Raw genomic sequence first — 70,400 nt, 5'->3', positions numbered from 1 at the left:
TCAGGTCAGTGCCTTGATCAAAAGACTATTCTTCCACCTTCAATTTGCTTTCAAGTCATGCAGCTTTGAGTTTCTGCTGAACTTCAGTTTTGGACAAAGCTCCCCTCATTTTTAACTGTGACTCTATCAGAAAAAAAATATTTCCCCAGAGTTTATTTTGGTTTGTTTTTCCTAGACCACTGGAAACTATCATTCAACTTCTCAAGCTTGTGAAGGATCATAAAATGGTCCAGATCCCCTTAAGTGCTGAAGGTTTTAACTTTGAAATGCTTTCGAGTCTTTCCACATAAAAGATGACCAGAAAACTTCTAATGGACATCTAAACCACAGGGAATCAGGTGCCTTGAGATATTGTTATGGACACATCAGACACCTTTGATTTATAGATGGTTTCAACATTAGATCACACCACGTAATAAATATCCGTTTATTATTCCTTAAAAGTCTTGCTATCATATGCACAGTCCAAGTGCTTAATAATGGTTTTAATCGGGTACAAAAATGCTTCTTGGGGTCAATATTTATGAACTTACAGATATTTCTTCTTTCTACAAATATTGCTACAGTTCAATTTTTTTGAGTTTTTGTGATCCTATTCTTTACAGAGAATGTGCATTCTTGCACAAAAGAGATTTCCCTAAGGGCAGGATAACATCTAAATGAAATGTAAATGCAAGGACTGCATTCAGATATCATACAGCACAATACTATAAATATTTTAAGTCACTCCACCTTCTGTTATGATGTACACGTGAGTGAAAGTGACCCAAATTTAGCCTATGTTTTAATGCAGAATTATGTTATTTAGATGCTTAACAAATACCACACAATTCCAGTACACACACAAGACCCAGTGAGATAACATTATTTTGGGATAGCATTTCTAAACCAAATGGCAAATTTGATGATTTTCTTCTGCATCCTCCAAGTACAGAAATAAGGAAACTGTTGTCACTTACTAGTCTTGCTTTCTAATGGTGCATCCTTGGCCACAGCCCTTAGCTCAACTTAAGAAATACTGTTATTTAATTAATATTTTCACTTGAAAGCAATGAAAAATGAGCCAATAATTGCAGCCACAGCCAACCAGGGACTCCGTGAAATCTAGTAGCAAGGATATTAGTCAGTATGCCCAAGTAAGAGAATAGTGCTTAAAAACTTCTCCTTTTGGTTGTGTAAACTTTGAATATGTAGACCATACCCCACATCTGCTGGACCTCCAAGCCTGTGTCTTCCTTCATGCCTATCAAGGGCAATCAGCAAAACAGACTTAGTATACCTGTTGCCAGCTTCTGCTATTCCATCTCACTGCTGTTCTTCTCCTGTGCTTACACCCAGGAAAAAAAAAAGACTATAATTTTTTTGTGTGTGTGTTGTAAGAAACAACCATGTGTACCATATATTGTGCAACAAAATGTTCAAATCCATGACATTTCCCTGCATTATTTAGGGATTTTTTTTCTGCATTAAATTTTCATCCCTAAGACCCTGATTTCATTTTGCTAGCTTCATGTATTTCAAAAAAACTCAGTTCTTTTCAATGAAGCTTCAGATAAGTTGTCCTTTTAAAAATCCAGGACACACATCATCTGAAACAGTCCACTTTTCATGTTTGCCAGGGCTAAAGGCTTTTTTGCAACTACTAAACCTCTTCTCCTGATTTACATAAAAAGCTTATATGCCACCATCTAATTCCATGGCAATTTATTTTTCCTTCTATACAGAAGTAAAGTAGCAATTTTTTTCCATTTTCCTTTTCCTCTTTTTTTTTTAAAGGAATAACAAACCCATGTTTCTGTACTATGAAGTGAATAATCTGGCTGATTGAAAAAGGCTCAGAGTGATTCCTTAAGAAGTTTAGTATTCTTTTTTTTTTTTTTTTTAAAGAAATCTCCCTTTTCTACAAAATGGTCCCTCCAGATTAAAGTAGTACTGCTGCAGTGGTTTTGGACATTGATTTACAATAGGGCTGTATATTGTTTGAAAGAAGTAGGTCTAGAGGGCAGTACTCAGAACAAAGCTGCTATGGCTTTTATAAAGTCAATAACACATTTCAGAAAGCGCTGCACTACAGAATGGCTCGAGTTCCCTAATGGGAAACCCAGTGGCCTTCAGTCTTGCGCCTTAATGTACCTGATGTTTGAAATTCTCTCTCCCCACTGTAATCATGAAGGTGTTTTAAGCCAACTCATAATACCTTGCAGCAGATCAGTGAGGAGCACGTTAAGACAGTGAGCTACTGCGGCTGAGCCATGGTAAACCAGTCGCTCTGAATCATCAGTCCAGACCCTGTATATTCGAGCTGTGAAGGAAGGATGCAGGAGAGCTGACATTCCGCACAGGATTTGCTTCCTATTCCTTTCAACACAATCTTTTTTTTTTCCCCTTGTAATCACCACATCAGATTACAGCCTGAAATAGTAAATCTAAATCTATTCATCATCTGAGTAGGTCTTAAACCAATTCATTCCTCATACCTGCAGAAACCTGCGTGCATAGATCATACTGAGGAGGGAAGACGCAATAAGACCTACAACATCAACACCCCCTTCCAGCTCCATCCCTGCTTGCCATCTTCTGCACACAGTAGCATTCCCCATCACTTCAGAATGCTCTGGTGTTCTCAACATATTAAAAGGCTACAAATGACTGTGGAGGTTACTTTAATTGGAGCAAAAGGCTTTCACCTACCTATCAAAAGGAAAGGAAGGAGAAGAACTTTTGCTTCTTCTGTAATAAGCCTTTGTAAAAATCCTGGAGGCGATCAGCAGCCAGGAAGAAGCAAGTCCAGGACCTTCACCTAGCAGCTCTCTCTTTAATGTCCCATCTTCTTCTCTGTGCTGCTGTTTATGAAGTGTAATGATAGCAGTAAAACAAATGCAAATAAATAATGGATGGATGAATACATCTTGGGATGAATAAATTATGTGACTCATACTGACTTTCAAGACTAAGAGTTGTTACAGTTCATGCTTGAGAGGGGCTGTAAAAGGATTTTCTCCTGGATCCTCCAGAACTTTTGGTTCAGTGCTGGAGACCCTTGGAGCAGGGCATGCAAGGAGGGAGGCAGCCCTGTCACAGAGGCAGAGGCTTGCTGCAGGAGTACATGGTGAGCAGGGTGGTGTGAAAAGTCTTCTCCTGCAGCTAGGGCTCTCAGGGTAGTCAGGAATCCTGACTGGAAGAAAATATGTATTTCAAGGAAAAAATAAAACTGTAGTCCACATAAGTCCAAAATATCCCTTCAGTTGCTGCTGACATCCAGAAGAAGGCTGAGCAAGGCTTCTGAAATCAGCACCTTCCCAGCCACCCCAGTAGCCCTTCTCCCAGCCCTATGCCAAACCTCACAAATTAATTACTTCACTCTCCCTTTTCCCCTATGGGGTTTTCCACTTCTTTTCTTGTAGCCAAAGGAGAAAAATAAAGATTCCCTGCTAATGTAAACTGGCATAACTCCACAGGCTTCAGTTTTTCCTAGCAGAGGATCAGATGTTGATACACTGACATCAGAGAAAGAGGATCAGATTTATCCTGTAGTCAGAGAAGGGGAAACTGTAGGAGGTCTCTGATAAGGGAGTTGAATGAAGTCCAAGCCTCAAAGCACTCTGGACTATCTTTTTTTTTTTGCCTCAAAATGGGACTGAGTCTGAAGCAGTGTCTGAGTTAAAGAGCAATCAGATATGAACTAGAACAACTTCAGTGATGTCACCTGTAGTTTCACCATAAGGAACTGTGACATTAACCAGTTCAACTCCCTGCCTGTGGTAGACAGTCCAGTGAGGAGGTTTGTGCCACTGGGGGTGGATAGCTACATAGACAGTGTCTGGAAGGGTGTAAAGCTCACAGATTTTCCTGAGAGATGCTGCAGGTATCTTTGGTGTCAAGGTACAGCTCTACCTCTCTCTGCCAGCCTGGTGTTTAGGGAAGATGTTGCATGACTGATGGACCAAGTCCATTCACCTACACTGGGGCCTAGTCCAAAGTCTAGATCGATGGGCTTACTCCGATTGCATGACATTCAACAAGCCTAAATGCTGGTAGCTGCACTTGGGTCATAACCCCAGGCAGTCCTGTATGCTTGGGGGAATAGTGTCTGGAAAGTGGTCTGGCAGAAAAGGACCAGGGGGTGCTGGTTGACAGCCAGCAGTGTGCCCAGGTGGCCTAGAAGGCCAATGGCATCCCGGCCTGCATCAGGAATAGTGTGGCCGGCAGGACTGGGGAGTCATGGTCCCTTTGTAAGAGGCATCGGTGAGGCTGCACCTTGAGTACTGTGTTCAGATTTGGGCCCCTCACTACAAGAAGGATACTGAGTTGCTCGAGTGTGTACAGAGAAGAACAACAAAGCTGTTGAAGGACTAGAAAACAAGATTTACGAGGAGTGGCTGCGGGAATTTAGTCTGGAGAAGTCTGAGGGGGGAGACCTTATTGCTCTCTACAGCTACCTGAATGGAGATGCAGCCAAGACACTGGGCTGTTTTCTCAGGTGACAAGTGATAGAACATGAAGAAACAGTCTCAAGTTGTGCCAGGGATTTGTGTGTTTAGATTGGACAGTAGGAAGAATTTCTTTATGGAGAGGGTGGTCAAGCAATGGAACAGGCTGTCCAGGAAAGTGGTGGTAGATTTCTCATACCTGAAGGTATTTGAGAGATGTGTGGACATGGCACTACCAGACAAGATAATCCACTATTTAAAACAACATATTTGACAAAGCCTAAACATGGAATATTGTGCTTTCTGCAGAATCATAAAAGAATCATTGATCTTCCAAAGCAGATTTCTCATAAAAGTCACAGAAATCTCTCTAAAGTGTGCAATATAATATACCATAAAAAATCCAAATGCAACGAAGCTGGAATATTAAATAAGATATTAAATTTATTGTAAGGGAACTCAACATAAAAATATTAACAATATTGCTATCACAAAAAAAGAATTTCTAGCCAAAATGTAATTATTAAAATAGGGCACAGAGGCAAGAATGTTTTTCAAGAAAATGTATTACTCTGTAAATTCAACTTTTTCTTTTCCTAGCTGATCTCAACCTTAGGTTCTAAGGCCTTCATAATTGCTAGAGGTTATTATGTTTTATTATTGCCTGATAACAAACATTTAATTACCTTGGTGATAATTTCAGCACAAAATGCTCTAGAAATGCAAACTGAATGAATCATCATTAACTCGGGCTGTAAAATAACTAGCTTAAAAATTGTATTGCCTTAAAATATAAAAAAGCAAGTTGGAAGTCTCTTTCAAAGTCAAACCAAAGAGAATTTTCAATACGCCAACAATAGCTTAAGTTCAACTTACAGTAGGCAGGCAACCTTCATTCTACATAATGCAAAAAAGCTGCAGCAGGTTTCATATCCTACTGTGGTGTACGCTGTTCCTGTGGTGATCGTTCCATTTTTAGAGGGAAAATATGCTGCTAAACTATATGCTGCTAAACCTGAGGCTTTGGATGTGTCTCCCACAGCTGACCACAACCCAGCCACTTCTAGACTCCTCTTTGTTGAGCCATGACTCCTTTACACCCCAGATCTCTTGCTGTGGCCAGGTTTTGGGGGAATGAAACTTAGGCACCTGAGCCAAAGGGAAGAACTGTTATACTTTAGCTAAGTGAGTCCCCACTTTAGCCAACTGAACAATCGTAATTTCTCAACGTGCATAATTCCTCATGGTCTAGAGAAAGCTGAGGTTTGTATCACAATGTCCCATCACATCTACCAGATGAGATTCATAGAACCATAGAACAGCCCAGGCTGAAGGAACCTTGAAAGATCATCAAGTTCAGCCTTTTTTCGGGAAAAGGGAGCCAAGACGAGATTATCTAGCACCCTATCCGATTGCATCTTGAAAATGTCCAGTGATGGGGATCCTACCAAGTCCCTCCGGAGGATGTTCAGTGACTGAGTGTTCTCACTATAAAATAAAAAAAAAGAAAAAAAGTTTCATCTGTAATCTCTGCAGACATGCTATTGTGCACAAACTATAGACCTATGGACATTATTCTTTCTCACTTCCTTGTACCCTCCCTTGTACCCAATGCATATGTTGAGATTTATCTTTTATTAACATTTTTTTAAATTTAAAATAATTTCTGTGGAAATGGTCTTCAAGTGCAAGCTGTGTGTACGTACTTGTATGTGTATTTCCATACCATTCCTTCAGTATTTTTTTCATATTCTGGCCACACAATTTAATTTGAACAGGCCCCAACACTGGGCTTCTAAAATATTTGTTAATATAGACAGTCAAGAAGAAAAGACACCCTACTCAAAGCAAAAGGTGACAACACATGCTTTCACATTATTAGTCACTGGAGAATCTATGTCAGGGACCAAGAGACAGAGACACTTCTGAATGACACTATAATGGGTAAAACATCCCATGAAATGCTCACCTTCTGAGATGCTAAAATCAAGCAATTATGACTGAAAACCAGAACTCGTTAGTTTCAGTGCATTGAGAAATCATTGGGACCCTCCAATAGGGGCTCCCAGAGAGGATAAGTTTCACACACAGATTATAAATCAAGATCAGTGAAATTATTTAATGAAGAGCAGTTAGACTATGTACAACATCTATGTAATCTACTAGCTTACTCATGAGCTTTTTCCTATTTAGGCTTCTACTCAGAAGACACGTTGCTTTAAAACTGAATCACAAATTATCTTCCTGGAATTACTAAAACAAACAATGATCAGAACTACAGATGATGGTCTCAGTACCTTGTCTATCTTCCATGTTCACCTTAAAATTTTTGGTTTATTTCTACTGTGTCATCATATTCGGAATGAAAGAGGCAAACTAATATTTTCCCTCTGTAACAGAAGTGTCTCCATTCTCTGCAGTATCTAAGTTAAAATTTATGAGCTTTGACATTGAACTCAGAAAGATTTACCTCTTAGCTACTTGTAAACTCTCCAGTGAAGTAAGGAAATAATTTTGTCTTGAGAAAACCTGAAGGACTTTAAGCTACTCAGTGTATTCCAAGATGCTTGTTTAGTTTCTCCTGGTGACTTCTTTGAGAAAAAGATGTCGAATTTCAAGAAGTGATCTAAAAATTGCTGATATTTTTGGTGAGAATAAAGAATGCGTGTTGCTATTTTAGTTTTACATCTTTGAAGCTTTTATCTTTAGCATCATAAAATCCCTCAGCTAAATTATTTTTTAAAAAGTTCAGTCTTTAAGGTCCAGAATTCACCCAATAAAGATTCACACTGAATATAACCTCTTCTCATGCTATATGTGTTAATATGTAAACAATATTATTTGTAAATATATTATAACAAGAATAATAATGTTAGAGGGATGTTCTTCAATAATTAAAAAAAAAATCAAATAGGTTACTTTTTGCTGCTGAAATAAGTGATACCAAAACAGGCTTCAAGTAAATCTCCAATGTAATTCTGATTACTTCAGTTGAATTGTGTCAGGGATAATGTCTCTTATTCTGCAATTTCTAAGTCCTTAACTCCAAAAACATTGCATAAGGCTAAACTTAGAAAAAATATATGCCAGTACTTTTGAACAATTGAAGTTAGTTTTGAAAAGGGAAAAAGATAAAATTATTTATAAATATTACTCAATATACAATATGCAAATCTCACAGGTCTGAAAATAATACTCCTTAAACATCATAAGAAGCTGATATAATCTCATCCCAACTAAAAAATTAATACAAAAGGTGATTTGCTGTTAGAATGGCTGTTAGGATTTGCTGTTCGGATGACTGTGACCTGATGTATGTGCAATGCTACATTTTAAATACTTAAAGAATTTTTCTGGGCATACCGGATGGATGACCTAAGGACAGCTCATCAAGTTTTAGAGAGAGAGAGCAAGTTTTAAGACAGTGATGACTGACTGCCTGCTCCAACACCAAAATACAATAATAATAAAAAAATTGAGTTGATCCAGAATATTTCAAATGGTGATATGGTTTAACCATGGTTAAAGCACCACCCAGCCGCTTGCTCACTCTCCCCAGGTGGAATGGGGGAGAGAATCAGAAAGGTAGAAGTGCGAGAACTCAGGGGTTGAGATCAAGACAGCTTACTAGGTAGAGCAAAAGCTGCACATGCAAGCAAAGCAAGGAATCCGCTCGCCGCTTCCCATCGGCAGGAGGTGTTCAGACAGGTCCAGGCCAGCAGGGCTCAACATCACAGCTAACGGTTCCTTGGGAAGACAAACACCGTCACTCCCAACGTCCCCCTTCCTCCTCCCCTACCCCAGCTGCTGTTGCTGAGCACGATGGCACACGGTGTGGGACATCCCTCTGGGCAGCCTGGCCCAGCTGTCCCGGCTGCGTCCCCTCCCGGCTCCCGGTGCCTCCTCGCTGGCCGGGCAGCACGAGAGGCAGCGAAGTCCTTGGCTCTGCGTGAGCGCTGCTCTGCAACAGCTGAAACAGCCGTGGGTTATCACCCCTATTCTCATCAAAAATCCAAAACACAGCATTGTGAGAGCCTGTACAAAGAAAATTAACTCTGCCTCAGCCAAAACCATGACAAATAGTTAAGTATTAAACAAAAAAGGAGAACAGAACAGGCCACGTTTGATGTACTGTTACACTCGTAAGGATTGCAGCAAAAAACACTCAGCTTATTTTTTTATTTAAAAGGTATCTTACTGCTTGTCTGTTATCTGATGGCAGAGCCTACCTGGTCTAGAAGCGTTTCATTTGTTTCACTCAAGGGCACTAGGTGGTTTCTAAGATAAAACTGAGAAGCTGGACTGCTTGCTTTTGGGTGTAAATCTGTCCCTGCTATCATTTGGTGGATCAGGAATGAGGTGGGGCATGCAGCAGCAATACATGCTCCCCTCCCCAGACACACAGTGCTCCTTCAGCCCTGCCCGAGACCCTGATGGGTGCGACAGAGGCTGGGACCCTCTTCTTTGCCATCCCACCTGCTGTCAGCAGCGTCAGATTGAAGTGGCAGCCGCAGGCTGCTTCTGCTCCCTACAGAACCGAAACACAAACGCCTCATTTTCTTGTATTGTATGTCATTCAGGATGTGCTTCCTTTAAGAGTAATCTAGGATTTGAAACACAAATACAGATTTTTACACATTTGCTGCAGTTTCTGGCTATAAAAATGGCTAAGTGGAGTCCAGCAGCCTCTAGGCTGGCTTGAACTAGAAGCTCACACATGAGGACTGCTTAATGATGCGTCAAAATCATTTAAAAACAGATGCAAGATTGGCAGCCAAGTGTGTTAGTGATTTTGGGTGTGGGTATAGGTAGATGAACAAGATTATTCATCTTGTCTGATACCTCCCTTCTGCCTCACTTATATATTGATTTTTGCCTGAGCTGTTTCTGAACTAAAACAGCTACGATGTTTGCATTTGCACCCCACATCATAGGAGCTGTCGTCGCTTATTGTCAGATTTTTAGAGACCACTCAGACTGAGAATGCATTTTAGTTAAACCAGCCATTAATGCAGACGGAGAACGAACTTACGATGGTATCTGGCATGGTGGAAAGTAGACTCAGTGATAAATGCATCCAGCACTTTAGACACTTTAGATTCCTCTGGGGCAACTGCAACATCTTTGAGTGATCACTGCATCATCAAGCTGGAGATCATAGGTTAATTGGAAAGTTTGCTAATTCAAGAGTTTTACTGGAACTATGAAGAACAATACTGCTTCTTTGCACCATTTTAATTCAGATGCTCTATCGGTTATTAGCAGGAGGTAAGAAAACCCAATGGTATCCAAAAGCTAAAACAAAATACCCCACGTGCTGGTCTGTTCTGAGATCTGTGAGGAACTGGCTCCCAAAAGTGGCTACAGACTTCCGAAGTCTTTTATCCTTTAAAGTCACTGGACTAAATCCTGCCTACCTTATTCAAATTGATTAAACAGGTCAAATGCCCATCAAATTAAGTAGGAATTAAACATGAGTTTCTCCTCGACAAGGAAAGAACAGACTATAGGACTGAGCTCAATGGAAATTCAAATCATAGGCAAAAACTAAGATGTTTTCCTTAGGGGATTTTCCTTACGTATTAAGCAGGCAAACTGTTTAACACGTTCTGACATGTATGTTAGTGCCAGATACCAGCACAGCTGGCACACTTGCCCAACATTCGGATGTTTTTCTTTTATTGGGCTCAGTGTATGAGGAAAGAAATGTGTATACTTGAAGGCTGGAGCTTTGGAGGTGCAAAGGACCTGCAAGCTCTGATGACCGTGTTGCAGGAGGGTTTCTACAATTCCCCGTGGTGCACTGGATTTCAATTGCCGTCAAAGAGCACAAGTTCTTCCAGCCAGCACAGCACAGCAGTGCTGAATGCTGTTTTCTAGCTAGACTGGAGCTACAGTTTTTGTCCTGCCCATTCCAACCACAGTCAACAGCAACCAAGTTTAAATGCTACCAAAATTGACCAGTATTCAAGCAAGGAAGAGTATATACATGTATGATTCAGCCTTTACTTAGATCCACCTTTACCACAAAAGTGATTAACCTGAGCATGAAACAGATAATTTTCTGGGCTCTGCAAGATATGGCAAATCTTACAGAGACTGGAAAATGCACGGCACATTGAAAAAAAAATAAATATTAAAAGACCACATAATAGTAACCCCGTTTTCATTCTAATGTTACAAAGTGTTTGAAAGCAAAGGGCACACATTTCAGTATCTACTTGACTTATTGTAGTCTCTTTTGCCATTACTTGCAGCTGTGAATCCTTATATGTCTTCTGTGAAGGACAAAAAAGCTGAAATGTGTGCAGGTATCAAAAACCTTCTACTGTAGGAAAGCAAGATTTATCCTGAAAAGATTGCTGTGTCAAATGTGACTGATAACATACCAAATATGCATAGAGTGTTTGAAAAAAAAAAAAAAAGTGAAAATTAAAAAGCAATCCTCCCTGTGAGTGGTTTGCAATAGGCTACTCTCTACTTCCATTCCTACGCAGTAACCCAGGATGCTGGTTAGCAAGAAGTTTTGAATTCTATGGCAAATTCATAGTGGAAGGCTTCTACTGTGGGTTATAAGAAAGAAGAAAAATGATAGCTTGTACAATGGAATATCCCTTTCACAGTAATGCTTTTCTTGCAGACCTGCTACAACCTAAAAGCGTTTGCAACAAAAGCAGATCAAAGGCTGCTGGCCACACAGATTGCTAGGGAAGGGGAGAGATTGGGTCCAGAGGCTCCTTCTCCATGGCTGTGAACAGACCGTGAAAACAACACAACTGGACATACCCAGCCAGCCTACGTACCCCAGCCTTGTTTTTTTTTTTTTTTCGCATCGCTTCAGTGTACATGACAGCCGATCAGAAGGAAACCCCAGGTACATGTTCAGTACAGGGCTTTGTTTCTAACAGCACTTGCAAACCCTGGAGGTTTCTCAGAGGTGTGTGGTCAGGGCTGGGGGACAGATCCTGCTGCAGGCAGCTGAGAAACCCTGAGGCAGGAACCTGCCTACCCATGCAGCAAGGTTTCACATGTGGGAAAAGCTCTTTTCTCATCTGTCACTCCTGAAGTTGCACATATGTAAAGGAATGAGTTTTTAATTGCAATCTCTCACAGCTGTCAAAACGTCTGGCCAATTAAATCTAGGGTCCCTGCTGTATGTCAATGTAGGATCTTTATGTGACTCTTTCTTCTTGAAATATCTAAAATTACAATCCAGACTCTGACCTGCTTCCATCCCCATTGGGCTGCTCATGCAAAGAACAGAAACAGAAGAACAAACCAGCTCCTCTAGAGACGAATCTCACCACCGGCAGCCTTCACTAGCCATAGAGGTAGTGTAGCTTTTCTGCAGCATGGTATCTGTACAGAAGATGGGGAAAAGTGGGATGGGGCTGGGCTGCACACCACAAAAACCTCACTGGCATTAGATTTGAGCAGAACTCTTTCTGTTTTATACCTGAAACTAGTCCTGCATCCTGCAGACAGAAAGATTGATAGCCAGTCAGAAAAATACAGTGCTGCCTAGTTTTCTAGATCAATTTCTTGTTGGAAATTAAATAAAAATGCAACTATTGCAATTATTTCATTACACTAATTATAGCTCATGGTTTATTTTATTTTATTAATTATTTTGTTACAGTAAAAGTTTATTTCTATGAATGTCCTTGATTGGTCATTTTTGCATTTAGAGCTTTTAAAAAAGTAATAAAACCATTAAAATAGGGTTTGTATTTATTCTTTCCACAGCCTTCTATCTAAGGCAATAAATTAATGATTTTGAGTGGCAAAATATATAATATGTATACATGTGCAAACATAAATCATTTCAGCAACCATATAACTGTATTATTATTTTTTACTACTCTAGTGGTAAAAATGATGCTGAAAATTTATTACAAGAATCCATATGAAAGCAATAAAATAAAGTAAAATGATCATAAAACCAATCACATATTTTATAGAAAATAGGAGTATAAAATCACTTTGTGTGAGGTTTCTCTGCTGCAAAACAATTTGTCATTTAAGAAAAGACAACTTTTCTGCTGTGTTTAAGCATCTAAAGTGTTCAACTTCTTACGACCCATGCAGGAATGGGAATAGGTTTTATTATTTTCAATTTCAAAAAGCTTTACTCATCACTGGTCATGCTAGCGCAATCTTTCAGTGCCAGAGGTAGAGTAATTTGCCAGTTCTGGTAAGTTTGTAGGAGTTATCCCTTCCCTTTTACATTCCAAAGTTTCAGGCCTTTTGCACACACTCTCCTTTAGCTGCAAAATATCTCAATTTCCTAATACCCTAGGACTATTTCATTGGCCAAACTTCTGGGATGTGCTCATACTTAATACATAAAACCTGAAATCTGGGGAAGTAAAAACAAATTTAATGCTACAATGCTTTAGAGAGACTTTCAATTGATTCAACTGAGGTAATATTTCTAATTTTGCTCTTTAAGAAGCAACTCGGAGCTGACATACACTTCACAAAACATTGATGTGTGACCAGAGCTCTTTTATTCACTTTTATAGTCCCTGACATATAGCATGATTTAATTTACATTACAGGAAAGATCTATGAACATCTGTGAGCAGTAAATTCAAATTATATCAGCCATGTTATTCCAGTTTATTTCTCTTATTTTATTATAGGATACTAAACAATTCAAACATTCTTACTTAGCAGACCTACACTTTATCCTGTAACTCTGTTCCTAAAAATATGTTTGCTCTCCAAAGGGAAATTCTCCTCCAGCCATCTCTGTAAGCTGTGTGAAATATAGTGTTGCATCTTCAGAGGACACTATACCCTTCTGAGTCATTTTTATGCAATACAGTTGAGGGTTTTTTTCTGTCTGAGTTCTGCTCTTGTAATGACACGTGTTGTTATTCAAAAAAACGCATATAACCATTCATCTTGGCAGGCTAATAAGGTGTAGAACTAAAACTCTGTAGAAATTTATAACTACAGTATTTAGTGGCCTACAGTTCTGGTTATTGCTAAGCTAATTGTAAAGTATTCTCTACAATTAGAGAATAACTTAGTAATAAACAACACGGCAGACCACCAAATCTACATTTCCTTTTTAAAGATGTGCTCAGCAGAAGGAAGGAAGGACCTGTAACTTTTAACTTTAATTCCGTAGTCTCAAACTCTGCTGTAAAAGCATTAGTATAACCTGTTATCTGGGGTGGCAAGAGGAGAAGGAAGAAAGGGAGGAAATAAAGTGAAAGGAAACAAGTGGAAAATCTTTCACTTCTCATCAAGAAGTAAGTGTTGTTCACATAAAAGTGTACCGCTTTATGGGTATGAATGTCAGTCCCAAGGAAATTGTAAAAATATCAGGCTACAGCATACCTTCTTTGAAGCTCAACATTTATGGAACATGTTTTCTCCCTCCACTAATTTTCTTAGCTCTTGGCTTTCTTCCCGGGCAGTAGTTTCTCAGGCTAGTGTGTTGTGATCTAAATAATAGGCTGGGCTGGAAGCTAACTTAAAATTCAAAGTCAGTGATTCCTACCTGTTACATTTACTGTTATTCCCAAATAACTTGTGAATTCACTCACAGCAGTCACCCTGTTTCCCTGTACAATTATTCTTTTAGTGTTGTAACAACAGACCTATACATAGTATTGAAATCCCTCTTCCTTTGCCAAATTCCCTGTTGGGGTTTCTGGAAGTTTTGCTTCATTAACAAATGCTGGTTCAAAACCTTCATAGTCTGTTTTTCCTTCTTCCTAAGCTATGACTTCTGATAACCTCAATGCAATTTCTTCCAGACTCTCTCAGGAGATCTTATGCAAATGCTTGTTTGTGTTTTTTTGTTGTTGTTTGTTTTTGTTGTTGTTTGTTTTGTTTTGTTTTGACAGAACTAGTCATAATAATGTTTGTGACCTGGTTACACCACTATAAATCTGGACTTATTCCATTGCCTTTGAAGGAGCTAATCTGCATTTACCCCTGTATTACTAAGCTGAAATCCAGCTCAGTGGGGCTACTTGTATGGAGGATTTGGGTTTTGTAAAATCTCATAACATTGTTTAACAGCTATCACATAAATAGGAAAGAAAACGTAATACTGAGATGAAATATAAGCAATTGACTTTTTTTTTTTTTTTTGCCATCATGCTGTACAGCAGGAAAAGGAAAGGATTTCATAATAATAGCTGGGCCAACTGTCAAAATGATAGGATGCACTTGATTTTAAGCTTTGGTTTCAGACACTAATCAAGCAGTATTAGCACGACTGCTTGTCTTTCTTCTTTTCTCCAGGTCTAGTATATTGATGGGGCAATAAGAGATAATGAATTTGGATGTCTGGTATAAACAAACCAAATAACAAATACTTCTTCAAAGCGTTGTAAGAGACATTGCTTCATCTTCCTCAGCTGAGAGACCACAACTCCAAAAGAAGATCAAAGAATTTGGTGAAAGGTTCAAAGGGAAAAGATGATTATTTTCTGTTTATTTTTCTCTAATCCTTTCTTCTTTCTTTTTACTGCAGTCTCTCTTTTATCCCTATCTGTGATTTTGTTCTGGAAAAAGTGGCCTTCTGTGGAGGTCTTAACTGAAGGACAAAACCTGAAGAATTCAGGGGTCAAAACACATTGAACTCTCCTCTTGTCAGGTCTTCTGTTTGGCACCGAAAAGATTACTCCTCCACTATCTGAGAGTTTAACTGTTGCCTTTTCCAGCAGTTTCTGGAGCATTTGTATTTTAGATGCTTGTCAATACCTGCTCATTTCTCTTGCAGTTGAGATCGTGGCAATCCCCAACTCCTGCAGATGGGGGCATATTTTCAATTTGATCTGCAAAATTTCAGGTAGGTAGGAGAGTTCCTAAATTATTGCTGCAGTGTGTTCAGAGCAACACCAGGTAAAAAGCACAGGGAACTAATGACAATGCAAACTGGGAATGGCAGTTAGATATCTAAGAAAAGAAACATGAGACAGCAGTAAATACAGGTCAAAAATGGACTCCCTTAACCACCCTAACAATTACATCCCTGACTGTAAACAAGAAACAGGAGTTATGCACAGCAGTCTTTTATAAAAGAACAGCTAAAAGCTGAAAACACACTGAAGAGAGCAGAGGATGATAAACTGTTTTGGTCTTGGAAAGCAGACCAGACTTCTCTTTATTTCAATACCAGTCAGACTTACTACTCTGCTCACAGAATACTGAAAACAAGACAAAAGACAACTTCTTGACCAAGAGCTACTCATGTTACAATATATAAAAGGAGATTAAATTGCTACAAAGCAGCAAGAGAAAGCCTTTCTTTTTTCCTTTTTTTTTTTTGTTTTTTTTTTTTGTTTGTTTTTTGTTTTTAAATCCATGTAATACTATAATAGAGCTAAAAAGAAGGAAAAGGCTTAGCTGGCATAACAGGCTGAGCCCTGGATGTTTAAGGGCAGCTCCAAGTGAAGAGCTGTCTGCCTCGCATCCCTTGTTCCATAGGCTGTAAGCCCTGGTCCTTAAGGCGAGCCTTGCAGGGATGCTGGAGGGACTTCAGGGAAAGCAGCCCAGTGGTTACCTGGTTATCAGAGACAGAACTACAAAGGAAAGGCTCTGAGCAGCAAGTAGCCATGAAACGGGGCAGTCTGAGGTTTCAGGCGTCCTGTGTGGCATTTGGGGTGGGTTGAGGGACCATTTCCTTACGGAGAGTCATAGTGGCAGCCTGAATCTCTTCCTAACAGAATGAGGAAGATTTAGGGTAAGTCTCACCACAAGTATTTAGGCCAGTCCCAGCATGCTTGCCTATATTTCTAGCTGAAGGGATGCAGTCTGGCTCTGTCCTGGAAGCCATGGGCTCACGGTAACATGGCCAGGCCCAGTCTAGCAGGTTGCTCTTCGGGTCAGCACTGAGTCCCTTGTGGTGGCAGGTGCTAGTCACCACAGGGTCACCGGTTCCTCCCAGAATTGCTGTGCCTCAGTGCTCTCTTTGGTTGCTGGTTTCCCTCAATGGAGAAGTGATTTTTTGCCTCAGATTCACTGTGGTAAAGTGGTTAGACAGGCTTAGGGTTCAACATTGTGGGGGACTTAAAGATGTCTTTAACTATGGCTGTAAAAATAAAAACAGCACAACACCAAAGATGCCGCAGCCTCTGTCACTTTCAGAAAACAGTAAGTGCAGCTTTTTCTACTAATTCTAAACTGGTGCAGAGCACATTAAAAAAAAACTCTATTATATCTAAATGCTCTTAGTAGCCACTGTGCCCTATCTAAAAAAGAGTTGAGCAATGATGACCTGGATCTTTCCTGACTTTTTCTCCACACAGACTGTAGGGAATGAAACAGACTCGCACCTTCACCATTCACCTCAGATCCCTCATAAGATAGCAGCTAATATAAGCCCTCAAAATTTTGTGTTGTCATTTATTTTTTAATGTTCTCTAAAATCTCACAATTTGTGGAATATAAACCTGCACTTGGCACATATCTTCTCCGATGTGCTCTGCACATGGCCATTTCAGTTATTAGTACAGAAATGAGAAGAAAAGATCCCTTCCACTTCATGGCTGTTTGGCCCCAGGTTGACTGTGTGGAACATTAAAACCAACCACAGAAAATGAAATCTAGTCAGAAATAGGCTGGCTCTCCCTGATTTCTAGTGATTTCCCTCTACAGTTGATTTCTAAAGAGCAGTAAGCTGTTCAAATTAAAGTCTTGTTCCTTAGCAGGAAAAAAAACAACATAACATTTCTCTGCCATTGCCAAATAATGAACACCTCAGAACAAAACTGAAGTATACCAAGACGTTAAATATAGAGATAATCTTGACAGACTACTATACATTCTCCTTACTAAAATTAACTGCTAAGAATGAAATGATGGTCTAAGTACCTGGCTAGTTTCAGGAACAGAAATATTGTTGCTTGTGAGCTATGAAAGACAGGATTTTTATGCTTCACAAAGGTAAATGCTACTGACTAACGTAGCAACTGAGCAGAGGTAAATGAGTCAGCATGTCGGAGGAACGGAGCTCTACTCCATTTCAGCTCCTCAGTTCTTTCCTCTACAGGGGAGGCAGTCCTGTGGCCCACTTGGTAGCTCTTCCTAATAAAAACACGGCTCTAAAATAGCAAAAAGTATTTGGTCACAACAATCTATACTTTAGCATAATATGGAAATTAGTGTAGTACTGAAAGCTTTAAATATAATGAAAAACCTTATGAGAAATCATAGTTAGCATTTTTTTGGAAAAAAAAAAAAAAAAGGTGCTCAAAAAGCAGTCCTTATTGTTTACTTCACAAAAAGACAATTAATTGCCTTCCCTGTAGGCAACTTAAGTAGAAAGGGCAAGGAATCAGGAAACATTGTGACTGATCTGCCCTTTAACGTCTCGGAGATGGTGACAGAGCATAAAGGCACGTTGAAAGAACTGTCTAGGGGAAGTGAGCATTGTCACTGCCTCTGCTGAATCTCCTCTGTGAATAAAGAAATTCAGTCTCCAAGCCTGCTCATCCACTACCTTTTATAAACTTCGGTGAATAACTGAATGCAATATTTATCAATCTGAAATTTAAAATAAAAATAAAAATAAAGCATGTAAATGTATATTATGCTGGCACTATTTACTGACACATTCAGACACTGTGGTCCAGTTTCAGTGCCTGCATGTGCACTGTCCTACAATTTTATTCCTTCTTTTTAGATCAGCCAGCCTTGTAACATGTTTGTCATGAGAAGTCACCTCGTATGTAGACAAAAACTCCTGGAACCACATGTTCCTATGATCTGGGATCTAGCATGCAAATCTGATTATGATTTTACAGCTTAATTTCAACGAACTTTAACTGATTCACTTTTCACCCCATTCATCTCTTTTCCATGTACCAATTTAAAAGTTAAACAGTGTCATCCTCTTGATATTCACAGGATCACCTACAACCGAAGAGCTGTGAAGTAATGGAAATGTGTACAAAAACCACTTGACAATATTCAAGTGTTAGGTGCTAGGTTGTGCCACCTCCTCTCTCTCCCATCTAAAGCAATGCTGGTTGCATCCACTGGGGCAGGGTGCACCCTCCCAGAGCACGTAGTGCCTGCCTTGGAGAAGGCAACAGTGCTACAACCCTGATCTGCAACGCAATGCTGATGAGGGTTAGACCAGTGGAGGAAAGACACGCCAAGATTGTCCAGCACCTATCTGAGGAAGTCAGTTCCTTTAGATTTGAATGCTAGTAACGATTCTTCCATAAGAAATTACTAATGCTTAAAATATTTTAGTTTGCTGTTTTTTAGTTTGTTGGGAGTATACCCTAGTGGCAAGGGTGGAGAATACCCAGAAGAGGAAAACATTGCAGGTGAGTTGATCATGAAATAAGAGTCTGATACAACTCTGTGTTTTTCCAGAAGTCTCTAAAAGCAAGACCAAAAATTTGACTTTAGGTACTTGTCTCCAAAATGAAAGTAGTAAAAACAATAGTCAAATTTGACATTATCTGGTTCTTCAGAAATACTACCATACAACTATATACTTTTCCAAAGTGTCAAATTATAAATGGATAAACTTCTATATGGTGGAACATGTAAGCTTGACCCCAGCTGATACAAGCTGTATTATGGCCAGCTTGTAAGCACCCCTTCTGAACTGCATTATCCAGCTGCAAATGTTGGAAGCTTCCTTTGGAAGTGCCAATCCAAATTCTTTCATGTTTTTTACCCACTTCACTCATGGAAGGCTTTTACATCAGTTGGTAAAGAAGATCATACCTACTTCTGCATTTAAAAAATAAGTAAATTCCAGTAGCTACTCAGCCAGTGCTCCCAGCCATGCTGCTGCCTCCCAATAAGGCACCTTGCTTTGCCATTTTTCCCTTAGCCTTTTCACAGTGAGAAAGAGTAGCAACCAGCAACAGTCATGGCAATGGTCTCTGTCATTTAATTGGAACAGGAAAGGGACCCTGAAACTACTAATTTGATTTAGGCTGATGACCAATGACATCTCTTCACCAGATTCTCTTTTTCAGCTGATTAGAAGAAAATGGCATTATATCTCAATTCCTCATTCAGTTAGTTCTCCATACCCAGAGAATTTTTGATCCCTCATATCTGCCTACCTGGTAAGAAGCCGACAGCTTCAAAATCAGAGCTTCCCTTGCCTCATACTTCGCTACTTCTTGGTATACAAACTCTGAAACCTTGACTACCGCAGAAGAAAATCAGTATCATTCTGAATCAGATAAACTGGGGGGTGGTGGGGACAAGTGAAAAGCACATTTTACATACTCCTGTCAATGTTTAAAGGGCTCTTTTTTAATTTACACTTCCTGATTACAGTGACCTCAGCAATAACTTACATTCCATTTCTTTCAATTTCAGCAGGAGTGAGACACCTCAAAAGAAAAGGAGGTTTCAGGAAGTGATTCAGAATTTGGTATTATCACTTGTATCTGTTAAGGCTTGTTCTTTCAGCTATATATTTGTTTTTGCAATGTGACTTGTGGTCTGCTAAGTACCATTTCACTTTACCACAAGGGAGGGGAGAGGGGTGAGCTAGTAGTACTGCATCTCCAAACAGTAACAAGGGAGATCATTTTACACCAGATGTTTTCTGCAGTGTGCATACTGCTCCGTGCAGAGGACATAATCCAGATGATTGTCCTCACAGTCAAATAGCAAACTCCCAGGTTTTGAAAAATAAAACCTTCTTCCTCTTTATTGTTTAAATCCTTTGTAAATCTCCTGGTTATCTAGTTACAGTAGATGTCTGCCAGCCTCTCCAGAATTCTTGACGTTCCTCCAGAATGACCTTTATCTTACACTAAACAAAAATCTTCAGAGAGTAAATATAAGTCTTCCTCACCATCTCTATGTTTATTTTGCTGCAAGCTATGTCTGATCTCAAAATTGATACCACCTCCACTTCACAAGAATTTTTCCTATTAGAAAAAAAGCAAATAAAATGGCACGTAGAAATCAAGTCACAACAGATACCAATTGCACACTGTCTTCTCTGCCATGTAAGTAATGAATCACTTCCTCAGCGCTGTGAGAAGGGGGCATCAAGTCACTGAAGGTGCTTGATTTCAAAAGAAACCAAAAGACATGATGCTGAGCTGTACTTGCTGGAGAGGATGCAGAAAATCAAAAGATACAGGAATTTCTGTGGTTAGTAGCTACTTTTGTTTTTTGCCCTACAGAGTCTAGGCCATTTTAGAGGTTAAAAATTAAACCTAGAATTAATGAGGGCAAATATCCAACCTGCAGACTGTGGTATACTTCAGAAATGCTGCAGAGCCATGCACAAGGACTTCACTTCTACTCCGGTCCACTTCTTTGTGACTCCCTTGGCACACAGGTGTTGATAGGGGCACTCCTCCAGGTTGCTTAGGTTGGGCTCATGCCCCAAAAAGTGTATTCTCAGCTGATCCCTCTGGCCCTGATGTGAAAACATCTGTCCTAAGGTCTTGAAACCATCTACTATTCATTATTTTACATTTCTTATTCAATGTGAGCAGCCAAGCACAGGTACTCAGATAGAGCTGTAGCTGGACTGCCTGTTTCCTCTACAGACTGAAGTGGCTTTGATGTTCCTCACTCCTGTCTCACATGGTTATGTAGTGAGGCCATGAACTATTGGATTTTGCAATGCAATTTTGCATTTTGTTGTTGTTTTTTTTTTCAAACAGGTAATGGCTGCAGCTTTGTGTTAGATTAATTGTGCCATGCCCATAGTTTGTACACCAGTTCTATAAGCAGCCTGTTCTTACATTAGCTAAAGTGATGACTCTTTCACCATTGGTATCACTGTGACAGAGATCAGACTCTATATTTGCAACTTCTGGATTCTTCTTGCTGAAATAGGCCACATACAGGCAGTGTTGTCATTTTTTATTAATCACAGGTAACATAATTCTGGTCACTGCCATAGGCTGTTTTGTCGCTATATATAACCTTGCAACTTTCACACAATTTTTGCAAAGCAAAATGAGAATGAGGAACTAATCCCCCTCAAAATGTCTTATGGCTTTGAGGAAGAGAGCTTTAACTCTGTGTCTAGAGGCTAATTGTTCAAGTCCCAGCTGTTCTGCCAACTGTGGTTAATATTTTTCTGCCCTTCACAACCCAAGACATTACGTTCAATTGCACAGTAACTATTATTCCCCAGTTTTGCAGACAAAAGAAGCCAAATGTTGTCTAAAAGTGATTTGGACAGCACTGAAACCAGGACTGACAGGCCAGCAAGGGTTCTCACAGAGACTAAAGATAAATCAAATCAGATGCTTCTAGAATAATTTTCTTCCCACATATTGAATTAACGTATGGCTTCAAAATTTGTGTTAATGTATCTTTTATTGCTGTACGTTTGTTCCTCTGACTAACTACATCCAGCCCTCTGGGGACGAGCTGTGGCAGCCTCCATGCTGGGAGTGTGAAGGGCCCACAGGCTGGTGCGGCTCAGGCTGCAGCACGCTCCACAGCGCAAGGCCGGCCGCCCCAGGCCAGCACACAGACTGGGGTCCCGACCAGCGCTACCCACAATGTTTGCACCCAACAAAAACAAAGAAATAATGCTGAGCACCCATTATCCTGGGCAGCTGTGCTTGTATTCCCAGAAACAAGGTGACTAGGTCTGTGCAAGCTCCCGAAAGATTAGGCCTTAATATAATAAGCCTCTTCCCAGAACACAAAGTGTGGCAAATGAACGATACAGCCTGTCACCTCTTGATACCGAATGAAATCCTGCCCGGCTCAAGCAGGGATTCAAATTTGTTCCCAGCTAATTGATGTTTGGAGTCGCAACACTAGATTAATTAGTCTCAGCTCCAGCTTCTGCTTCACATATTTGCCTCTGCAGCTTTGAGGTAGCTTTTTAGGTCAGGCACTAACTCTCACTGTGTGCTCGAGCAGTGCCAAGCACAAGAGGGTGCCGAGGCCCCTTTGGACTGGTTCAGTCTGAATTTGGAAACACTGGCTAAAGTATAATAATCTCCCAGGGCCAGGCTGGTGGGACTGCACAGCGGAGTGGACAGACAAAAAAGACAGGCGTGATTATCTTTCATGTCGTGGGCTGTGGTCTAATTTTGGGATAGACAACATTTTGCTGGTTTGGGGATTGTACATGTAAAATAGTGACCTGCCATGATCAGGTATGTCCTTTGTCCCAAAGTACAAGAAAACCAATTGTAACCACCATTGATGGAAACTCTAGAAAATGAAATATACTTTAGGAGCTGCTCCAGAGAGTTTCAGCAGCTGTTATGCCTACCCATTTTGACATTTTATCTCTCTAGCATAAGAGTGCATAGCAGTGACAGGAATATGAAGAGGTTTAATTCCAAGATGGGAGAAAACGGCAAATTATCATGATTTTTTTTGCAATTAATCAAATTTTTAGCAACATAAGCTCACAGTCAAAACATGCCAATAAATTATAAATGTTTTGGTTCTGCTAATTTATGCAAAGACATTTTAAATAAGAGCAAAACCCAAGACACTTCATTCTGCAGCTGTTCAACCAGACATCTCAATGTTTTCCAAAATATTTCTTCTCACTTTAAAATAAAGTTTCTTCAAAGTAAAAGATATAATGGAGGCAAAGAACTACCAGCCAGCAACTTGTTTCTTTATAAAAACTGTTTCAATAAAATGTTTTTGATTAGCTTTTAGTACATGTGCTTCTTTAAAATTATCTGGAGAAAAAAAAAAAAAAAAAGATGGAAGCCGGAAGGATTGAAAGATATTAGAATAAAATTCCAGTTAAAGGAGGACAACTGGCAATTCTTTCTGATTTAGAGCTAGGAACATGTTAGTACCATTTTTCCCTTTGGGGGACTGTTTACCCTCAACCAAAACAGCCCTGTCTCAGTTTACGAGAAATTCAGGACAAGCTGCTATAACAAACTGCCAATTGCAATTCATTCGGGATTTCATCCTACTCCAAAAAACAGACATCATAAAATTTTTACATTACAAAATACATCCCGTTACTGTACTTTAGGGTTTCATATTATTCCATCTATTTCTTCCATTACTAGGCCTCAGTCCACCAATTCTGCCTTAGCAGCCTGCAAGCAACATCTCTCTCAGAACATCTCCATATAGTACCTAAAGCGTTTCCAGAGTAAAAATGATGTTGTTCTGAGCCCTGTATGGAATCAGTAAAGTGTTTCTTTTTGCACATTCCAACATTATGGCCACTACTCATATCCACTCCTACCATTTCTTTAATATGATAAAAGAAAAAACAAAAGGGGCATGGTAGAAGAGAGAAATGGTGGTACCGTTTGAAGCTAGCTTTCCACATCCTAAGAATATCACTGTATTCATGAGCTGTACACTTGAGCAGTGTCTTCAGAGATATTCTTTGTACTCACAAGGATGATTTGTATCCACGAATGTTTCCTAAGTGCATGTTAATTTTATCTCACTGTACAACTTCACAAGACAAGACTGTAACCATGCATCTGTACCACCTGTGCTGTAATCCTGCAATCAGTTTTACATAAAGGTGGTCACATCGCAGCTGGTAATGTGAAGAAGGGTTGGTAGGAAAGTATGCAGTGTGATTTCAGTTGTCTCAACTGGAAGCAGGAAAATGCGACTGTAGGCAACTGCAGATTAGCAGGACCGTAGGGGTCACAGACTAAGAATAACTGATAGAGTCCACAAATAGTAGATTTGATCCAGTAATACTCAAAGGTTTCCCAGATGCCTCACAAAACCTTGATTTTTAGAGCCACTGTCTTCACCACACTCAAAAGCATAAAAAGGACAAGAAGAAAAAGTGAATTTTCACTGCAGTCTCTCACATCTTGAAATCTCTGGGCAACTGTGCAAATATTTCTGCTGCTACCTTTCGGAGAAGCCCAAGAAAGGGAGAAAGGGATATTCATACAAAGCTGCATTCTCACTCCAGTACCAGCTTCTCTAACAGCTAATACATAATACAAAGTTTATCCTGACAAGTCGTTTGAATATTGGGCTCTGAAAGCATGAAGTACTGCAGTTAAACCTACAGGACTGATAACATTGCGGTGCACACTGGAGCCAATTCGCAGCTGCCAGGAGCTCTTCCAGGAGGTGCTCCTTCAGAGTATTTGTAAACACCTACACACACCACTGAAGAGGATTACAGAGATTTGCGAAAGGCAGAAATAAAATGCCTATAAAAAGAAGCATTTTCTTATTAGATATGTTTTTTTCCTTCTGGGGTTTTCTCTTCTGGTTAGCAGAAATAGAAATATGGTAAATGTGGTTTCTTCATTAATTGACTTGTGCCTGCAGGCAGATAAACTCAGCTTATTTTATCCATCTATTCAACAATTATGATTACTATAGCTATGTTCCATGTGATTTAAGAAAATTTCGATATATTTCCTTATACTGAATTTCTATACTTTACATTTTACTAGTAGGCAACATGGGAAATAATTAATAAACATTGTATAATACACAGACACATTCAGTAAATAACCATGCTTCTGCTTAGACTTTCATCAGACATATAAATAGAAACAAGGGAATCTACATGTATCATCTGTAATAAAATAATCAAAATTAATATGCTTTTAAATGTTTATATAACATTAATACAATGTGTGATCATGAGAGATGAGGAAAAATAAATTGCACAAAGTTAAAAAAAACACACAGAAAATCATAGAAACGAGCCTTCACGTATGAAACCCTAACCACATCACACAAAAAATGATTGCAGTGATAAAAAAAAAAAGCATCACAGATGATTTGTTCCATATGTATTTTATTTGCCACTAAGCACTCTATCAACATCATGTGGCAATATCAAACTGCCGCAGGATTATGACTTAACTCTGCAAGATGTTTACAGCAAGAGAACAAAAAGCAGTCACCATCTCATCACACAGCCTTGCCCTTTGGCCAACTAGTAAAGGCTTGGAGGACTCTGATGTAGGGTCTAGATTTTCTTGTTGGAGGAGAGATTGCTGTAACTAAGGTATTTTGCAATTGTTATTAGGTATGTTGTAGCTGGACTTGATAAATAACAGGGTTTCACTATTTATTTTAAGGGAAAAACAAAAACAAAAACAAAACAAAAAGAAATAAAGAAAGCCAGAACCTTAAGTTTGGGGAAAAAAAAATAAAAGTTGTAGATCTCCCTGTCCCTATCTTGTGTTCAGTTACCTGGGAACCTGCTGTCATAAATCATCAACTCAGGGCCCAAGCTCATAGGAACCACTTGAAACAACACACTGAGAGTTAAACACATCAGCACCAAGCTCCTCTGTAGTATAAAGACCTCAATACAGGTACAACATGGCAATTATTCACAAGAACCTATAAATCATGTGCATCTCCAGCTGATTTCAATAGCAACGCAGCCTATTTTCTTTAAAAAGTTCCTATCAGATGTGTTAGTTTGTAAATTCAAAATTTCTCCTCTTCTACCTCCCCTTCTCTCCTGCAAGCCAAATTATAGACCCTTTGGGCAGGATTATGAAACTTCGGATTGGTTATCTTCTTCTTAAGCACCATCACCAACACATGGGCTTTGAAGGACAAGCCATGCTTCATGGGAAGCTGACCAAACTGGGAGAAACAAGTGCACAGCCCTTTTCCCTACTGCAATTCAAATAAGATGTGAATTGCACTCTTAGAAACAGCTGATGACATAAGCAGCGTTTGATCTGGTTTCTTTTTAATGGAAGATACGATACCAAGTTATCCATGTAGTTATAAAAATGCACATATTCCCTTTTGACTTCATTCAGCTTGCTATGATATGGTAAAAGGAATTCATTTTTAGTATCAAATGCACAAAACCAATATCTTTGGGTTTGTTACCACCAAGAACCGCAGGAACATGGGCTCTTTCCTACCATAAACATATGTCTACTTTGCCAATGTTAAATAATTTCTAGCTTGGTTCTCTGAAAAAGTGATCGGCCACATCTGCTGAATTTTAGTGATAAAAGCAAGTTGTCTTCATGTCACACTCTAGAGCTATAATAGGTAAGAGCACATGCTCTGGAATTCAAGGAGAGGACGCTGATATATTGTTAAATGAAATATTTACTAAAGACCAGAGCCTGCAGGGTACCGAGTGCCCTGAGTTCCTGGCTCACATCAGACTGCTCAGCAGCGCAGGAGTGTCACTTTTCATAGACTTTACATCTCTGTCTGCAATTTGTTATCTAGCAGAGATGTATGCAGTAGAGACTTTGTTAATGAGGTATAAAGGCTACTTCTCCACACAGACTCAGGATGAAAGTATGCTTATTTACCTCTGGTTTTATGTATTCTTTTTTGTGTGCCAGTCATAGCTGTTAATTAAACACAGCAGCTCTTGTAAATGCAAAGATGGGAACTAGGGCTCCAGGGCTACAGACGCAGGCATTTTAGTAGCATCTTAAAAAACGATGTAAGAACTTCACTGAGGAAGCCAACAATTTCAGTGGAGGACTGCAGGGCCTTTCTGAAACAACCTTGAGCTGTGAGGGAGGAGGGAGCCCTCTTCAGCAAGAGGGAACTCCAGAGGGACAGCAGGCGTAGCAGCTCTTCCTTTCACAGCTTCTTAGCTTCCCTACCTCCAGAAATTCCCTTAATTAACAAACTCAGGGAAAATGAAAGCAAATTATAGAGCTACAGTCAATCTTCCCACCCCTAGGCTCTAATCCTTTTACTCTTCAGTCAGTGAGAGAAAATATTTGCCGTTATGTGTAAAATCAGAGTCCTCCTAAACGCAGAGGTCTCACTGCCTTTGTTGGGATCAGGGCTAATTCTTGACCAGAAATCTCAGTATCTGGCTTTGGGATGATCAGAAGCCATCCATTCAACTTGGAAAAACATAGAAACCAGGACAGCTCTTGACTTGCTTGAGTCACCATGAACCAGCCACCATTATCAATACCCAAACGAAAACAGAGCCCTCGGTTCCTGCGCAAAAACAGCGAAATAAATGTTTCTGCATGCCACCATCCTGCAGGGACTTTCCTGCAGCACGTGCCCAGCCCAGCATGGCCGGGAGCCCTGCCTGGAGAGGGTTCCCTGGGAGAATCCTTCAGATCCCACAGGAAGACCAAAGGGCACCATGATCTCAGCGAGCACACCCCCACCTTTCCACAGCACTTCTGCTGATACTGAAAATCGGGCATCACCCCGAGGAGTGAAAAAGCTCCACTTCACTGCCTCTGCAGGGATGGTGGTATTTACTGGTTTAACCATTAAGCCATAAACATACATAGAAACATAACCATCTACTGGAAATACTACACTGGAGTTTCATTTTAGTGACTGTTGTTCGGCTGTGTTCAATTAAGTAGATTAAAATGACTTCTCAGCAGTCATTTCCCATTGCTTCCAATGCCTTTGTCCCTCATTCAGGACCGGAGAAATCGTAACTGCCTTGACGGTAATGCTCTCACAGTTTGTATGGAATAGAGAGCTTTCAGATGAGGGAGAAAGGAATTATACATGAATAAGATAGTAAAGGCACAAGGGAAGGGAAAGTGATTTAGCAGAGCATTTCAAATGCATAAATAAATCATAAATTTACACTGAAATGTCACTGTAGTAAGTTTCCCTTACACTGATCACTGAATGACAATATATTCTTTGTATGTGGATACGTGAAAGGCTATAATGTGCTGCTATGTTTGCCCCACGTTTCTGAGGAAAAACGCTGATTGGAGCATAAATATTTTCAATTTTTAGTACCACAGGTCTTTTCATAGAAGCACTAGCATAGCCTTTCTTGGTTCAGCATAGGAGTACTGTAGAAAGGAAAATGAAATATTACAAATGTACAATATAAGCAATGGATCTCATTCAGAGTCCCCAAAAATATAAAATCCAGAAAAAAATGGATTCTTATTATGTTGAAAATGGAACAACTTTATGCTCTACTGATTTCTTAATGCAGCAGATCTTGGAGAGATGTAAGATGATGCCACGCAGAGATGCAAGGAAATATTTTTTGAAGTGGAAGAATCAGATAAATCATGAATAACCAGTGCCACTGCTAAATCTGCGCATGCTCTCACTGCTATTTTTAGATCACTGACCACCATCCTACCATCCTTGCCCAAGGACCTTAAGCACTGTTTTCAAAGACTCACAAACAAACAAGAGACAATCAAACATGAGAAATCAGCATAATCACCACAGTACTTTCTGACTTTCTCTTCTGCTCTGAGCTGCGATTTTCCACCTAAAATAACTATTCGAGCCCCAAATTCAGAGTTTTAAGACAGAAACTACTTGCAGATTCAGTTGCAAAACTATTGATGGATGAATCGAAAAATCAATATGAATGCATGTAAGTCACCAGGGATATGCATGCAACCAAAGATATTGAAAATCTTGTCTAATTTTGCTTCCACAGAAAAGATTCAACCATGCCAATAGTAGATATTGTAATTTGATGCTGTTTCACAGATAACTCTCAAGAAGATCAGCTCTCAATAATATCAGTTCCAAATGGTGTATCTTTATGCATATTCCCATTACAAGATTGTATTGCTACAGATCTAGCTTTTAATGGTGCTAAATTCAACAAGATTCAAGAAAATACACACTACAGAGAGCACATAAAACCTAATTTTTTGAAATGTGCTACCTCTGTACTACTGTAAACATTTTGAATCTGAGTCGTCTGGACATAGCATAACTTTCTTAAACTTTCTGTAATAGCTCAAGACAGAATAAAAACATAAGAAAAATATTTACAGCAGGCAGCAGAATTAGCCTTCTCTTTTCCTCTTCATGCTCTCTCAATTTCTACTTTCTCATTCCAACCCATCTTATCAGATATTTTATAACCACAGGAATGGAATGATTTAGGTTAGAAGTGACCACCGCAGTGTTTTTTTTTAACAATAGTCTATCTGGAATTTCTCTTGCTGCAACTTGTAACTGTTGTTGCTTTCCCTTTCACTGCGCATGTGAGAAGGCTCTGGTTTCATAGCCTTCTCACTAAGCCTTCTTCATGATGATCTAAAGTTAAAAAGGCAGCTAAATAACAACAACCAACCAACAAAACAAACAAAACAGAAGAATTCACATCCTTGTCCTCTAGAGTTTATCTTTCCTTGAGTCCATGCACTCTTCTGGCTTCCTTTTACAGACAGAGGCAAAAACTGGGTACACAATCACTTCTGCTGCTTTTGAAAACCAAGGCATTGCAATAGTCCTTGCCACTTGCTTCCTAAATTTTGTCCAAAATGTGTTTGTGAAGTACATAAACTTCCAAGTACAGATTACATGATTGCATACTGGTATCTTTGATCAACCTATTGCAAGACACATACCTGGTTGGCAGGGAAGCTGATTTTCACTGTTAATACCGAGACCTACATCATTTAGTCTGAATGTTTTAGCAAAAAGAAGATTTGAAAAGATATCTTAATCAGTCTGAAATCCCTGGAAAGGAGTTCTCAAAAGAATGTCTCCTGCAGAAAATGAGGAGAAAATCCACTGAGGGATGCTAAGTTATTTTCTACAGAAAGCTCGTATAGCCCAAGGGAGAATGACAGCAAAAAGGAAGAGCTGTTTTTAACAGAGAGCATTGCTGAAGCAATATTTCATATAACTGAGCTACCAGCTGAGAGTGGGTAACTACAAACTTCTCAGATGTTACTGTGTCGAAGAAGCATTTAGAAAATTAAGGGAGAGCCTAGGAAAACTCATAGTGCAAAGATGTGGGGCAATTGTCACTTGGTTTGTACAGCAATATGAATGACAGCTGAATGTGAGTTGTCTTCTCCATACCATATTAACATTCTTTATTTCTGCTGAATGCTTGGCTTGTTATTTCTACAAGTTAAAAAAAAATGGGTTATAAGTATTGACAGTTTGACATAATAGTTTAGATTAGCCATTGCACCTTGTAAAATAATTAGCCTGGAAGTGAAGAATCAAGCTCAAGAATGTGCTAAATGGAGCAATCATCCAGCACAGTGAACAGGGAAGGCATTTTGCAGTTACAGTGGAAGAGTCACTGAAACATTCGGTCATCCAGTGCATATCTGCAATAAAGAAGTGGGCAAATGAAATACTGTTTCTCCGTAATCTGCTGTGTGACCAGAAGAAAAACAAGAGATGATAGAGGATTTACTGTACAAGTCCCACTGTCTGCTGTATGGGACACCATGACTTTTGAGAGCTATATTAAAGCAATAAAAATAATACCAGGTCTCAACACTATAGGGCAATTGCTGTGAAGCTGGAGATGTACTTGTGTGAAAAAAGACTTCAGTGTGGCCTACCAGAATTGGAAGTTGTGAAAGGTACAAGTAAAATTGATAGAAACGGAGTTTTAATGCTAGCAAGACGTTACAAGATAGGGGAGATAGCTCCTGCTAGACTACTCTGTGTTTGACTAATGAACTCAGACAGCTATTTCATTCAAACACCAGCAATCATACAGAATTAATGACTGAGTAACTGAAACAAACGTAAAATGAATTCAGTCAGCACAAGTGATGGTTTGTTTATTTTGGTGGGAAGGTAGAAAACGCACCTAATAAAAAAGCAACCTGCACGTGCAGACCTCTGGCTGTATCCAATACTTCCTGGGGCTGCACCGAAAATGCTCAGTTTCATAGTCATGCTTCATTGGCAAGCTGATCAGAATGAGACAAAGGTGGTATTTAAACAAAGAATGGCTTATTGATTTCTGATCAATCTCTTGACGGTCTTGTCTCAAGGATACTAAGCAAGCCTTTTTTTTTTTTTTGCTCGTGGCTCCTTGATGTAACACTGTGCTCCGAAAGTCAGTAGAAATGTCCCAACCCATCCCCTCAGGGTCACACAGGACTGTCCTTCCCTCTGCCCTGTTTGCAGGGACACTGGGAGGGGATTTGCTTCAAATGTGCACTGCTGATCTGAAGCAATGTAGTGCTTGTGCTAATGTGGATGCACACAGCGTGTCTAAACAAGCTCCTGTTAGGTGGTACAGCTCCATCTACTGATACCAGCAGTCCCCAGGTAACAGACAACTCTGCAGCCTGAGCTTAAGCAAACATTTCTGGTTCTGTAGGACTGCCAGCATCACCAGAAGACACTCAAGGACAGTAACACGAGGAGCAGGGATATACAGGGACATGATGTTAAGAAGCCTGAAAAGTTATAGATCAGCTTTACACCACTGACGAAAGAGGGTGCTCAGAGCTTCTTTAGAAGAAGCACACCAAAAACTTCTGAGTGGCCCTCATTAAAGGCAAAAATACATCTGTTAAAACTCCACTGAACTCTCTTCGAGTCACACCAGGGACGAATTTGACCCCTGACAGAATGGGAACATAATCAAATGACATTAAAAGAAAGAGTTTTAATCAAGTAACACTTAACTTTGGTTATATTATTTTTATTGTATTAATCTATTTTTGTATGTAAGACTTATTCTCCATTCAGTGTTATTACAGTAGTATTCCCTAAGTTGTATAAAATTTTATTAGCACTTTGTCTTATTTGACAGTTTTATTCGTGCACGAACTCAAGAGATTTTGTAATTGTATATATACACTTGAGGAAGGAGTTATAACAGTATAATTGAAGGAAAAGGAACTTAATTTCTTTTTATAGTGCAGAGGTGATTCTGCTTCCACTGAGTAATGAAGAGTATCACAACTCAGTACCTAAAGAAAGAGGATAACTTTTTCAGTGGTCTGCTTAGCCCCACATATCAGACTACCCTGAGAGAGGAGGATGACCTTTACTGATTTTGATGATGATGATAAGGTCCATAGGTATTCCCTGGGGAATGATATTCAGCTGCCCTGAGGAACCACCTGAAAGACCCAAGTTATCTGCACCCTCCTCCATCTCCTCTCTCAGAGTAAGGCTCACATATAGTGTCTGATGTTGCGAACCACTATTTCGGCATCAAACATTTAAGCTGGCAGATACTAACTTCACAATATAAAAGCCTCTATCTTCAAACCTTCTGTGCTGAAGCATTCACCAGAGGAGATGGGACTACCATTTTTAGCAGAACCACCACAAGCAAGCAGCCAGGTGACTGAACAAATAGAGGTCTTGCTGAAGGTAGACAGTTGAGAAGCAAAAACTTCCAGTCATCTTTTTTTCCAGGTGGAATTACACTGACACCTATGCGTGGGCACAGGGATGGAAGAGGAAACCATGCTGCATGCCTCAGCTTTGGCTACAGCAGTTCTTTTACCAAACAGAGGCATGAGTAGACCCTATGCTGAGAAGCTCCAGATGTACTGTGAAACATTCTCCCTCTTCTCCATGTTTGCAGAGAACAAACTGTCTTGCAAATGCTCAGACACCATTCATTCATTCCACAACACACTGAAAGCGTTTAAGCCCAGATCACTCATTTTACATTTTCCATCATTCTAAAAGATTTTCATAAATTCTTCAAGAAGCAATCATTCCAGTCTTGCCTAAAAGTCCCCCTCCTTCTTCATCCTAAGGAGATATTTTACTTTTCTACAAGAAAGGAATTTATACTTTTATACAGTTCACTTTTTAACCTGGAAAAGACAGCAGGAACCTCTTCACCTCATGTTTCATCTTCCCTGCTCGTGTGTTCTGGCATGACAGGCTGGCATTTAAACCCCTATGAGGTCTCTTGGTCATGACCCTGCCAAGCAGATAAGCCTCCTGGAAAACCCTCCCTACACTCACCCCCAGCAGATTAAACCACTTGGAGCTTTCTCCAGTTATTTCCTGCACAGCCTCTCTCATGGCTTCTAGGTCCAACTTTTTTCTCCTGTTTTCACCACTCCATAAGTCCATAATGGGCTTATTTTACTCAGATAAGTCAGACAGGAAGGAAGGAAGGAAGGAAGGAAGGAAGGAAGGAAGGAAGGAAGACCTCTTTTTCTACTTGGGGAAATTAGGTATGGAAAATCCTCACCCCAAACTCAAACTGGGATGGCAAAGTGCTCAGCCTGACAAATTAAATGTCATCATTGCTTCAGGTAAAGATGCATTAATCACCAAGGCACGTTTCTGCCAGCTGCTTGCACATCAGACTTCAGAGGAAAGCAAGGGAAACCAAAGAGACAAATATGAAAAAGAGTGGTTTTTCCATGGCTTTGAAGTGGTGGCAACAGGTAGTCTGACTGCAGAACTGGCCACACCACCAAATGACAGCTGTTACCTCCAGAGCCATTAGGTTTACAAACTAGCATCGTGGTACCTCTTGATTTGCAACTTTAAAATGTGCTACTGGTGTACTGATGCCATTCTGGACAATGTTATTTTCCTACTGAACAGACCTGCAATAGAAAATCCTGGATTTTCGGACCTGCTCTGCTATTCCTCAGCCACAGCGGGGAGTGACCGCACGTATGCGCCGGTTCCTGCTGCAGCCTCTGTGCGCTGCATCAAAACGAGAGGAGCTTAACTAACTGAAAAAGGTCACAGCTCCATGGCTAGAGCGAGCAGATGACAGGAAGTATGCTATTAAGTAACGACTTCATACATTACACCGGCTAACGTCTAAATTTATTCCCCCTCAGACAGGCAAGTACCTGCATTAGCAAAAAGCTCAGTGAAGGCATTAAATACTGGAAATAATACACTAATATTATTATTTTAAGATGGCAGTGGCTTTTCCACTAAAAACTTCATGACTATTACAATTTCTAATTCTCATACTATCTCTGAGCTAAATTATCATGAGCCTCAAAATCTCATAAAATTAATTGGAAGGACTGACAGCATCAAAAACGTGTTTTACATGTCTAGACAAATCTGATTAACATCATGCCCTTCAGAAATATGTTATATATTCCCAGCATGTCAGATTTTACATAGCATTACCATTAAATGTGGTTTAACTTCAGCTGACAAATCAGAGAATAATGATTGGGATGAATCTGGTAATTTATTTGAGATTTAAGAGACTAATTATGTTAATGACAAGCAAGATAAGGTATTTGGACAATAGCATTAAATGGCTCTTTGACCAAAACCTATTCACTTTATGTTAAATATACTTCTAAAAAGTATTTTCAGTATCATAAATAAGTATGGTAAAATAAAAACCAAATAAAATGAATAGTTTTCATTGCATACAGTTTGCTTAACTGGTAGTAGAGTATTGTAAGATTAAATGGATTTTCTACTTAGCTGAAAGTAATTGGGGGCACAAAATTCATAGCAAAGGTGCAGTCCCAGAATCCACAGAATTGCAAATTTGTCACATTAATGGAGAAGCCTGGGGACATTAAAGGAAAAAGAGGCTCTAATTTTGCTTCCTGAAGATGCTACAAATTTTGCCAGTGGTTGCTGTGAACAAGACAGATCTCACTAAATACACACAGTTAGAAACTCAGATTTTCACTTGCCATTTCTGTTTTGCATCTAAAACCAGGATGGCTGGATTGTTATTGTCTTCCCCACAAGGTAAATATGGTTTCATGGTTACTATAATGCCTGTTTGGGCCTGTTGTCAAAGCAGGTTCTCTGTATCTCTACTGCTCCAGATCCAGAAGTGCGATTGTAGAGCTCAGTTAAGAAATATCTCAATTTAATCCATCCAAGACTGGGCACCTTGTTTTCAGAGGGGGGGGATATGAGGTGAGACACTGCATTCCTTTGTGTGGTGTTGACAAAATAAACGCATGTCCCTTAATCACACTTGATGATGCAGCTAGACTAAGGTGGATTTCTGGCCTCTTCACAGCAGTACCTTTTATAAACAAAATCTCATTGGGAGCATGCTGTCCTCTCAATAACATTCAGTTCAGAAATGGGATTTACAGAGTGTGGGAGCTGACGGATGGCAAAGCATGAAGGTGATCTGAACAGCCTTCATTGCTGTCGGGCAGGGATGCCTGGATCTGAGCCAACAACAGGAGGCATGACAGGCAGCATGTGCTAAGCTGAGCACTGAATAAGCAGCTTCCAGGGAAAGGCCCAGCAGGCACTCAGAGCAGAGGGCAGGCTGAGACCTGGATCCCACTCAATCAGCCCAGACCAGGATCCAATTGAGTTAGCTGAAAGCTCCTGCCAGTAGGACAGTCTCATTATCTAGATAAATATGATGTGCAAAGCCACACCAGAAGTATCATATTTCATAACTCTCAATTTCATGTGAAAAACTAAAGCATAAAGGGCTTAAATATTATGCTAATGGTTACACAAAATGAGACTCAAATGTACATTTCCTGTCTGCAGTGAGCTCCTGCACCGTGTCATCCAGCATGCAGAGAGGACAATGTACACCAACAGCTGGGATATGAACACTTTATACAGGTGACCTCTTATGTACAATGCAAGGTGCTCTGCAATTAGTAATTCTTCCAGGTGCTGTGCAGTATCACACTCACCCACCACTCACCTGTGCTGGTCAATGACATTCAGAGGATACTTTGTTGGCTGCGTGAATCTGAAAGGAGTTGTGTTCCACACGGCATGAGTTGGGCTGTTATTCATGTCCTAAACATTGTCCTATCTCAGTTTTAATTAATACTAATCTCTGCTTTGCAAGGGCAGAAGTAAGTCTGCTCTTCTTCTAGATGTCTTCTTTCTTTAAATCTTTCCTGCCCAAATTAAACTAATCAATATTCCTACAATGCCTTTTCATATGAAACTGTCACCATTCCTTAAGTATGTTACTATTTACCAATTACCGCTTTCTGCCTCTCATAACACTTCTTTCTTTTTCATTAGCACTTCAAAATATTCTCATGCTCCGCAACATCTCATTAAATTGGAATGCTGATTATTTCTATTGTGCTAGCAAGTATGTCACTGGCACTGTAATGATTATCTTTTCCCTACCTTAACTACTCAAATGAAGCAAAAATCAGTTCCATTTCATTGTTTCCAGATGAATCCCAAATCCTTTTATTTATGCATCCCTATCTGTATCTTTATTTCCACTGCTACACTATCCCACTGTAATGGATAATGGGCTCCAATGACTGGATTGTCATTGCTGGAAATGTTTGCTGTAGAGCAAGCAATGTCCTAGAACTTCTTGTAGAAGCACAAAATGAAAAACTTACTCCAGCTTTTGAACACTGCTAATATAAATATGAACCAAGAGAGATGAGATAACCAATAGTGAGAGCATGAAGGTAATAGGGAGACAGTCAAGGCCAGTAAAACAAGGAGGGATTACACAAGGCCAACAGGAGCTCTTCTATATCTTCAAGAGGCAGAGAGTCATCAAAAGAGAGTGAGGTGGTTTTATAGATGTTTATGAGGGTATGTGAGATGGATATTCATCAAGGAAAATGTCAAGGTGTTTACAGAGGAGGATTTTTCAAAGCACCGAACACATCTTAGAACATGCACCCTATTGGCTTTTAGTAGGACTGATATTCATAAAGCACTTGGACAGTTCAGGATGTAATTTCTTGTTCTCTTGATCCATTTTAAAAATGCAGATACGGTACAATGTAAACAAGTAAACAGAATCAAATTCATCTACCAGATAATGTCAAGCATAATTCTCTGAGAGTCCCAGGTGACATAAAATCATTTTGAGGCCTTTCATGAATCATTTAGACTTGTCTACAGCAGAATCTATTTCACAAGCAAGTTGTGAGCCACAGCTAATCTCTCACAGGGGTTTTATGAGACACTGGAAAAGACACACTTTAAATGACCAAGCATTAAAGAAGGCGTTTTACCTTCAAAAGCATTGGTATCTGTGGAGTATTGGCAGGAAGGGGGACTCACAAGATCCCAACAGAACACATTTAGGCAGGGATGTATGGTTTGACAGCACTGCTTCAATACACACATGTCAGGCACCTTCACTGTAACTTTATTTTCATGGGCTGCAGGGACAAGATGCACATTAGTCATGGTTCAGTTGCGCGGTTTGGAAAGGCAGTTGTCTAATACTGATAGGAAACAAAAGTCTGTACTGACAGGAAAAAATCAGACATTGGCCTCGAAGGTGGAGGTAGTTCAGCAATCCCTTCCAGCCTGCCCTCTTCTACTCTGAGAGGAAGATAATTCTTCCGCACTAGCAGAAATATGGACACACATCAGGTAGATACTAAACGGACACTCCAGCTAGGAGGCTGTTTCTCTTACGGTGATAATACGCAGTACAAGAAACAACACGAGACAAAAATCCTTGTGTAGGAACTGAAGTTCTGTCTGGTGAGAGGCTGAAGAGAATGAGGCTAGGCTCAGGGGACAAGGGGAACAAGCCATCCCCAGGGGACCTACCTCAGGCAGACATTTGCTGAAAAACTGAAATGGCAATTCTTTTCATAGAATAGAACACTCCATCTATTGTCAGATGTCTGATTTAAATTAAACTAAACAAGCATTCACAAACCAAAAGCAATTTATAGCCACTTAAATAAAAATTAATTTTCCTCTCCGTTATCCAGGGTTTCCTACAGTAGTTTATGACACTATAAACTTTCTGTGATACTCTTGTTGCTTTTAAATCATTCTAGGAGAACAAAGATACTCAACCACACACATAACAACCATGGGAAAAAATGTACTTCTCCTTTTCTTTTTATTTGGATAATTTGTATATCAAGCTGTCAGTATATATCACGTAAATTTAAAAAAGAGGGGCTGGATACATCTAATATTTTAAAAACATTTTTGGCCACCAATAATGGCCTAAATAGAGATTCATTTTTTCATGTTGTACATAATAGGTAGTAGAGAATTTTGAATTCGGTAAAGAAAACAGTTAATTTTCTATATGTATTTATGCTACATTTAAACTAGTATGTTTTACTTTAAATATATGCTGTCCCAGAAGAATGAGATCATTGGAATCAGGGCACAAAAGTCCATAGTACATCCTGACACAATTCAACACAAATAAGCTCTATGAGCTTAGTGTATTTGTCTAATCACATGTTATTTATAACATGGAACATTTGCTTCCACATTGCATTGCTAAAAGCATTTTCTTCCCAAACAATTTCAGTGCATTCAGAGCATCTGAGAAACACTGTACTTCTCTCTGATTAAAAGAAATCTGATACTGAAACTGGAACTGATTGAGACTGTGCCCAACTGTTCAAAGAACCAATTATTATACACATTAACCTAAGCTCCCTTCAGCAGCTACTGTAAGCAGAGAACGTCAGATCCCGGTTGAAGATGAAGACAAAATACCACCACTTTTGAATTATCACAGGCTCCATCTGTGCTTAAATTTGAAAAGAAATCCAAATAAAAATGTGTTTACACAATTTCACATTTCAGAGTACATATCTGACCCCACATCATTTTTGTATATCCACACAATTCCTTTTTTTTCATAGATCTTAAGCCTGAGGTAAAGAAAATTTTCTTACTCATCCACATTTATCCTCAAGAATTCAGCTATTCAAAGAAACAAACAAAAAATGGTTATCATTCCTTTTGCTGTTATGCATATAAATTAGCGCATGCAACACTGCACAGAGTGTCAAAATATGAACAGACTGGCTTATTTTGCTAGATTATCACAGACTCCAAATCAAAATAATCTGAATTTGATATATTACTCTGTTGCTAAGAATTCCTCTGGGAATTCAAATACTGGAGCTGAACCCAAAAAGCTAAAAATCTACGATATAATAGATGAATGAAAGAGTAGTTGGGCAAACTTTTCAAAGAAATCACTGAATTGCACTGACATTTCTGGCAGAAGACAGAAACTAATTGTATATTCTGATTACCGATATGACTACACTGTGTCTTAGGGCTAAATCACTCCTTAAGTGATCTGCTCACTTCAGGGTGAAATCTTCGAGGATGTCTGTACAAGACCAACATAATGCACTTGTTATATTACCCCTGATTATAGACAATATATGCTAGTGGGTCTGCATCTGATTTTTTTTGTTAAACGTGCTTGCATATTTGCATAAGATACTCTTTCTGTCCTTTTTTATTGTCCAGAGCTACTGCATTCCTTGTTCCACGGTATTTCATTGCTGGGCGAAGTAATTCAGTGTACGCTATGTGTATGATCTCTATAGTGTTTTGAGATTCCTTGAGCTGGGAGTCAGACACCTTCACTCGGTGTTGCAAAGAAATGAAGTGTAGGTGGCCACTTTCATGTCCTGCAATGCTTCCACATTTTTAATAACATTTTCCTCCACCCCCATGTCTACAGACCCACATATTTGTTAATTGCAGGTGAGCTTCCTGTCACTTCGTGATTTTTTTGCTCCAAAATCCAATTTGACCTGTTTGAATAGACTTTTTTTGGGTAACAAAGGACCTCTCTACCCCATAGCAAAGCATAGTGCAGAGATACTTGAACTGGTAGCAACCAGCCTGCAGTGTCAGAAGCTGCACCAGCTCAGCTGCGCTCCTATTAATACAAAGATTGCATTGCTTATTACTTGTGGCAGGGTGCAGACATACCTGCTGAGGCTGGAACTAAGCTGGGTGTCTCTACCATGCAATGTGGGTTAGATGTAGTCAAAATGATGACAGAGGATGAAAGGGACCATTGCCAGACATTTTTGACACAGGGTGTTTACTGAATAATTCAGAGTATTCTGAGCATAACTAAAGAAATACCGAGTTGGCAGTCATCAGCACTGATGCTCCTTAAAAAAAAAAAAAAAAGAAATATTATAAATTAAGTAATGACTTCCTTCACAACAGTAAGCAACAAGCTGCCAGAAAGGAGGTAAGAGTCAGAAGGGAGCTTTGTACCTGGTTTAGAACCAGCAGAAGTTTTAAATTATTCCAGTTAACACAGAGGAAGCTAATGGTGAAACTGTAGACACCAGACATACTAACTTTGCCTTCGGGTCCAAGAAACATGTATCTAAACAGAGAACACAAAATGATACTATGAAAAGTTTGTGCCTGCTTTACTACTGAAGAATCAACCCTTCTTGGATTTCTGATGACATAAGTGGAAAAAAATCACAATTATGACCAAGGCTAAAACTCTCAGACTCTGGATAAACCAAGGCTTAATCTTTGACAAAATAATTAGAACAAAATCATACAGACCATGAAATGTATGAAGGCTGGACAGGAGTAATGACAGTACTATGGAAGTAAGAGAAAATTCAAACTATATGTATGGTACGCAAAACAAAACAAACAAACAAACAAACAAAACCATAACCAACCAACCAAAATAAAACTGATATGGTACTTTTTTATACAATGGTGCACTATTTTATACATGTATATATACATATATATATAACAGAGAGTCAAGACCTCAATTTGAGTTAAAAAATAGTGCATGGATCTTATGTGCTGTAGCAAATGCGAGACAAAACAAGACACAAAGAAAGGTGTGAGACACAGTGGATTACTTCATGTAGGAGTTGTCTGCACATGTCAGTAGAAGAGAACACTCCCAGGCAGTGAGGACCACTTTGAGCAGTACAGTAGTCCCACTGAAAACAATGAGACGTATTTGTGCCATGTGATCAGGCTTATCAGTACAAAAAAACATTTTGTTTTGTTAGCTCAAGGACAAGGATTTCGTACAAGCCAAAATGCTGGCTTAGTAGAAGTGTTATAAATGTAAGGGAACAACTGGAAAATGTATACAGAGATACTGACCTCATCACAGGACGTATATATCTTCTAATACTGACAAATCCCCAGGCTCAGGCAAGGTGAAACATCTATTTTAAGGCACACCCCAATAAAGCCATGGTCATAGGTATCAGGCATAAACTTTTTGTTCTGTGAAACTTAACTTTCTAGTTTTCTTTTTTCCTGGATTCACCCCTCCCCAACTTTGGATTTGTCTTTAATGACAATTTACATTTGGTCCTCAGTTATTCCTTCAAATGTTATGTACAAAATATATCCAGATCTGATAGCATGAACGTCTTTGGTATTTGATAAGTGTCTATTCTTGAACAAATTACATTCTTTTATGGGTACCCTTTACAAGACACATGGATGATATAGGAAGAAGGAGGCAGCAGAAACCCTTAAGTTTGAAAGGTGATTTCTACCCCTCATATAAAGAAACTGCAATAAAAATAGGAGATTTATGATTCAATTTACTCCTTCATTAAGCAGCAGACATTGTAAGTGTCAGCCAATGGCTGTAAGAATTTCAGTATTGGTTTTGCCTAGTGTCTCATTAAAAACAGATAAAAACCAGCACTCTAGCTTAAGCTAAACCTGTTATTTTTAAAAATGAAGTATGCTGTCATATTCTTACAAATTAGAATACGTACCTACTTGGATGAATGTGCAACTACTGAGAATTGTAAAAATATCATAGTGAAAAACCTGTTAAGTCAGGTGTGCGTAATATGCAGTGAAGTACAATGCTTAATATTTTCATCACCTGGTGAATCTTTTCTCTCCTGAGAAAGGTGTGATATTTGACACATCTCTGGGGGCAGATTCAACGAAGTATGCATTGTCCTCTGCCATAGCCTCACAGCTGATTTCCACAGTCCATATTCTGTCTAATTTCTGAGTCACAAATGACCTTGCAGCCAATCTACTTTTATTATTTTGTCACATAACTGGGCTGATGTATAACTCTGTTTCTACAAACAGGCTATTTCCTCATCAGGAATCTGAACTTTATCAAATGTAGCATTTATCAAAGGAAGTTCTTCATACAGACGTGGCTTTTTTGTTTTGTTTTGTTTTGTTTTAAGAGCGGTTTGTACTTGAAAAAGAAGTTCACCATTGCGATTTTTTCCCCTGAAAATAGTATACATCATTGCACATAAATTCCTACATAATGCCACATTTTCATATGAACACACTCAAGTTGCATTTGTATTGCAAATGTATGCAGGCAAGATAGTCATTTGCACAAGTGAAATAGATAAAGGATTGCACAAATTCATGTCTTCTGGCATAACTTATTTTGATTCTCTGTATTTAAGCATTTAGCCTCACACATCCTAAATATAATGCAGTTTATGCTGACTTTAAAATCTGGGACACTTACTGTGAACCTTCTGTGCCATACAAAAGGAAAAAAAAGAGATATGTAGCCCCCAAAAGTTCACTTTTCAGACTGTCAAAAGGGCTTTGAAAATTTTTGCACATCTTACCAGCGAAACGTGAGGTTTTGGCATACACGTTGCCTCTGGGTACTTGCTGTGAGAGTCTAGGTACAGTAAACCCTTCTGACCTCTGTGGGACTTTACTGACACAGTTCTAAATTTCACAGAGACGCAAGTGAAGAAGAATCAAGGGGTGTCTAATGCACAGCTAAGTTTTCAGTTGTCCAAATATCAATCTAACTACCATTGGCACTTTCTTTAGGGTATGCAATGAGATAAACATCAGCAGAAATAGTAAATGTAGTAACAATAATCTGTTGTTCATTCACATAATTGAGACTGGACAGAAAGAGTGTATGAAGATTTGCCAGTTATGCTTTTGAATAAAAGTACTGAAAAAAAATAAATATATTCATCACAGTCAACCAGCTGAACCCCTTACTGAGAGTATTTAATAAAGAAGGCAGTTTTACCTTGCAAAGAAGCCTGAGTCTATGTACAGTATTTCAGACAAACTAACCCCAAACCATACAAAACCACAAAGATTTCTTACTCCTGGAAACTTCCAGTGGCAGATACGGTCTATCAGTTTACCTCATACCTCTCTCTTTTAATGCATTAACTTTCTGGCCCTGCAGTCCATGCTTTTGTCTTGTAATCCCAACAGAGGCCTGATTCTCCCTAAACTTTTCAGCGTCTTGGCCCAATACTCAGGCAGCTTATTGCCAGATTACTGATGAGGAACTACCTAGGTCTCCCAGAGGCCATTGCTGAACTGCAGCCTTTAATGACAGTTGTTAATAGCCACTTATTTGGCTGAAACTAAGGTTACCACTCATATTCAAGATGGTTACTACACAAGTTTTCTGAATCCCTATCATGATCTCTGCAAGCGCTTCTGTTACAGCAATGGAAAACTAATACTGAATTAGTAATAAAGTCACGTTCAGTCAAATGTTGCTCCTTGCATTGGTGAATATATATGTTATATATGTAAAACTGAATCGTGACAGATTATACCCACAGAAGAGAAAACAGCTCTTTCAAATCAGAGCTTCTCTCCTCAAAAATAAATAATTGCATTGTGATAACAGGTTTTACCATCAGTAAGACACTGAGGCCACATGCTGTGCTGTCTTGATTTCTGGATAAATAAACCTGTGCCCTGTTGTTTTTTCGATGAATAAGCCTTTGGGACATGTGACAGTGTACGACTGGAACACAGTGATTCAACATTCAGGCATTTTTAATCAACGCTTTGAAAATTAAAATAATTAATACTTGGTAAACATTATGTAATTGAACCTTACAGCACCTAGCTACTACTATGCATACTTCGCAGATACCAGCCCTGCAGTTAAACAAGCTGCTTGCTGCCACCAGTGGACTTGATATCAGAGCCACGATTAGCACTCCAAAGTTCGTGACTCACGGTGCAGTTTCATGTTACAGTGAAACTAATCTAACAGCAAGCTGTGACTGAAAACGGAGGCCTGTCCGCCAACTCCCCCGTGCCTCTGCTGCCCATCTTAAACTAGATTTAGCAGACTTGCAGCCACACAGCCACACCACATGCTCAGCACCAGATGCCTCGAACCTACTGCAGTTATACGGGGATCCTACCTCTCAGGGAGACTAAATTCACCATACGTGCTATGTGGCTATCTCCATACATCAGCAGCAAGTCCAACATGTTAGACCTGTTCATATGGGTGGAATAAGGAATGGGCAGACGTTGTGTCTAGAGCCTTGCCAGCCTTTAGGGAGGCCCTGCAGGAGAGCCACATTTTCCTTACCTAGAAAAGGTTCTGCTAGAAAGCAGCCATCTCAAACATAAGGTGTAAAATGTCTGTAGGCTGACAGGATATCTTTAGCCCAGGGTTCTTAGTAACAGGTTTCCTTTCTGTCTTACTTTTGTTAAGATTTTTGAGTTATTAAGCCATTGTTTACCTTACTCTGTTACTTGTGCTGTTTTACAGAAAGAGTAATTATTATTCAGAACTGTTAATAATCTTTGTTTGATGAAACATAACTGTTTTTTTCCATTACTTTTTCAGAGTAAACATTTTAAAACATTTTATTGACTGAAGAATTCACTTATTTTCATTTGGTCATGACCTAGTAATATATTAATATATTGAAGTTAAATTTCATTGAGAACAGAGGAACAGTTTGTGTTCCAAAATTTAGCTCATATGTATATATTGGTAATTGCATATTTAATGGTCAGGCTGTAATTAGGATCATTCCCACAGTTCAGGTTATTTTTAGCTCTGAAGTCATAAACATACGCAGTGACTCAACCAGCCATTGTAACTCTTAACCACTTGTTTGTCATTACTAGTTCTATTACTGGAAATAAGTTAATTAAATGAAGAGTATGTATACTTGGTCATCTGGATGCATCCAAGAGTCTCCATGTTCCTACACCAGTTACCTTTCCCTCTCTCCAATTATATCACTCTGGCTATCAATTTTAGCTCTTCTTGGGTCAGTAGATTTTCAGACCTTTCTGTGGCTATCTTTGGAGAAATCACGTCATCTACCTGGTGATCCCTTAGCCCAAGCAGCAGGCAGAGTTCTCCCACTCGTGGCCATCATGTAAACCAAAGAGAAAGCACTGAAGACCTGCTCAGACCTTTGGACTCCTAGCTCACAGAAACAACTGATCCTGCTGATCTGTAGCTGCTCGTGTTTTCTGCTTTCCCCATCTCTGGGGAGATCTCTGGACCTGCAAGCCATCCACATTTCCAGATTTTCAGAAGGCCATCCCAGCTCTTTCACATTGGTTTCTGCTAGTCACGGCAACTGCCCCTCTCATCATCATCCCTCCATGGTGTGCCCCATGAGCCTGCCATACCACCTTGCCTTTCTCCACTTCTTTTTGTTTCTCTTTCTCATACATCCTGACACATCTGAGCAACTCTAGAGCTACCCCCAAACTTTCTCCTTCTGTTCTGTATATGATCCTCCCTCCACATGATGTCTCACTTTACCCTTCGTCTATATATATCTCTGGCATCTTGATTTCAAGCCCTCTTACTTTCAGAGTTCTGGCTGCACTCCTGACTGGACTGCTCTCCCATTCTGGCTTCAGAAGATACCATCGGTAATTCTAGAGGAAAACAAAAAAGAGATTGCATGACTGGACTTGAGAAAAACTAAAAAATCCTGGTGTAGACCAAGTATTGTGCTCCACAGGTATACAAGCTACGTAATCCAGCACCTTCTTTGAGGTCAAGTTTTTATGAATATTAAGTGCAAAGTCCTTTAAAAAAAAAAAAAGTTGAGAGATGCGAATACAGGAAACATTAAAAAGATAATTTAGGTAATTAATAAATCGATGGTAATATTATCTGATACGTTTAACTACCTCAGAAAAATCCCTAGGCCAACAACTTGTACAGAAACGCAATGACTCTGCCATTGCAATTTTTCTCGTCTGTTGCGATTTCTAGAACTGTTATAGGTACGAGGAGCAAACAGAAAACTGGAGCGCAGAGGAGCAAAGTTATGGCTGTGTGAGCAGTTTAACGGCACGTTTGGAATATTTTATAAACGGTGGAGTCGATCTTGAAGTTAACTCTGAACTTCCAGGCTCGGTGTTTATGGCAGCTGTGGTACTTCAGGCTTTGTGCTGGCGTTTCTTTGAGGCTGCGGGGCGCTCCACTCCCCTCCGCTACCACAACAGCACCGGACTCCCCTCAGCCCAACGGCCGCCATCACTGCCGCGCCGCCATTCCCCCCGCCTCTCCCGAAGCCCCGCCCCCGATCGCCATCACGGCCGCCCCGCCGCCGCGCAGCCCCGCCCCTCCCGCCGCGCCGCCCCGCCCCCTGCCGCCCGCCATTGGCCGGTGCGGCGGGGGGGGAGGCGGGGCGGCACGGCCTTTGCGCCGCGTCCTGCCGCCGTCGTTGTCGCCGCCGCTTCCCGTTTGCGCTGCTCCGCTTCCGGGTCGGAGGGGGGGGGGGGGCGGGGGGCAGCGTTCGGCGGCCTCCGTTGGGGCCGCGGCGCCGGCCGGGCGAGCGGCGGGGGGGCGCGGCGGGCGGGCGGCGGCGGCAACCGGCGGGGCGGCATAGCGCGCCGGGGCGGCGGCAGGGCCGCGGGGAGGCGGCGGCGGCGGCCCCCGCCGAGGCCCGGTGCCGAGCCGGTCCTCCCATCCGTCCGCCGCCGCCGCCGCCTCTCGGCCGATGCGTTGGCGGCGTCCGCCATGGACAAGATCCTGGAGGGGCTGGTGAGCTCGGCGCACCCGCTGCCGCTGAAGCGAGTGATCGTGCAGCGGGTGGTGGAGCTGGCCGAGACGCCGCTGAGCCGGGCGCAGTGCCGCGCCATGTTCGCGCTGGGCACCCGGCTGGTGCTGCAGGGCCCCGACCGCTTCCAGCGGCAGGTGGGCCGGCAGGTGCTGGAGGCCTACGGCCGTTACCACCGCGCCGAGTTCGAGGCGTTCTTCGACCGCGGGCTCGTCCTCGGCCTCCTGCAGCGCGGCTACGGCGAGCTGAGCAACCGCGACCCGGCCATCCTGGACTACATCCAGGCCGGGCTGCGCCTCATCATGAGCTGCCCCTCGGTGCTGGAGCTCTTCGAGCTGCTGCAGGTGGAGGCGCTGCGCCTGGTGTGCGAGCGGCCGGCGCCGCCGCTCTGCGCCCGCCTCTGCCAGCTGCTGGGAGACTTCCCGCAGTGCCTGCCCCGCGGCAGGAAGCTCTCGCTCGCCTTCTGCCAGCAGCTGGTGCGCAGCATCGCCCACTTCCAGAGCCAGGGCAGCCGGGAGGCCGAGCTGCGCCTCTACGTCTCGCAGGTGACGCAGGTGAGCGGGCTGCTGCGCAGCGTCTGGAAGGCCGAGCCCGACACGCTGCTGCCCTCCCTGCAGGAGCTCTTCGCCGTCATCTCGGCTGCCGGTGAGCCCCGGGCCCGGGTGGGGCGGAGCGGAGGGAAGGGGTCGTGGAGGTCCCGCAGGGGGTGCCTCTGGCACCCAGAGAGCGCTAGGATGCGGTGTCTGGCCAAAGGCACTCCGGCTAGCCAGAGGTTGCTGAGAAAGAGCATGCGAAATAGCTGTGCAGGGCTCACGTTAACATCCAGCACACCAAGCAGTCGTATGGCACCGCAGTTTGCAGCAAAATGCACCTCTCCCCCACGGAGGGAGAGGGGGAGGAAGTCGGCAGGTTGTCACTGTCTTGTGCAGATACTGAATGAACAAAGGGCGCTGTAATTCAGCGCTCTTCATGTGCTTAACCCATTGAAACTTCACTCATTCCACCCTGTGTCAATATAACGTTAGGTTTAGGCTAGAGTTGTTTCAAAACTTTACAGCTGCAGTCAAGCTGTTGTGAAAATCAAGTGTAGTTTTCCTGCAGGCATTTCTGTTCGTTTCTTACAATATGGCCTGTTGAACTATTGCAGATACTTCATTTGAACCATCGGTTGCGCTGGCAAGTCTTGTGCAGCACATACCATTACAGATGATAACAGTACTCATCATGAGCCTTACTACAGATCCGAATGTGAAAGATGCAAGTATGACTCAAGCTCTGTGCAGGTACCGTATTTCACTGGGAAGGGGGAACACTCTTGACTTTGCATTTTTTGAAGTTATTTCTCGCTTCAGTTAAAAAAAAAAAAGGTATGAGGACACTTTTAAGATGGCATTCAAAGTTACACTGTTTGTCATGTTAAACCTGTTTATATTGCTGATACCATGGATGTTACCAGTAAGGTTCCAGTTTAAGGTTACTGCCTTCATTGCTAGTATGGCTTTTTTGTCACACTTTGTTAGGACAGAATGAAGAGGAAGTATGAACAGAAACTAAGAGGAAGCCGGCTGTGTTGCTTTTAAATGATATTTTCTTTTTAGATGTTCCACTTGATGGGAGACAGCTTAAACTAGGAAACTTGATGGGTCTTACTGTCAAGCTTGTTTTCTGAAGATTAGCCTTTCCACTTTTCCAAGATGTAGATTGTCTCTCTCACCTTTTCTCCATCTGTAAAGAGAGGAATCAGAAATGAGATTTACTCATTTCTGCTTAGATATCTTCATGACTTTTCAGTAGGATTTTTAGGTGACAGCCTCTGTTTACATCTTTGCTCAAGTCTCCGCAAGCTTGACTGTTGTCAAAATGATGGAGGAATGGCAGCGATGTAAAAACAATTGCACAGTGTACTTCCTGTCATTAATATAGACGTGAGTGCACATCAAGTTTAATAGCACTGTGAACATTGATTCGGATTGCTGTCTTGGCTAGTATCTTTAGAAATGTGAGTTCTACTAATATAGAAAGGTGACAACTGGAGAAAAATTAAGACCTTGACAATCTTTACTGTCTTCCTAAAGTCTATGGAGGAAGCTTGTGTTGAGTCCAGACAGAAAAATGAGTAAAGCAGTGTAATAGGAAGCTTTTAGAAATTTGTATTGTATTGTCTTTTAATACTGTATAAGTATCCTGTTTTCAAACTACATCCATGTGAATGTAGTATAATACTTATATTCCTACAGTATAGTACTTATGTGTATCTTAGTGAAATACTGAGGTTGTTTCTGAAAATAGTCATTGTGTTGACTTGAAATTGGGAAGCTGTACGTCATTTGAAAGCATAATGTTAATACTGGTGTTGAGAGACTTCAGAAGATTCATCTTGACTGAACAGACTTCTACAAAGGCACATGCCCAGTCTAAAATTCAAAGCTGAGAAATTCAGAAGGTTTTGTGCATACTAATAACTTGCCAGTAATATACTGGTGATTAATTTTCATGTTTGTGTAATTTTAATACTTAGTTTTATTACCCACTTCAACACAACGGGATTGTATAATTGTACTTCTAGAATGGCTTCTCTGTATGCCTCTGCTTAGGGAAGTAAGGCAGTGCTGAGCTTTGGGTATAATAGGAGCTGCTATTATCAAGTAAGAGCTGCCTCGTAATACTAGCTCTGGTTTTCGTCTTGCTTTTGAAAGGGCTGTGCGGTCTTACTTGCCTTATTCATGGAACAAATGCTTGACATTTAAGAGTCTCATTCTACAGTCACAGGACTGACTGTTTGGGAACCCCTTGTTACTGTTGGTTTTTAGATACTGTTGTGTCAATGCTGTATCCAGTTTTGTTTTCTACCTCTGGCTACCCTTTGCAGTAATTACTTGCTCCCTTCTGCTTTAAAGGAGTGCTCTTACAAAGGAGGTAATGCTGCTGGAATGTCTGGAGCACTGAATGGCCATGTTGTCATAAGGCTTGCATCATTCCCAGGAGGTGCAGAACTCAAGGCATCTCAAAGCCTGTGTTGAGAGTCACCAGGGCTTTGAGACTGCAAATTAGAGGCCTGTCTATTTGGTTCCTAAGGGTAACTTTCATGAAACTGCATAGCCTGTCTAAAATTGAGTACAGATTAGTAAATAATGGGTAATCAGCAGATAAATTCAGTTGGGGTGAGGAGTGTTATATCATGTACAGATGAGTATAACAAAGGGTGCTGTTTTTTGGCACTGAGGTGTTCATAATTGACTCAGCTGCCTCATTAAATCTTACCTGAAGCATCAGTGCAGAGAAGCAGGAAGTTGTTGAGTGTCTTCTGGGATGTATGACTGCTTTGAGGGTTTACTTCAGAGGTTTCAGAGGAAGTTTGCTAGCCGCATTCGGAAGCATAACAAGAATCATGCTTCTTGTTTGCACTGTGCCCCAAATATCTTTAAGAGAAACTGAATTTTGTTAGAGTGAAAATGTCCAGGTATGACCAGGCCCTTTGTCCCATTGGTCAAGATGTAAGAGATGTAAATTTTTTTTTTTTTTTTGGGGGGGGGGGGGGGGGAAGATGCCGAGTAATTTGAGTGTTGTTGTTTTGTGTTTTGTTTTTTTTCTAATGTGAGAGATTTGCACCATTGAGTCTTCGTCTGATAGTGCTAAGAAGATACCTTTGCAAAAAAAAGTTACTGTTTAAGGATGCAGAGATCAACATTTTTTCCAGAGATATCAAATACTGTTGTGGTTAGGCACACATGGGTAACAGGCCTGTTCATCATAGGGTGATATGAGGCAGAAGGATCTCTCAGGGCTTTGAGGATGTTGTTTTGGTCAAACAAAACATCTTCCATGTTCATGCATGATCACCGTGTCCCATATTAGTACCTGCCTTTGTGTTAAAATGCAGTAGCAACTGAGGAAGTGCAGCAGAGACTATCTAGTAACCTGAGAGTCTATCATAACCTACCAGATCTCAGGTTTTGTTTTTAAGGACAGTCCTAAGCATGTCTGCAGGCTTACCCATGTCCTCTTTCGGCTTTTGTTTCTTGTCTTAAGAACATCAACTCAACTTTTAATAGCAGAAACAGATTTTAAGGATGGGAGTTCAATTTGTTCAAAATTGATGTGTATCAATTACATGGACAATGAGCCTTTCCTTCACAAGGTTAGTCATACTCAAATGGTAGCTATTGACCTATTAGTAATAGTGGTGAATAGCTTAATAGTTAATTATACTGAATAGAGGTGACACAACATGGCAAGTCTTGTGACCAGAGTGTTGGGATGAAACACAAGGAGCCCCAGCTACCTCCCAAAAGCGGTATCTTTCATTTGGAGTTGGAGAATAAGTGTGGCTGAAACTGCGTATATTAGCAGGATGGTAACCAGAATACATTATAACCACTGTTCTGAAACAGGGCTCTATCAAAACACACTTTAGTTACCTAAAAAGTTAAATAAGAAAATTGAATATACTGTCTTTCGTCTTTAATTGACCTTGCAGGTCTTTGTGTCGCTGTTGAAAAGTACCAAGTCTACAAATGGAAGGGTGGGTGCTGAAGAGCACGATGGTATGAGATGTAGGGATCTGTTTTTAGGTGAAGGTAAATTCTTTGCAGGCCAAAGGAGTTCTGGCCTACATTGGATTCCTCATTTTATAAAGCGTATGAAAAGGCTGCTCACAAAAAACATTTGAATATAACATCCTGAGGAAATGGGAGCTTTATGTAAATTCAGAGCAAAGAAGATTGTTGGCATGTTTCTTCCAACTGTTTTGTAGTGATATTGAAGAAATACAGGTAGATCTGTACTTGATTCTTAAAAAGTAAACAAAAAAAAACACAACAAGAGAGTCTTAATGATTATGTTAGAGAAGTCTTCCAATGTCATGTATATGAGTAGTTCCTAATTGCAAGATATATGGATTTTGGGATGTTTGTATGCTACACGTTTTTCAGATGTAACTTACAAACTAGATGTAAAATTTATTTTTTTTTTATGGTAATACAGCATGCCTGCAATACATGTCTGGTATTGCTAAACACCACTCTTTTAGCTTGCAATCTTAGGACTGAAACCCTGATTTCAGTTTGGAGTACTTCATTTCCTAGGAATACCATAGGATGTGATTGTTTTCTTTCAGATTGATCACCGCAAGCCATGTGGCATGTGCAGCAGATGATTTGCAGACTCCTTGTGTCGATAAATTCTCTTACAAAGCCTTGCATGCAATTCTTCACCATAAAATTCATCTGTCTGAGTTTCAGATGACTGAAACTGAGTTCAAACTAAATGCGAGAAGTTCTAAGGTCTTACGTAATTGGATATTGGTTCCCCTGTCAGTAGTTTACCTTGTCTGAGTTTGCTACAACTTTGTACTTGGAGCAAAAAAGAAAAGCAGCTTGTACTCCCTTTCTGCATAGTGCTTATGAGATACCTCTTATCCAAAAGAAGCTATGCATCTGTGCCATGTTAGCATTCTTCTACATTGCAAATCAAAATAGGGAAGATAGGACTGCTTAAAACTGTTAGGTTCTCTTTGTTCCTTTTGGCTGCTGATGACAGGAGACAGTAATACGTAAAACCTTTTGGATATGTAGTGTGTGGCAGGATACATTCATATAGTATCCATGTCTTTTCAGTGCTTTCTTCTTTCTGTTAAATAGGCTAGAAGCCTGCTAAATGAACCTATTCATAGTGATGCTGACTGCTAGACTGGTTACTTGTAATCTGTTCATCTCTGCTTAGAATTTGAACTCCTAAAAAAAATTAATATTTGAGGAGCTTTTTCTGTGAAAACAAAGAAATAGACTTGTAACTTCCCTTTTTCACTGAATTATAGAACAGAATTGTAGCCTTCTTTAGATTGAAAGCAGCCTTTGGAGGTCATCTGGTCCAATCCTGCTTCAGAGTCAGACCTTGTTGCTCAGGGCCCTTTTCCAGTTAAGAGCTTTCTGCACAGATGGAGGTGCTACAGCCTTGCTGCAGACCTTGCTTCAATGTCTGGTCTTGGTCATGGTGAAAGAACTTTTTCCTACAAGTCTGTTAGTGCTACTTTCCTAGTTTGAAGAAGGAGGTCTTGTGGAAAACTAAAGATAATCCAAAATTTTTTGGAGTTCAGTCTTTGGAGAGGGGACTAGGGAAAAAATAAAGTTTTGGCTGGCATTGCATTATGATAGCGTCTGTGTCTTAGACTTGCTTCAAGTAACATGCCTGTCTGCCTTGAGTATCGGTGTAAATTGTCTGCTAATTTAAAAGGATAGGAGGACGTTATTTTCAGCCCTTTGTTGCATATGTTTCATTGTATTTCCTAGGCACAGCTAAATTCCTTTCACACTTCCTTGTTTCTTAGCTGTATCGAAATTCTTCCTTTTGGGGCATGTGTAGACCATAGGCTGCTGATAGCTATTATAAGGTCTTTGTAACGTCTGCAGTACTTAATGTTACTAGATTTTTGCCTTTTTTAACTTAGTAGTCAGTTTTGTTCTGGTTTGTGTGGTAAATGCTGTAGGAGGGCTGGTTGCCAATTTCAGGCACTTATCATTTTCAGTTGTTTCGGCCACAAAATAAAAATTTTATCTTAATGTCTGTAAAAACTGAGTTCATTTTTTTGAATACAAAAAATATGTAATACTTAACTTTATGTTTATGTATTTTTAATTATCTATTTAATGTATTAGATAGTTGTTTATATAGCAATAAATTTGTGGAAGTGTAACCCAAATTATCTTAGGACTTCCTTATACCTTTCCGTTATTTCTTGTGAGCGTGTGTGTATAGAATGTTTTTGTTGAGGTCAAAATCAAGTGGCATGTTGTTTGTTTTGTTGGTTTATTTTACTAAATTATTTTTCATTGTCTTTCAGGATGATTGACTGGTTGTCTTGGCCTCTGGCTCAGCACGTAGAAACTTGGGTGATTGCACTGCTGAAAGGACTAGCTGCAGTCCAGAAATTTACTATCCTTATTGATGTCACTCTGCTAAAGATTGAGTTGGTATGTTGGAAAAGAACAAACTGAAGGAGAAGGAAAGGAATTTGTAACAGAAGCAACAACAGGCAATTGCATAGCTGTTATAACATACACTATTTATTGTCCTGCATAGGTTATGTAAACTTGTAGCTGATGGTTACATGTAACTTGTTTCAAATGGTTGAGGATTTGGAAGTCTGTTTACATTTTTACTAGAATTTCACTTTCTAGATTTACTGAAAATAAATGTCTTGTTTTTTTAGGTATTTAATCGACTTTGGTTTCCTCTAGTGAGGCCTGGTGCCCTTGCTGTCCTTTCCCACATGTTACTTAGTTTCCAACATTCTCCAGAAGCTTTTCATTTGGTAAGTTACTGATCAAATGATTTTCAGTTGTTTTGAAATGTAATTCATATGGGCTTTTTAAATTGGGCGCGAAGAGAAACAGAATTGAAGTGCTCGGATTTCATCTTTGTTTCAAGGTTCCAGAATCAGATTTCTGTGGGTTACAGCCCACTAGGCTTTTTAGCTGCCAGGTTCAGCAACTCAATCTGTAACTGGAAACAATGCTTTGTTCTTCCTTGTACGTGCATATTTCTGGCAGTAACATCTGGGGACCACATTGTGTCTTTAATTATGTACTTCTAGAATGACGTTTCACGTGGTGTGAAGTCTACAGGTAAAGTTGGGCTGTGGGTTGGTCTTTCAGGCACAACCGTTTGGAGAAAACAGATAACCAGTTACATTGCCTGCTATATATGACCTAGTTGCCCTGGATAGATGTGCAAGAGCAAGTAGTTCAGTTTAAGAAAGCTGCGTGGTTGTGACATACATCTGTGTAACCTGAAGGGTCCTATTTTTAATGGCCACTTCTCAAAATAAAAGTCACCAGTTAAAGCAGTAGGTATTAGGTTATGATAATGACTGTTTACATTCGTACAGCAAGATGTATAACACCTTCCCTTTCCTCAAATTCAGTGCCTAGCTGCAAGTTGCTTTTAAGTGAAATATAGGTCTGTCAGACGTGATGATAATAACATCATGGCACACAGTTTCTTCAAGCTGTCCCCAGGGCTCTTAGGCTTGAAGTGATCTCAAATGCTTTGCTTTCATTGGTGTCAGAGTAATTGTCTTAATGCCTGTTAAACTTGTTTTAATAACCAAAGTTTCTCTCTACTCCCTCCCCTGCTCTACTCTGGATGTACCATAGAAAACTGAGTGACAAATGAAATAGACAAGTTGCTTTGAACGTGCTCAAAAACAAATATTTTATGTAGTTGCCATCCTGCTTTTCTTTGTTCTTGGGAGACAAAACATCCATGTGAAAAACGTAAAATAAGATGGACAGTTAAAGCAAAATACCTATTTCCAGAATTACAAGGAAAACTTCTACCATGTAATATATGCAGCTTTGCGTAAGCATGTCTTCAGGACTTCACCATTGCCAATTTCCCTCAGTTTGAAACAACCTTTTTCACTTTGATTTTTTGATACACTACTGTCATTCAGTATCCCATCATATTCTCCTGCACTTAAACTACCTGTTTAGTATTTTAAAATTATCTGAAAGTAAAGTGGTTAAATAAACATTTTATAAAGGCTGCTGAATGTATTTTGCAGTGTATCTGAGTTAACATTCCTTGTCGCTGTTTTTGAGCATCATTACTTGAATGACTTGCTTTTGAAGTCCTCGAAGAATGTTCTCTTGTACTTAAAATATGTAACTCAACCACAGTTTGTACTGGAGTATGACATTTCAGTTCAACTTCAGCCAGAAGTGATGCTTCTGTATATATACCAAGTATAACTTTGACTATTATGCAGTGTGCCATAAGAAAGATTTTGATTTTCAATTAGACCTTTGGACTTGTACATTCGGCTCTTCCCACATGGCTTGTCTGTACAAAATTATCACATCTTTGGTTTTATCTATGCAAGTCTCATTCTTGGAAGTTGACGCGTAGTCGTTGCTGTGTATGTGCGTTTGTGAAATGAGAAACTTTTAATTGCAGCTTTCACTGGTGACTATATGGTTCATACAATCATTTATCTTGGTATTTTTGTTTTCAAAGAGTAGATAACTTGCTTGCAAAAAGAGTAGAGTTTGTTTCTGAGATAGAAAAATATTTATACTTACAAAACAACTGCTATTTGAGAAAGCGACAAATGAGTATTGTGCACCTGGCCCCTCTTAGTTTGGTGTTTTCAAGTACACTGGTTCATGTAACTTATGTACTTGCCTAAAATGATGGCGTTCTTGCTTTTTTTGTGTACTTTCCGTCTTTACTGCAGAACAGTTTTAGCTGTTTGTGATGGGAAATGATTGCATCCGTTTTTTTCCACAGTTAATCCCATTTGATCACTTAGAAACAAAGTGTCCAAAATATTTTGGTTCAATGGTAAGTCCCTACTCCTAGGGCCCACACTAAAATAACTTTCTACTTCTTATGTTTTAAGACTAATGAATAAGACTTCTTACATTAAAAATACAGACAAAACTGCATTGAAGAAGGGGAAAGAGTTAGACTAAACATGCTTTTTATAATGAATTTAAAGCAGTAATGAATTTGAACTAATTCCCAAATAGGTTACTACTCCTATGCTAGTTTTTTCAGCTTGTGATAAATTATCTTGGTTTGAGCCCAGCTCTATCACTAGGTGGAGCTGCAAACCAGTTTCCGTCTCCTTAAATAAAATCAGATGAACGCCTTACCTGCTTCAGATACCAAGCATTAGATTCTGTTAAAGAAAAATTGAGACATTTAGTTTTAAAAACTCTATGTATGAAATTAGGACAGGATACTGAGCTGTTAGTGGTGGCACAAAAGCAAAATGTTTGTTCTATTATCATTAATAAAAAGAGTACTTTGAACATATGACTGTTTAAAGACTTGACATGCATCTTCTGAGTTCATGGAGTTCCAAAATCTGGTATATGAGCGGAAGACAGCACTGAATGATTAATTGTGCTGTTTGAAAATTGTCATGGGTAAAGAATAATGCATGCGTTTTTCTGGTCACTGTTTCTCAATCGCTTGTAACCTTAAGAACAAAATGTTCCCTGCCATTTAGAGTGTGGAAACAGTAAAGTTGTCTGTAGAACAAAATTAGAAAATGGAATTGCTGTTTAATACTTTCTTTTTCCCTCCACTAGGTTGTGCCACACGTGGTCAGCTTGGTTCACTCCTTCAAAAGTGATGGTTTACCTTCCAGTACAGCATTTTTGATGCAGTTGACTGAGTTGATACACTGTATGATGTATCATTATTCAGGTTTTCCAGAGCTCTATGAACCCATTCTGGAAGCTATTAAGGTACATTAGGAATGCAAAGATGGTGGGATGTTTCTGTTTTGTTTTCCCAAACATGAAAGCTATAATCTGACAGATCTAAATTGTTAAGAACATTCACTAGAAAAAAATAAGTTAACCACATAATCTATTGTTGATTCTAACTATTTGAAATAAAAAAAAAGTCCTGATTGTCCAGGAGATGATTATAATAGCCTTTAAGAAAAGTCTGTAAGTAGAGCCTTTATTAAAAACGCAATCTGATTTCTTCAGCCTCGTGTACCTAACAATGTCTTTGCAAGGTTTACTCTAGACAGTGCATTTCAACTCAAACTAGAAACTGTAACTATTCAAATATAAGTTCAGGTTGAGGGGTACTTGGAATGGCATATTTCACTGGCTATTTCCAAAATACCAAGTAAACACTACATCTTAATAGTGCAGTCAGTATTGCATGCCTCTGTGGGTAAAGGACACTGGCCTATACTGTTTCAAAGCCAAGTTTTGCTTTTTTGAGACTATATTTAATTTACATAATACATATTTTTAATTACTTAAAAGAAAAACTCATAAACTAGGGTGTTACTGCCTGATTTTATAACAGTGGTATTTCACTTAAATGTTCTGAAGCCTAAAAAGCCCCCTATCAACTTCACCTCAACTATTTTGGACTTTTTTATTGTTAATTTTTTTTCTGATTTGACAGCAGGAATGTATCTCCAGAAAGGGTTACGGATGTTTTGAGGTTCTATTAATGCATGGAATTTGCAAAGTAGTTTAGAGGGGCAGGAAGGATTGTGTGTTTATGCAGATCAAAGGTGTCTACCAGACCCTTATTCGTGTCATTTGCTAGTTGACAAAAGAAGCCCTGAAGAAGAGGATTCAAGGATTTTGTTGTTGTTGTTTGTAATAGGACACTTTATTAGCTTTTTGACTTGCCAGACATTTGTGCTGTCAGTATTTTCAAAGGCAATAGCAGCATGTATACCCTAGGCCAGCAGGGGTGGCAAAAGCCTGAAGGAGAAGTTAAGAGCAAAGGAAGATAAAGGAGACTTCTGGGTGGCAGTACCTACTATAAAAGCAAATATACAAGTCTATTAAATGTGTGTGTTTCTTTTGTAGGATATGCCCAAACCCAGTGAGGAGAAGATTAAGTTGATTCTCAGTCAGAGCGCCTGGACTTCTCAATCCAGTTCTTTGCCATCTTGTTTATCTAGACTTTCTGGAAAATCTGAAACTGGGAAGACAGGTCTAATTAATCTGGGAAATACTTGCTACATGAACAGTGTTATTCAGGCACTTTTTATGGCTACAGAGTAAGCCCTTTTTTACCGGCTCTTTTCATTGCAAATTGACTATTGCAGTTTTCTTGCCTTTCATTGAATATAAACATGTCCTGGGTTAGTCAGCTGCTTAGGGCTGGGTGGCTTTGTTTGCACTTAGATGCTTATTGCTTTTCTAAAATCCATCTCTGTGGAACTGCAGTTTTAGCTGTTAAAATCCTGATCTTTTCTGTCCATTGTCAAAAATGCATATGCAATGAACTAACAAAAGCATTTTAACGCTGACTCAATGCGTTTCTTCAGTGTCTAAAATGAGAATTAAATGTCTGTCTTCCAGGTCCCAGACAAATAATCTTTTCTTTGCTCTCCTTAATATTTTAAAAGTTGCATGGTGATGCTTTTTTTACAGTCTGGAAGCTGTTGGGGGGGAGGGTGTTGGGGAGTCCTATCTTACACACTTAAATATTTGGAGAAATGACTTTATGCAATGAGCTCCTACTGTACAGTAGTTTCACACTTCTGCACTGGAGCAGAATCCAGGGATTGAAGGGAAGTGTTCAACTGTTCTATGTTTTGCTGTCTTTCAAACTGAAGTAATTTGAGATGGAATGATGCCTGCATTGCTGTTAGAAAGCTATGAGGGAAACTAACATCTACTTCTTATTTCAGTTTCAGAAGACATGTTTTATCTCTGAATCTAAATGGGTGTAATTCACTAATGAGAAAATTGCAGCATCTTTTTGCATTTTTGGCCCATACCCAGGTATGACAGCTTTCAATCTTTTTTTAAGCTTAGATTTGTATACCAAAATTTAGGAAGTGGCATCATGCCATGGGAGTACACTACAGTACATTAAAAATAAAATGTGGTAGATTTGTAGGGGAATGAGTCTGCCTCCAAGTGTTTAGATGACATTAATGGAATTAGAGGAATCGATTTCGTAAGTGGAACATCCACTTATGAACAACCAAATGACAAAGTAAGTTCTGTTTTTATAGATGGGTTGTAATGTGTTTCCTTTCAGGAGGCAAAATGGAAAAAAAAATGAACTAAGACCTGAATTGATATACCAGTTCATTTTATGCAACTTCATGGGATAAAGTTCTACAGTGAATTCTAAGTTAAATTTTAATGTCGTTCAACTTCTGATTTGACCTTTATTAAATGAAACAAAGTGTTTTCCTAGTAATAGGAAGACAAAATACATGGATTAATACCAACGAACTCGTTGCAAAAGTCATGAGGATGGATCACCTTAAAAATAAATTTGTACTAATGAAATACTGGTGTTCTTCTGAAGTATGTCTCTTTCAAGCTTGCCAGCAAGAACATTAACTTGCTCTTAAACTTAATGTCTGGCTTATGCTCCCTACACATAGAATATTTGCAGGAACCACTACTTTTCTCTGTATTAGCGGTGATCGCTACAAAACTAATGGCTAATAATTGTCTTTCTCCTCCTATGATTAAATTGTTTAAATGTGTAAATGTACCATGTTTCATACAATTTCTTCAGCATAAAGTGGTTCAGAGTCCAGTTGTTCGTATCAAAATGATAAAACGAAATGTTTTAGTTTTTATTTATCATTGTCTATTTCATACACTAACAGAGGGAGGCATATGCTCCTAGAATTTTCTTCGAGGCTTCCAGGCCACCATGGTTCACTCCTCGATCCCAGCAGGATTGCTCAGAATATCTCCGGTTCCTTCTAGACAGGTACAGTTATCATGCCATTAATGAGTAGGAATCTGCAGCCCTATCACATAATGCTGAGCTTCTTATTAGGAGCAGTCATCTAATAGTTCCATTGCATGAGTGAAAATCAGGAATTTTGGGTCTGTCTCCTGAGTGTTGGTCATAAATGATCTCTGAAAAACTTTTCTTCATGAGTTTAATCCATGGTAAAGTCCAAATACAGTCTTCTCTCCACATCATCTAAAGCAGGTTGTGTTGGTGATGTTCTTTTTTTTAAACGTGAACTTAAGCTTGGGTGTTAGTTATGTTAGCTGTGGTCCTGTTGTAAAATTCATGTGGTTGCTGAAAGCTGTTTAGTCACAGATCTGGAATTTTATCTTAGTGTAGGCAGCTATACTTCATATAGGTTAGATAAGTAATAAAGAGATGTACATGCCTTTATAACTAGCTGTTTATAAACAAGTGAATTAACTGTGACACAGATAATACCCACAATTTATTTGTAACTTTCCTTAATTTCAGCATGCTGAGTATTTTTACTGAGTTTTGGCTTAAGCAATATGCTTAGACACGTGCTTCTGGAGAACTTTATCTCAGTTGTGAAAGTGTCCTTTTTTCCCTGTCTTGGATTACTTTTATTACAGTTTCTGACTTTCTTGGGTGCAAAATCTTGACCTTTTCTTTTCCTTAGAAGTAGTCTGGTGCTATATAAATAGCTACTTTTTCTCTTACAAAACCTGACATGAAGAACAAGTCAAATGGAGACTTGATTTAGGATGATAAACTAGTAAACAACATTTTTATTAAATGCATACTGGTTCTCACAGTGTATTCATTGTGTTCAGTTATGTATAAAATTTGCACAAAAATCTTTATGGTTTCACTTTATAGTTCACTTTATAGTCTACTGGATAGTACTGAACTGTATGGTTTGGCTTGCTTATATGAACGATAACAGATTTTTTAATATAAGATGTTTCTATTCACTTAACTGTTGATTTTTTTAGCATAACTTGAAAGAAGTCTCAGATGTTGTAGCTGTATTTCTTTGAACAACAGTACCACTACTTGGACTTTTTTCTGTGTCTTTAGGCTGCATGAAGAAGAGAAAACCTTGAAAGCATTGTCTTCAGCAAAGGCTCCTGAAAGTAGGAAGAATGATGAGTCCCAGACACAAGAAACTGTCCATAAAGCACAGGTATTTGTTGAAGCACCTTGTATGGGAAGTGAAGAAAAAACTCTCATAGAGAAAATGTTTGGAGGAAAACTGAAGACTACTATATGCTGTTTGAACTGCAAAAGCACATCTCAAAAGGAAGAAGCTTTCACAGATCTCTCTCTGGCTTTCTGTCCTCCAGCATCCTTGGAGAATGTTGGTTCAAAATGTGTGGACTGTTCTGAAATGAAAGATGACTGTGGGGTGGAAACAAGTACTTCAGCAACTATTCCTGCTGGAGAAACGTCTCTCAATAGCTTGGAAATAAATGGTGGATGCGATGCAGTTACGATTGAAGGAACCACAAAAGATTTTTCTGCTGAGCCAAACTCTGAGACCAATTCTGAACTCAACAGAAGTCAAGAAAACAGGGACATGTCTCAGAGGCTAGTAGGGAAAAACACCCCATCAGTTACAGACTTACTGAATTATTTTCTGGCACCTGAGATCCTCAGTGGAGACAATAAATACTATTGTGAAAAGTGTGCCTCTCTACAGAACGCTGAGAAAACTATGCAAATCATTGAGGAACCTGAATACCTCATTCTCACTCTTCTGAGATTTTCATATGATCCAAAGTGTCATATAAGACGTAAGATCTTGGACAATGTTTCTCTGCCACTTGTTTTGGAACTGCCAGTCAAAAGAGCAACATCGCCTCTACCTGTAGTTTCAGGAGGTTGGTCTGTTGATGCTGAGGTTTCTGATATTGGAGAAAATCTTGCTAAAAAACTTAAGCCCTCTGGTGCTGATGAAGTGTCCTGTCCACAGCTGGTGCCCTATACGCTAAGCTCTGTGGTGGTGCACTCTGGTGTATCCTCTGAAAGTGGACATTACTATTCATATGCTAGGAATGTTACTGGTTCAGGGCCTTCAGGACTGCGTCATCAGTCTAAAGCTCTCTCTTTAGTTTGTCCTCAAAATAAGTTGTTGGCAGAGGAGAGTCCTTGTACTGTTATAGAAAATGAGCTGGACACTGAGATGTCAAAAGAATGGTTTCTGTTCAATGACAGTAGAGTGACATTTACCTCATTTCAGTCAGTCCAGAAAATTACCAGTAGATTTCCAAAGGACACTGCTTATGTTCTCTTTTACAAAAAACAAAATAACACCTGTGGCTTCAACACCAATTCAGCAAATGGACTCTGGGTAAATGGAGACCCTCCCTTGCAAAAAGACCTCATGGATGCAATTACGAAAGATAACAAACTATACTTGCAGGTAAGTTTCAAGTAGTATGCCAAGAGTGGTCTCCTTAACACTCACAAGAAGCAGTTCAAACAAAAAGAAAAAAAGTAGCTTATGAGTATTCTGGTACGTGAACTTGGTAAATCACAAATCCGTCTTCCATCTTGACCTGTACTATGAAATCTGTCTAGCAACTTGAACAGCTGTCACCATTAGGCAGGAAGCACAAGGGAAAATAGTTTAAACTGGTCCTGTAACCACTTGTAACAGTGTTCAGGAAGAGCTTGTCAAACAGTACTAAGTTGCATTGCCTTTCATAAATTGCAAGAATGGCTGAAGTATAGTAACTCCTAGTGTTCTTAAGCGTGTTTTCATTTCAAGTGACATTTATACAACTGTGATTGCCTAAATGGTCTAACAATTAAAATGAAGACCAAGTGTTAGTGACTAAATTCTGCTTTCCTTTTGCTTTTTTTCCTCTGGGAACTCTTCCTTTTTGTAGTAGCTGTGTTTTAGATAGCTGTTATTTAAAAAATGCTGTGCTCCACATTAAAATGTGGTTTGTTTTGAGCACCACTGCTATGTGTAGGCTGTCTAGTAGTAAGTGTTTTATTTTGTGTTCCTTGTGTTAAGCTGTTCCTGGGAGTTACAGGCCTACTCAAATTAGGAAAATTAGTCAAGTTCAAATTGGGAAAGAACAGATGAATCTTGCTGTGAGAATCTTTTATAATAGTCACAGGTATTTGATAAACTTTCAGCTGGAAGCTTCAGTAGCAATTGTGGTGCAATTTTCTGACTATTTAAAACACTTGTGTGCTAACCATCATTGTTTATATGCTATCTCTCTTCTTGCCTATACAGGGTGGCATAAGGCTTAGCTTCTTCAGCAGCAGTTTCAAATAATATTTTTGGTCAGAATTGCTTTCATTTCTTTCCATTTAAGTATGGCTGTGTTCATCACCAAACTTCAAACTCAAAACTTAAATGGGGTTGTCTAAGTTAATATTTTAAAGACCATTTTGAGTCAATTTCTGGAACATAGTAAAAAGTTAAATTGGTCTTTTTGAATACTGCTGTACACTTGGAAGTGGAGGAAAATCAATGTGACTTTGTGAAACTTAGTCACTTGACAGACACACAAATATTGTTTTGAATAGTCTTCCAGAGTAAAGCTTTCTCCATAGAGCATGTAGCTTAAATTACGTACAGCATTGTCATCATCTCATGTAAGCTGGCTTTCGCTTCTAAGCTATTAGTGTCCTGAAAACCTTTCCCTTAAAACTCAAGTGTCCTTAAATTGAAAAAGAGTTGATATTTTCCACATATATTGTGTTTTTTGTTACTTTTTAAAATTTAGTCTTTTACACACATTGAAGTGCTGAATTCTTCCATATTAGCTTCTTAGTTCTTGAGATCCTGTCCTTTCCTCAGTTTAAATGAGACTGTTTAAAAATGCTTAGTTAATTTCTTCCGCAAATTAGGTCTAGTGTTGTGATCCTCTGAATTAGGTTATTGTACTTTTGAGAAGTCTAATTTCACTGTTTGGAGTTCCAAACAAGTATTCTGTTAAGAATATACTTTGCTATTGAGGAAGCCTTCACTTTTTTGAAACAAGGTGTTCTTTAAAATCCTCTATCCTAGTGCTTTAGTTTTATTATTGCATACCAGTTGACCACAAGATAAACTAAAATATTTTCATTTCAAGTATTATAACCTGCAGCATGAGTAGCTCCAACTCCCATTAAAACAAATGAAAAATTGCTTTCTGAGAACAAGTGGAAGGTTTTGGGGTGGGGGAGGAGGGGAATGCTCTGCATTGTTCTCAGTCCGCAGAACTATGGTGACCATTGAGATTTGCTTAACTGATCTGTGTCTTTTTCAGGAAAGATATGTAATTGGTTTAAAAACGTTAAGCATTTGCTTTGTATGGAAACAAGGATATTTCTTGTGGAAGTTGTAGTGGTGTTTGCTATACTAGAACAGCTAATACAGGCTAATATTAAGTCAGCATATGCCTTGAGAAGGAAGAGATCGGCTCAGTTAGCACCAACTATTAAACATGAATAAAGCATGAAAGATCTTAAATTGGTAGACATTTAGACATAGTAGGCATCAGTTGTTTTAGCACTGAATGCAATGATAGGGAGCAGTTATTAATACTGTCAAGAAGCTTTAATTGGTAATTTGATCACTGCTCTGTATTTCTCATGTGTATGCATGCGTAGAGATGCCTCCTGTCTATAATAGGAAATGGCTTTATACACTCTAGCAAGGAATTTAGATCATGAGTGAAGCTTATCCTATTCTCAGTGCGTTGTGGCTGCTTCTGCATGTTCTCTTCAGCAATTGATTAAAAAGCTCTGCTTGTTGCTTGTTTGTGTTCTGCACCCAGTGTGATGCAGTGATGTGGGGCTCCAGAGCTGGGAGTCATCCCTTGCATGTAAGTTATGTGTAAGATATGGTGGTGTTGCTGTTAGTGACTGTCACTGCTGGTAGTAGTGAAAACAGGATTCATCTCCTCTGCAAGGAAGTCTCATAATAGATGGTTGTGATCTGTATTGTGAAAGGTGCATAATCCAAAATAAGCATGAAATAACCTAGTAACTGCAGAAAAGGAAGTTCCATTGCAGCTAAATCTGACAAAAAAAAAAACACCAAAAACTCAGATTTAAGATCTGAGTTGAATTGGTAGCCAAAAATCTGAGTTGAAAATGTTAGCCAAAAATAACACTTGTATTTAATATCAGGTAATCTGCAGACCTATTGCTGATGCTTATATTCTTTTTTAATCCAGTTTGCTAGGTAAAACTCAACTACCTTGTTTTAAGGAGTGTGAAGTTGCCAAGAGTTCTGTGGAGGAGGGAGTAAGGAGAACTCTTTTTTTGGTTCGGTTTCTTGCTGCATTAAAACAAACATGTTACTAACATTTCAGCAAAAAAGAAAAACCAGCCAAGGTGCAGTGTAGCAGTTTTCCCTCTGTTAGGCTTTGAGGAGACATTCTGTCCAAAGTTAAACAGCTTTTCTCAACTAACCAGGCAATTTACACAAATCCTGCTACTAAAATCAAAATTCCTGTTGGTTTCTGGTATTAAAAGTTTTGTATTCCCTAGGTATTAAGTAGTCTTTCTTTGGTATAGTTAAGAGATGAATAAGAATCCACATACTGTTGGAGACTGTGTAATACTGTCTTTCAAGGACAGTGGCCAGCATATCTGTTTTGACAGCTTTTTAAAAATCTTTTATATGGTTCTGGAAATTAGTATGGTTTTTGGTAGTGCAAAATAGTTTCATACTTAAGCTGTGTTTTTGTAAGAGGACAGAAAACTGTCCCACAGTTTAAATCTATACATGCTATTTTTAGCACTTGCAAAAGTGCATGGATAAGTCTGTTCAGCGCTTTCATGGTAGTGTAACAGTCTTTTAGGTTCTTGGCTCCATTCCTTGCTTTCACCAGGAGGTGGTGGAGAAGAAAAGGAACAACTGAAGGTGATCACCATGGTTATGAAAATCCTGTGAAAATTGCTTGCTATCGCCTGAAGATGGTGGTGTGGAATGACCAGCTGTCACATGAAGGCTGTCAGTGTGATCCTTAGCACCTAAATGCTCTCTTTTTGTTTCTGAAATAAGTAGGGCTTTTGCTTTTAATCTTTATTGTTAGTCTTCAAGAACCCTACCCCTGACTTCCCTCCCTTGACTTTTGAGGCTCTTGGCCAATTTGAGAAAGGGATAGTTAAGCACAGGCTACTGCAAGGTTTGTGAAACTAGCTGGAGAGAGAAAATGTATGATATCTCTGAGGGAAGAGCAGATGCTCATCCTCTTATTAGACATCCCAGAAGCCATGGAGGTGCGCACCTGTAAAACAAGCTGGCAGGAAGCTATGCTTTCTTACCTCTCCTTCTAATGCAGGTAGTTCTTCCTTGGGTTTTCCTGCAGCTGATTCTCATTTGTTTTCTGGAGTATGTGAGAGTTGTGAAGACCTACTCATGTTAATACAGGGTTAGCATCACAGTAACTGTTGGAAGTTAAAAGTCCACACTGAATTGAAAGTGAACACTTGTTGGTCTTGTTGCATTTTATCTGAGTATGTTGCTCAGTCATGCAATTGATTAAGTGGAATGAAATTGTGGGCTTAAAATAAATAACATTGATTTAAAGGTTTTGCATTTCAGTTTGGCAACCGAGAACAAGGGCATCCTAAAAATTCTGGGATGAAAATTCATGGGAAGTGTGTATCAATTTAATGTTCCGTTAGCTTTTGATCAGCAATCTAATCCTTTAGAAGCATCCCATGTAACTTTACAATGTTTCTAGCTTAAACTTAAATGGATTTAATTATGATTCACATACACTTAATCATGTTCAGAAAAATTGTACCTGTGGGAATGGCTGTGGATGTCGCCTTCAACTTGGATTTCAACAAGGTAACCATTCAGCCTTTAGAGTCCAGAAGCTAGTGGATGTTGCTTTTAAAGCTGTTTTTACTAATTTACTAGAAATTAAATGCCTCTAGGATTTTTTATAGTCTGTTTTCTTTCATTACAGGAGCAAGAGCTTAGTGCTCGAACACAAGCACTTCAAGCTGCTTCAGCCTCGTGCTCTTTCCGCCCCAATGGATTTGATGACAACGATCCCCCGGGAAGCTGTGGACCAGCAGGTGGAGGAGGAGGGGGTGGGTTCAGTACTGTTGGTAGATTAGTCTTTTGACTACGAAGACGACCTGGAATACACTGGTTCCGAAGCAGCCCAGTAATGCTGAGGACAATTAAAATTTTGGAACGTTGTCATATATTGTACCAAGTTTTGCGACTTGATTCCTGTTCAAAAGCAAATGTTGGGGTTTTTTTTGCTTGTGTTTTATTTGAAATAAATAAGCGCATAATCAAAAAAAACTACCTCTTAAAAATTCAGTTGCTTTTATGGTGAGAAACACTTGCCCAAAAGACAAAGTGGAGATTTTTAAGTAGTTTTTAATGACAGTGCACTAAACTCAACAAGTGCACGTACATCATTTTCTATTATCCTTATCCACTGAATGAGGAAAGTTCCTTTTGACTCTGATGGTGTCGCTTTATGTGGAAATGATTTTGGATGGGTTATACTGCATACATAGTTTCCCACCCCACCTTATTAACAAATCCGATACCTTTATGACATGTAAATATGATGCAATCTTATAATGAAGGCAATAACTTAAGATGTGACATGCTACAATACTTTAAAAAATATTCATTTCCAGCATAAATGTAAAGAAGAAAAACATATAAATATTTATGATGTTTTCCAAAAGTGCATGTTCTGTAGGAACAATGTTTTTAAATAGAAGTTAACTTTGTAGTGTTTCTAATTTTTTGAGAATTTTGAAATTATTTCAGGGAATATATCTGCTGTGTATTTGAAAGAAAGAAATTCTGTATGTGCCTTGCAGTACTGTAACTTAAAAACAACTTTCTGAGGCTGCAGAAAAGGGACAATATGTTAGTCATTTTTTTTCAGTATTAGAAATCAATCTGGGTTTAGAAAGCTATTAGGCTTCCAGAAATTAAAAAAAAAAAAAATCCAGTAGTTTGAAATGCAGTAAGTTTTTTCCATTATTTTTGATTCAAAAGGCTAAACCTAGTGATTTAATTGGTTAAGATGGTCATAATTATTGAGCTATACTTCTGAAATAGCAGGAAGGCTACCTGTATTGATCCTTCATGAGGATCCGTGCTTCTAAGAGTCCTTTCAAGTTTGGCCTTCTGATTTTGCTTGTAGAGAAATTTCTGGTGAGTTCAGGTTTTAAGTGTATGCAGAAGACCAAAATGGCATTGTCTGTGGAGCAATGTTTGCTGGCTTGTTCTGTTAGTCTTGGCAGAAACAGAAGCTTTGTTTTTAATGTGCAATGAGGATAACAGAAGTAAATGAATTACACTGAATATGGTGATTAATTCTTAACTTGAATAATCTTATAGTGAAGTGTAAATTTATTTAAAGTATTTTTACAAGATTCTGCACTGTTTTGCTGTGTTTTTATATTAAGTGACAAAGCGTATCCTTAAAAAGCATGCAAACCTGGCAGGTGTTAGCTTAACTGTATAATTTTTTTCAGAAAATGCCTTTAAAAAGCATTAAATGAGTTTAAAACAAATTGTTCATATAATATCAAATATTTGGATTTTAGTCCATAGTAAGGTATCTTAGCTTGCAAACTATTTTTATATTATCACTAAAACTGTGTTACTTGCTCTGCTATAGGTTCATGTTACTGCTCAAGAAGGCTAGAGCAGGTCACGCTCATTTTTTTAGTAGGTTTCAAGCTTTGACTGTAGTACCTCAGCTTTGACCTGTGCTTTCATTGCTGCCTCAGTTGTAGGTCTCTGAATTAGGGGATTGAGCTGCAGAAAGGGGGGATATTATGAGACCAGTGTGAGTAATGTTCTCATTCAGTTTGGGTGAGGTTGTCTTGAAAGCTTCCTCTATCTTATAATCCTGTAGCTTTCAGTCCGAGAAGGTTTTTTATTTCCTTTTGGGTTTCTTTGCCAGTTGGCTCTGGCTTTAAAATGTTCTTATGACAGGTAAATTGTTTTGGTCTTCCAAATTATGGAAAGGACACTATAAAAAGCTGTTTATTTGTGTTACAGTGGGAGCATTTTCTCTCTACTTATCACTTTACTGTTCATTTTAAGACACTAGAAGTTAAAAGCAGGAGCAAGTGTTTTTACTCTATATGAAATCAGTTTTGTAAAGGTCAATCTTGTTTTTACTTTCTCAAAGCAAAAATGCAAATTATGTATCCCACCAAAAAAAAAAGTCTGGTATGACTCTTGTATACCTATTGTACTATATCTATTTCATGAGCTCTTAGAAGGCTTTCTATGCTCTTGTTAGCCTATTCTAACTTAGATGTTAAATATGGAAACTTTGTCGGAGGAATGCCGTAGGGTTGGATCTCCCTTAAGTGTAAAATGATGGTATGTCTGAAACTGAAAATCTCCTTTTTTTACTTGACTTCTGTTGATGCAGTTACTTTGGTTTTACAAATAGATTTTTAAACTCAAAATACCTATTTGAGAGTCTGCCTGTTGACCTGTCAACCCTCATAGGCAGATGGATACCTTAATGTGGAAGGCTTCAATAAAGCTAGTGAAAGTGGAGTGTTTCTCACTTTGAACTGTGCAGATCTTCATTGTTTACAGTAATGGCACTGCATGTTCTGGACATTGTTCTTTCATTCTATGTACATATGGTACTTCAGTTTGTCTGTGACTGAATGCGGGATGGTTTGTTTATTAACCTTTTTGGCTCCATTCTTAATTTGCTTTCCATCTGAGTTCAATAAGTAGAAAGATACAAAATACATAATGCTATTTCTGAAGCTTACTTTTTTTGTTGTTTCCTTTTTTGAAGGATATATTATTGTACCAAACTCAAGGATGTTATGTCTTTTAAAAATCGTATTTCCTTATACTAAGAGATTGTGTTTTGGTCTTTGTTTTAATGGTCAGTGAAGTTGTATCAACTTTCTTCCATGCAGTTCATCTTCTATAGTTTTTCATGTGGAACATTATAGTGGATTCCTGTGAGTGTCACCAGCATAACAAGTGATTACAGTATCTCTGAATCTGTTTATTCAGAATGAGGAGAGAAAAGCTTTATTTGGATAGCTAAAAGAATCACAACTTCTGGCCAGCTCTTGTTCTTTTTTTCCCCCTCGTTTGCCTACTCAGGAAAGTTAGATATCTCATCTTCTGTGTCCTCTGGAAGTTTGATTTCATGGGTAAGCCTTTTCTTTTTTAACTCTGCATCAGTAAAAATTGTTCATGAAGTGAGGATACTTGTTTATACAAATAATAAGTGAAGAGTAGAAGCATTGTGGGCCAAATGTTTCTTAGAACAAAAGCAAGTATAAACTTTGTGTGAATAAGTCTTAGATTAGAAATTTCCTAATTGCTGGGACTAATTCTGGAACAGCCTTACAGGCAGAGACCTGCTTTGAAGGAAGAGCCAAGTATATCTGTGTAAGAAATTAAATGCAAAGCAGTGTCTGAATAGTAGGCAACTAGACTTGATAAACCAGAGGCCCCTAGAGCTTTTCTCTTCTCTTGGCCTTCCGGTCTTCATGTTACCAATCTTGCTTTTAACTCTCAGAGTAGAGGCAAGTGTAAACCAAGGGAGTACTGAAGCACAGCGTAACAGTAGCAATAAAAAGGGTTGAGTGCTTAATGTTGGCTGTACTTGGTTTCTGATAAAGTGGAATGAGGCATAAAAGTGAAGTAATA

The 70,400-nt window shown here is 39.4% G+C and overlaps 1 protein-coding gene and 1 long non-coding RNA gene across 4 annotated transcripts; one reads left to right on the top strand and one right to left on the bottom strand.

Moving 5' to 3' along the window:
- Nucleotides 1-37,817: 37,817 nt before the first annotated feature.
- Nucleotides 37,818-46,042, bottom strand: LOC121069867. Its single transcript, XR_005819695.1, has 5 exons — nucleotides 45,651-46,042; nucleotides 45,321-45,392; nucleotides 39,981-40,095; nucleotides 39,684-39,871; nucleotides 37,818-38,475 (listed from the first exon to the last, which is right to left on the bottom strand). It is a non-coding gene; the product is annotated as an uncharacterized LOC121069867 (long non-coding RNA).
- A 310-nt stretch (nucleotides 46,043-46,352) lies between these two features.
- On the top strand, nucleotides 46,353-69,498 carry USP38 (ubiquitin specific peptidase 38). Of its 3 annotated transcripts, XM_040555767.1 has the most exons (10): nucleotides 46,353-47,170; nucleotides 47,673-47,808; nucleotides 53,364-53,493; nucleotides 53,733-53,834; nucleotides 56,623-56,781; nucleotides 57,880-58,073; nucleotides 58,710-58,803; nucleotides 59,652-59,758; nucleotides 60,830-62,174; nucleotides 66,685-69,498. In XM_040555767.1, the coding sequence occupies exons 1-10, from the start codon at nucleotides 46,486-46,488 to the stop codon at nucleotides 66,844-66,846; spliced, it is 3,114 nt and encodes a 1,037-aa protein (XP_040411701.1). In that variant the 5' UTR covers nucleotides 46,353-46,485; the 3' UTR covers nucleotides 66,847-69,498. The 3 variants fall into 3 exon arrangements, with proteins under 3 accessions (XP_040411701.1, XP_040411702.1, XP_040411703.1); XM_040555768.1 differs by lacking the exons at nucleotides 46,353-47,170; nucleotides 47,673-47,808 and adding an exon at nucleotides 49,515-49,601; XM_040555769.1 differs by lacking the exons at nucleotides 46,353-47,170; nucleotides 47,673-47,808; nucleotides 53,364-53,493; nucleotides 53,733-53,834 and adding an exon at nucleotides 53,982-54,147.
- The last annotated feature ends 902 nt before the right edge of the window (nucleotides 69,499-70,400 follow it).

This window comes from Cygnus olor, chromosome 4 (assembly GCF_009769625.2).
Source record: "Cygnus olor isolate bCygOlo1 chromosome 4, bCygOlo1.pri.v2, whole genome shotgun sequence".
Lineage (NCBI taxonomy): Eukaryota > Metazoa > Chordata > Aves > Anseriformes > Anatidae > Cygnus > Cygnus olor.
The sequence above is the reverse complement of the archived record's forward strand: the minus strand, read 5'-3'. Positions and strand labels throughout refer to the sequence as shown.

What these genes read in the sequence shown, in the direction of transcription:
- USP38 (XM_040555767.1), top strand. Translation starts at nt 46,486, where the DNA reads ATGGACAAGATCCTGGAGGGGCTGGTGAGCTCGGCGCACCCGCTGCCG. An exon ending in ATGACTCAAGCTCTGTGCAG is followed by an intron (nt 47,809 to 53,363) that starts GTACCGTATTTC and finishes ATTGTCTTTCAG; the next exon opens with GATGATTGACTGGTTGTCTT. An exon ending in CTCCAGAAGCTTTTCATTTG is followed by an intron (nt 53,835 to 56,622) that starts GTAAGTTACTGA and finishes TCCCTCCACTAG; the next exon opens with GTTGTGCCACACGTGGTCAG.